The sequence below is a fragment of the Centroberyx affinis genome, unplaced genomic scaffold, assembly GCF_046629955.1.
Source record: "Centroberyx affinis isolate AG114_WGS23_722 - 3 ecotype Tasmania unplaced genomic scaffold, CSIRO-AGI_Caff_v1 ptg003251l_1, whole genome shotgun sequence".
Taxonomy (NCBI): domain Eukaryota; kingdom Metazoa; phylum Chordata; class Actinopteri; order Beryciformes; family Berycidae; genus Centroberyx; species Centroberyx affinis.
In genome coordinates, this window is record NW_027281277.1 from 36,293 (window position 1) to 108,381 (window position 72,089).

Consider the following 72,089-nt stretch of genomic DNA (forward strand, 5'->3'; position numbering starts at 1 on the left):
AAGCTAGGCTACTGTATTTCTGCCTCTCTGCCATGTTGACATTCCAGAACAGTCCAATGGACAGAAATCTATCCGTCAATAATTCTGTCCCTTTTCCGACGGATCAGTGTGGCTGTAGCTAGTGGAATTCAACACACGTGTCGTGGGCCTGTACAGGATCTATACTTGTTTCCAATGCCAAGATAGTTGTTTTTTTTCAATTCCGATAAATATTATTTGCAACAGTTTTCAATGCAAATGTTTTTTTTTGTCAGTTTCAATGAAAATGTCCTGTTTTTCAATGACATTTTTTTTCAATTCCAAATACAATGCCAACTTCTTTTTTTTCAATGCCAAATACTAAAGTCACTATTCTGGCACCATACGATTCCCGGCAGAGACACTTCCACAAAATTCAACATCGCGGGGCTGTTAGACTCTTAGTCTTGTTTTCATATTGTATAATGTATTAAGTGATTATGTACTTGTGGTTCGTATCTATACCTTTATTTAGGTGACATTATCATTTTATTTAACCTATTTGCCTGATATACAAACAGCTACATAACAGCTACAGCTAGCTGTACATTTGACAGAATACAACCATGTTGTGGTTTAAGCAGACTGTCTGCGACTTGACTAAGACCTGTGAGACTTGGCTGAGATTTGTTCCTCAAACATTTTTGACTTGAGTCATACTTGTCCCTCAAAAACTTGGAATGGGGGAGTGGAAGTTGAAATGGGAAGGAGAGGAAAAGTTGATGAGAAGGAGGGCCGAGGAAAGAGGACAAGGAGAAGGGAGGGCAACAGATGTAAATGAAGACGAGAACGAGATAAATACACCGTCCTCTGAGAAGTTAGTCAGAGGGCTGTCAGACCTCAACAGCTCTCCTTTTTGCTCTCTAGCTCACATCCTCTGATGGTGATGGAGACACTGGAACTAGCTGAGCTCTGCTTCCCTCTCAACACCTCCTGCAGGCCGATGCCTCTGACATCCAAGGCGGCGCTCATCAACACGATGGTGTCCACCATCGCTCTGCTCACTGTGACTCTCAACTTGCTGGTCATCATCTCCATCTCCCACTTCAGGTACCAGTTCATTTATTCAAATATATTAAATAATAGTGTCAGGTTTTTTTTTATTCTGCTTTCTTTGGCCTCTGTTTTAAAAGACCAACTTTAGCTCTTAGTCCGCCCTCCATTCTAGCTCTTTGAATGTGTTTTTAAATAGACTGGTAAGAGCTTCTCATGGGTTTCTCTTGTAAACCTCATTCTCAGTGAGGTTTTCCTGTATAAAGTGTCACATATTGTAATAATCATCATAATCTTCCACTTCACATCCCCACTAACCTTTCCCTTCTTGTGTCATTGCACATCTTAATTTGTTAAAAAATAGTGTTGAGCTGAAACATAGTGTGGAGCTATATTTGTCATATAGGCTACAGTTTATTGTTAATATTTCCATTTCTGTAGAGTTATAATTTCACTGTCCTGTATTCTCACAATATTTGCTGTGATCTAAACTCATTTACAGTGTGACATGGATTTCTCATCAGAATATGCAGCACAAGAACAAATTATCAATAATCACCGTAATCATAATCTCCCACTCCAGGCAGCTCCACACCCCCACCAATATCCTCCTCCTCTCTCTGGCTGTGTCGGACTTGCTTGTGGGCCTCCTGGTGATGCCAGTGGCCATCTCCACCCTGCATTCCTGCTGGTATCTGGGTAACCTCATATGTGCTCTTTTTCAGTTTGTGTGCTTCATCCTCACCTCTGCCTCTGTTGGGAACATGGTACTCATATCAGTCGACCGCTACGCGGCTATTTGTTACCCTCTGCGTTATTCGTCCATGATAACGAACAGCAGAGTTAAAATCTGTGTGAGCTTGTGTTGGATGTGTTCTGTTTTCCTCAACTGTATAATTCTGAAAGATAACTTGTCACAGCCAGATGTGTTTTACTCCTGCTATGAAGAATGTGTGTTTTTCATGACCTACGTTTCAGCTGCTGTTGACCTCATTTTAACCTTTATCGGCCCTGTTACTGTAATCGTATTTCTCTATATGAGAGTATTTGTGGTGGCTGTGTCGCAGGCACGCGTCATGCGGTCTCAAATTGCTGCTGCCAAACCTAGTACTGTGACTGGATTTGTTAAGAAATCGGAGATAAGGGCAGCTAGAACTCTTGGTATTGTCCTGCTTGTGTTTTTACTGTGTCTCCTTCCGTATTACTGTCCCTTTGTCACAGCACAGGACACCTCAGCCGCCGCATCATCTGTTGCAACCTGGCTGTTCTATTTCAACTCCTGTGTGAATCCTCTGATCTATGCCCTTTTCTACCCCTGGTTTAGAAAAGCTATTAAACTCATTATCAACCTTCAGATACTGCAGCCGGGCTCCTGTGAAGCCAGGCTGATGTAGAGCAATGAGCTATATGAAATGCGACTTGTCTGTGCAGGACTGTACAGGACTGTATATCATTGCAATATCATTTTCAAAATTCTATTTTGAGAAGTTGCTCGTGTGTTCACACTCTACAGGTACATGTGATTTACAGATTGAAGGAGCAGGCAGAGCTTCATTCACTTATGAGTTTGCTCAAATATTCATAAGCAGGCTTAAAATCAAATACAAGCACTTTTTTATGAGTGAGGCCCTGAGACTTTTTCAAATTGAGATGCTGTGTGCCCCATGCAGAACACTCATCGTGTGACATGTCACACTTTCAATTGTAATGGCACATTGATCATTAAATCCGTCTATAGGACACACAGGATTGTCTTGTGTAATGTGGAACGCTGCTGTTATACATGTAGTGACAGCTTTTGCAGTCTAACAGTGGAAGAATAAACAGAGAACAGCATTGTGTCATTCAGATCTGTGATTTATTTAGTAAAGATGTTGCTTTAGTGTTTATTATTGGTGCTGGAATATAATGGTGTAAAATTGGTGCTGTAATGTCGAATATGAAAGGAACAGTAAAAGTACATGTAAACTAGGATGCTGTCGGGGCCCGACAGCAAGGGTATATCCCTGAAATTCCTCAATCCTCGAAGGCCCCATTAAGTCAAATGTAATAAAAAGCCATTCAATTCATTCCCCGATAATAAAGGGTATGTACCTTAACTATTTTTTTAGCACTCAATAATAAATTTAACTACTAATTAAATATAGCCGCTAGCAGTGATGGCTGGGTTCATGCCAATACAGCAGCCAGAGCTGAAACGTAGAAGTTTGCATTAAGATTACTGTCAGTTGGGGGCACCCCGGTGGCTCACCGCGTAGAGCGCACACCATATAAGGCTCAGTCCTTCCCCTTCCTCCCCTCTCTCTCTCCCATACCTTCCTGTCTCTCTCTCACACTGTCTCTGTCAAATAAAGCATACAATGCCTGAAAATAAATCTTAAAAAAAAAAAAAAGGATTACTGTCAGTTTTGTCATATTAGGCTGTTGAGCCATCAGGCCCCAAGCTGTCAAGTTCTGATACTGAACAATGTAATAGAAAGTTAAACGGTGTCAATATCCAACCTTGTATTGACTTTACTGTGTCTAGCTGTACACTCAAAATGCTGATGTTGATCTGTATGGAAATTGGTGTGCATGTTCCACATAAAGGTTGGAACATGATTACCAAGTTTCATAGCAATTGGTGAAATTCTGTTTGAGTTATGAGCCAAAATGTCATAGGCCACGCCCACTTTCACTAATGACGACCAAACTTCAGATTTTGACTAGGACATGGCCCTAGAGCATGTGTACCGAATTTCGTGCAATTTCACTTATTGGATTAGGAAATACAGTTTTCTGGCCTTTGTGGCGAAACAATTTAGCTTATAGGCCACGCCTCCTTTACAACTTTAAGAGTTAATATCTTCAAAACTACAGTAGAGATCAACAATCTATGAACAAAACTTCAAGAGCGTAGGACCATAGATGCTACTGACCGATTTTGGTGGTAATAGGAGTAGCCTACACAAACAGTGTAGGAGGAGATGTTAAAAATTTGTTTTTCAAAAAATTCCAAATATCTCAAAAATTTTCCAGGCAAATCTTGAGGGTCCTTATGGCAAATTTGTAGTACGGTTAGATGGACATGTGCACAAAGTTTCATGTAAATCCGACAAACTGTGTGGGAGATACAGCCCTTTAAACATTTTATTTTTGACCTTTAATTATAGCGCCATCATCAGGCTGATGGGGGTCATATTTCTTGTGGGTCTAATTGAAGCCATACTAAACCATGGTGCAAAGTTTCATGGCTCTAGCATGTACGATCTCACGGGAAATTGAGCCCAAAGAGAAAAACAATAATAATAAAAAAAGTAACAAAAATGTATTTATTAATTTATTAATAATAATCACAGAAAACAAACTTCACACAAATCTCCATAATTGCCTGAACAGTTCTCTTGACAAATTACAATACAATATAATGCAGCGTTGGTGAGATATGGGTCCAAATAGCATGGAGATTAATTTAATCAGTTAATTAATAAAAGTTATTATAATCATAAACACATCAAAATCAATAGAGTTCTTCCTCTAGGGGTCATCAATGTCCATACCAAATGTGAAAAGATTTTTATAAAAACTGTTCAAGTTATCGCGTTGACACGAAGGATCTGCGGGATCTGGGAGGGGTGAATCCATAATTTAATAATGATATAGTAGAGAGCGAGTATAATTGTTTCGGGTTGGTAATTTTGATGTTTTACTCGAAAAGAATACAATTGAAAGTGAAGGAATACGTGGTCCTCTAAGGGTTGAGCAAAATCACACACACACACACACACATGCACGCACACATTCATACACACACACACAGTCGAGCTATTAGTCTTCAAAAAGTTTAATTTCTCAACACTGGTGTTTATAGGGGGGAGGGGGGTATTTTAATGTTTCACAGACTTTTTATTCCTTAATTTCGGGGCTTGATAAAAAAAAAAGATCTCACAGTATGAGAAAAGACAGTACATCAGATAGAAAATACACTGTATGGTTTAATAAAATATTGCTTGATAAATTACCATTGTTTTTGCTTCCACTATATCTAATTTCAGTCATTTGGACTTCCTTAACTTTGTGGCGTCACAAAGGTTCACTCAGTATCATTTTTGTAAGAATTAATAGCCTAACAAAGTGTTTTTGTCAAAGCGGTTGAGCGGTTGCCATTGTTTATTTACCGGAGAGCTTTCCCTACCTGTAGCTGCCGGGCTGTGGTGTCTCACGTTTCACTCTTGAAACATTTCTTTTTTGAATGCGCTTTTACGCACACACTAATCTCATATTTCCAATAGCCAACCTAAGGGTGTTATATAGTTTAAAATAATAGGAAATAACCAGTATTCATAACATTTTCTAAATGTCAAATATTTATACATATATAATAAGCTCTGTCCATTAAATCTGTTTGGGAAAGTGCTTTTCACACGTCTCTCTCCTCCTCTTATTCCTCCGACCCACAGTCAACACACTTACAGGATTTTACTGAATTGGTTCCTTGGAAGGGTTTGTCTGAAAAAAGTGTTTCTGACGAGTAGCTGTCAATATACATGTTTGAATATTCCATGTAAATACAGAAGCTGGAGTTTTGATGGCAATCACTTGCTGGAAATGCTACAGTCTCATCCTTCCATGACTATCCATATATTTGGGCTTTAAAGACCTGCGTTTTCAGAATTCTAAAAAACAAGGATAGACAGGTGTGAAAGTCTTTCCCTCTCCTCCTTTTTTCTATTGACCAAGTCAGCGCCATCAAAACTCCATGTAAAATAATTTCACACATTAATCACATAGAACAACAGTTTGATGAGATCTTGGACATGAGCTCCTGGACATGAAATAGTCTACCGAACTCACCACCTGAAAATTCAGGTATTGACAACCGAATTTGAATGCAGATTCGTTTAGTCCGAGTAGTGTGTACCAGAACCGGACTGAACAACTGGTTGTTACGTGACGTAAGGCGCAACACTCGTTACGTTATGTAACATTATGACCGTTATTTTGAAAGAGACGGAGGTAAGTGTCGTGAGACATTGTCACATTTTCCATCCAGTCTGTTTCCTCAACATTGTGGTCGTTCCTACCAGTTCTGCAGTCTTGGGTCCAAATGTTGCGGTTAAAAGTATCAAGTCTATGTGGTGGAAAAAGAGAATATGATGCCGCTGTCAGTGGCAGTTTATTAACATCTTATGGATAAATTCACGCCTCTGGTTACTGGTGTTACTGGTTTCAAGTAAACTGAAAACACAGGCAATGGTAGCCACCATATTGGTCTGAAGTAAACGTTACTATGGTTACAGACATTCGTTACAACCATCGCAAGATCGAAGGAGTGGAGTGACTCCTGTTACCCGTACAATCTGGTAATTTTACTCTGCTCTGCTCCAGTGTGAACGATACATATGCAAGTTCATAAATTCGGTTGTCACTACGGAATTGTGGCAGTGTGTACGTAGCCTATGCCTCCAAGGGATAGCCTGTCTGTACATAAACTGAAAGATTCATTACTATGGCTTTAGATAAAAACAGTTGACATCATTGCTTACAGTCCTGAAGAACACCCATACTAACACTAGTAATTGGTGACCAACCAACATCTGTTACTGCCCCCCACCGGGCCAGATTCCGGGTCATCGTCTCCTCTCCTTACCATCTCCAGTGGGGCCTTCCAATAGCCAGCCTGAGTCCAGTCCTATGCAACTTGGTAACACCAGATTGACCCCTGCTGAGCGAGAAAGGAGAATGAAAAGAGGCGCTGGCCAGTCCGGACACTTCAGATCAACCTGTCCTGAACTTGCAGCAAAAGACGGGGCTCATCTGTAAGCGAAGGGGTATGGGTGAGCCATATCAATTCCCTTAATTCCTCTTCTCTTCGCACTCAGTTAACTGTTTGCTTGTCCTGGAACAATCAGTCACAGTCTCTGTACTACCCCTTGGAATTCCCCTGGAGGCCAATGCTCTGGATGGACGTCTCATCAGCACGATCAGTCACATCTCTGTTCCTCTGAGTCTGCGAGCATCCGGAAATCACCTAGAGATGATCCAGCTCCATGTTATTGAGTCTCCTATGGCCCCTATAGTCCTTGGTCATCCCTGACTGGTAAAACATAATCCTCATGTGGATTGGTCAACCGGGTCCATTGTTGGTTGGAGCCAATTTTGCCATTCTCACTGCCTTAAGTCTGCTCTGTTTTCCCCATTCCTGAGATCTCCAGGGAATTTCCTGACTTATCCAATGTTCCTGCTGCCTATGCAGATTTGAAGGAGGCTTTCAGTAAGCGACGAGCAACTAGTCTTCCTCCTCATCTGCCTTATGACTGCGCCATTGACCTCCTGCCGGGCACGTCTTCTCCTCGGGGCTGACTGTATTCACTCACTGGACCAGAGACAACTGCCATGGAGAAATACATCACAGAGTCTCTAGCCGCTGGTTTCATCTGTCCCTCAACATCTCCAGCTGGAGCCGTGTTCTTCTTTGTGGATAAGAAGTATGCAACGCTTAGGCCCTGCATTGACTTCCAGGGTTAAACAAAATTACAGTGAAGAACCGCTACCCACTACCACTGATGTCATCAGCTTTCTGTTATCAGATGCCAAGCTTCTGTAGGGGACCACCAACTTGCTTAGTGGAAGACCGCTTTCAACACTCCTAGTGGTCACTATGAGTACCGGGTAATGCCTTTTGGTCTCACTAACGCTCCTGCTGTCTTCCAGGTTCTGGTGAATGATGTGCTGAGAGACATGTTGAACCGTTTTGTCTTTGTATATCTCGACAACATTCTCATCTTCTCCAGATCTCCTCAAGAAAACATCCAACATGTCCGCCAGGTGCTTCAATGACTGCTGGAGAATCAGCTGTATGTCAAAGCAGAGAAGTGTGAATTCCACATGTCCACCATCTTCTTCCTGGGGTTCATTGTATCGGATGGATGTGTTCAGATGGATCCAGCCAAGGTGAGAGCAGTGACAGAGTGGCCTCAACCGGCTTCATTCAAATACTTCCAGCGTTTCCTGGGTTTTGCAACTTTTATCGCCTTTCTGTTCAGTGGCTGTTCCTCTAACCACCCTCACCTCCCGCACATCAGTGTTTTCCTGGACCCCTGAAGCTGACCGGGCCTTCCCGGGAGATAAAGCAGCATTTTACTTCTGCTCCAGACGCTCTCTCCCGCCAGTTCAGCCCAGCAGAGGAGAACCGTGATCCTGAGCCTGTCCTTCCTCCAGAGTCCATTGTGAGGCAGGCCCAGCTTCAAGAACCAGGTCCTGGCAATGGTCCTAGTAACCGTCTGTTTGTTCCCAGTTCTGTCAGGTCTAAGGTGCTCCAGTGGGGGCACTCCTCCAACCTGACTTGCCATCCTGGAATAAGTCACACCCTTGCCTTACTGCGCAGACGCTTCTGGTGGCCAACCATGGAGAAGGACACATGTTCCTTTGTCACCGCTTGCTCTACCTGTCCCCAGAGTAAGACCCCCAGACACAGTCCATTGGGTCTTCTTCATCCACTGCCTGTTCCACATTGTCCTTGGTCTCATCTTTCAGTGGACTTTGTAACCGGCCCGCCTCCTTCTGGTGGTAACACCGCCATTTTAACAGTTGTTGATTGGTTTTCCAAATCTGCTCATTTCATTGCTCTGCCTAAATTGCGTTCTGCCAAGGAGACTGCTGAACTTCTCATCCAGGATGTCTTCCGTATCCATGGACTTCCCCAGGACATTGTTTCTGACTGTGGGCCCCAGTTCTCCTCACGATTCTGGGTTCCTTAGCCAGCCTCTCCTCTGGTTTCCACCCCCAGACCAACGGTCAGACCAGGGTTAACCAGGATTTGGAGACCACCCTGCGTTGCCTTGCCTCCTCCAAACCCTCTACCTGGAGTCGGCAGTTGGTCTGGGTCGAGTATTCACATAACTCTCTTCCTTGTTCTGCCACAGGTCTTTCGCCATTTGAGTGTACTCTGGGTTATCAACCTCTGCTCTGCCCAGACCAGGAGGAGGAGGTTAGTGTTCCATCTGCCCAGGAGTTTGTCTGCCGTTGTCGTCGGACCTGGAGGAAAGCACGTTCAAGTCTGCTCTGCACCGTCTCCAGGAACCAGCGCCAGGCAGATCACCACCGAGTTACTGCTCCACGCTACCAACCTGGGCAGAGAGTTTGGCTGTCCACGAGAGATCTTCCGCTCCGAGTGGAATCTCGCAAGTTGGCTCCCAAGTTCATTGGTCCGTTCAAGATGATCAGGATCATCAACCCTTCTTCGGTTCGCCTGCAGCTTCCACGCTCCCTTTGGGTCCATTCCACATTCCATGTCTCCTGTGTCAAGCCCGTTTCCACCAGCCCTCTTTCTCCTGCAGTTAATCCTCCGCCACCCTCTCAGCTTGTTGATTGGTCAGAGGCATATAGTGTGCGTCACCTGTTGGATGTCCGTCGCCATGGGAGAGGCCTCCAGTACAGGGTGGATTGGGAGGGATATGGTCCTGAAGAGCGCTGTTGGGTTCCTGCCCTCATTGCTGACTTCCACCGACGGTGTCTCAAACACCCTGGAGGGACGTCAGGAGCCGTCCCTAGGGGAGGGGGTCCTGTCACGGCCGTGGAAGTGTCTCCGTCTCATTCTGTGTCTTCATCTCCCTAGTCTCCCTCTCTCTGCTTTCAGCTCCTGGGGTTTCCCTGTTTGCCCGCCAGAGATCAATGGTGGGTTCTCCAGCCAGGGTCACCTCAGCTGCATCTTGTCTCCTCATCACCCGGCTGTGTATTATATTGTCATTAGTGCTAGGCTATTTAAGTTCCCTTGCCTGTTTTGTCAGTGCTTCAGTGTAGGATATGCTTTGACCTATGTCAGTTTGTTATTACACTAGTTTCCACGCATTTGTTCAGTTGAACGCTTTTCTTGAGTTTTTGGTACTTTGTACTATGACTGAAGATCTCGTTAACTTTACTTCCATGGTCTAGGAGAGAAAGTTGTAGGCGTCCAATACTGCCACAAGAGGTTTTACCATGGAGTCTATTGAACACCTGGTGCATCCTATTTAGACAAGAAATGGTACCTTTTTCGTTATAGCGATGCCAAGGGATTTGACAAAGAGCCAACACGACGACTTGGGAATGAGAACGGGTTGTGCATTCAGTTCATTTTTTATGCCAAGTTTTTATTTTTTGATGCCAATGTTTTATTATTCAAAACATTTTTCCCACGGCGCAGCCTAGGGCATCACATGGCAAATTCAGGTCAGACAGTCAGTCAGTCATTCAGGTCATGCTTAGTGAGATGTCGCTTCGTGAGATGGCCTCTAGAGGCCGTCTTTGACTAAGAGATGGCCTCTCGCCTAAATGCCACATTCAGTCTCATACACTGATAATGTCATATTGAGAGAGGAGGACGATGGTCGAGAGGAGGACGATGGACGAGAGGAGGACGATGGACGAGAGGAGGACGATGACGCTCTGAGACCGAGACCATCGCGAGACTACGGGAGATCCAACATGGCGGCGCCCTGCTGCTGAAAGGGAAACACCGGTAAACGGTAAAAGACGCTTCCATACAAAATACCTTCCCAATCAAACACTGGATAACACTTTTGATTTCCTGGACGACTACTACTACCGGCTGTGCATCATGAGCAACCCAAGAAAACAGCCGCGACGCGACTGCTCCACCGATACGGAGGAAGACAGCATGACCACCACGATTCAGGTCAGTCTGCTCCAGTCGATCAACGACAAACTTTCTATCCTCAAAATGATGCATGCCGACATAAAAGAACTCAAAACAAGTCTTGAGTTCACCCAGTCACAAATAGACACACTGCAGGCTGAAAACAAGGATCTAAATCTCTCCGTCAGCAAACTCACCACCGACATGGAAACCGTCAAAAACGAAAACAAACTAATGAAAGAAACTATCTTAGACCTCCAGAGCCGCAGCATGCGTGATAACCTTGTTTTCTCGGGAATCACAGAACAACCTCAAGAAGACCCAGAACATACAATAAAGAAATTCATGCAATCCGCGCTGAAACTACCACACGACACCGTCAATAACATAACTTTCCACAGAGTCCACCGCATTGGAGTTAAAAATAACAGCAACAGACCGAGACCAATTGTCGCCAAATTCGAACATTATAAACACAAAGAACTTATTAAGAGTCGTGGCAAAGAACTCCAAGGAACAGACTACGGACTAAATGACCAGTTCCCCCGTGAAATCCAGGAACGGCGGAAAAAACTACTCCCAGTCCTGAAACAACATCGGGAGAAAGGAAGAAAGGCCGCCCTCTCCGTTGATAAACTTTATATCGATGGAAAACTTTTCCGCGACCCCAACGTCACAACATGGCTCTAACTGGAACCATACTGCATCATCGACACCGATTTTCTTTCCCATTCTCTCTTTTCTCTTCTCTCTCTCTCTCCCTCTCTCACTCTTTTTCTCGCTCTTTCTTCCTTTTCTCTCTCCATCTTCTGCCTCTCATCACCCCATTTTGATCTACATGCGTACATGAATATTTCCTATTGTATGTGTTAGTGTGTGCTTGTGCGTGTGGATGTCTAGACGAATACATGTATGGATGTTTGTGTGTTTGTGTGTGTGTGTGTGTGTGTGGGTGCGTGTGTGTCTGCTTGCATGGATGCCTACATGAATGTATGGATGGATGTTTATGTGTGCGTATGTGTGTGTATGTATATGTAGGTGCGAACATGAATAATCAAGGGCCGAGAATAAAACAAGACAACACAAACCACTACTATAAACAATAATTAAGTTGGAGAAGACAATACGTATACCTGGCCCAGTTACAAATGTCTTTATGTGCATACGCCTATGTGTACTTCTGTACTTATTAATGACCAAAAAAAAAAAAAAAAAAAACTGCCCATGGCAAGGTGTGTGTGTGTGTTGTTTGGATGCGTGTGTATGTGGACATGTACGTAGGTAGGGATGTGAATACAGGTGTATGTCTAGGTATGAGGGCAGGTGGATAGGTGTGTACATGGGTGTGTATGTGTGTTGGTGTATACCAGCATGTTTGTGCGGGTGTATGTATATGTGTGTATGTATGTATGTATGTATGTATGTATGTGTATGTATATATATATATGTATATATGTGTGTATGTGCATGTATGTATATATATATATATATTTTTTTTTTTTCTTTTTTCTCTGCCATCCCCTGCTTACCCCCTTTAATTTATCATTATTATTATTATTATTATTATTATTATTATTATTATTATATTATCACCACCGAAAGTGCCGTAGTTACATTTAACTCCCTGTTGTCTCCATCAGGTGTAGTCCTCTCTCAAACCTGTACACAATGCTCTTATTTGTTTTTTTCGTTGTTAATGTTTATGACCCCTTTCAATGTTTCCTGTTACTTGTTTCCCCGTTGTTCCACCCACCAACCATTTCCCAATATCATGTTTTTGAGCAGAAGAACAGTAAGACCAGATCATTTATTATTATTTTCTCATTTCCAACTGTAGTAGCATTATGGCTGTAACATTGAATTTAACTTCATGGAACATACGAGGGATCAGCTCACCCGCCAAAAGAACCAAAGTGTTGAACCATCTACATAAACTGAAATCAGACATTTGCCTAATACAAGAAACCCATCTTACAGAGGCAGAGTCTCGGAAACTCAAGGCCGGATGGATTGGCCAGACTTACCTCTCAACCTACAACTCCAAAAAATGCGGCACCTCTATTCTCTTCAGCAAAACCACTCCATACATTCATAACAGTACTATCACAGACCCAGAGGGACGATTTATTATCATCAACGGTAGCATTCACACAGATAGTATAACAATAGCTAGTATTTACGGTCCAAACTCTGACTCTCCTACATTCTTTCACTCCCTCTTTCATGAACTATCCAACTTTCCAAACTCTCATATTATAATAGGTGGCTTCAATGCAGTATTAAACCCGGACCTAGATCGTTCCTCCAACCCATTGTCTAAACCCCTCAATTCCTCATCCACAATTCAACAATATATGACATCTGGAGATTACACAACTCAAACAACAAAGAATTTACATATTACTCCCCACATCACAAAACATACTCCCGTATCGACTATTTTTTGGTTAATAACACACTCACACACAGAGCAACAGAGCCTAACATCCACAGCATTATTATACCAGACCATGCCCCCATATCTCTCAAATTATCAACAGGAATTAAACCTCAACCCAAACCCAGATGGCGCTTCAATATATCTCTACTCAAGGACCCAGATTTCACCACATATTTCAAAGAAGAATGGGCATCCTTTCTTGAAACCAATAACACCCCGGACATAACAGCTAGCACACTTTGGGAAACAGCAAAATCAGTCTTAAGAGGAAAAATAATATCATACTCCACAAAAAAGAAAAAAGAAGAAACTGCAAGAGAACACTTTCTAGAGCAAGAGGTGAAGAGACTGGAAACCCTGGCCTCTCAAACGCATACAAACACAATTAACAAAGAATTACTTCAAATCAAACACGAACTCAACTGTCTCCTTAACAAAAAAACACAATACACACTTCTCAAACTTCGACATCAACATTTTGAATTTGGCAACAAAACCGGTAAGCTATTAGCAAACCAACTGAAACAACAAAATGAAAAAAGTAACATCATCTCAGTAGAAGATACCCTTGGAAACATAACACAGGATCATACAGCAATAAACGAAACATTTAGGAATTACTACTCCAATCTATACACCCCGGACCATACCACCACATTCACAGAAGCTGACACTTTTCTGAGGAGTGTCTCCCTCCCCAAATTATCCACCGACCAAGCACATTATCTGGACACACCACTTTCCATAAAAGAACTGGAAAAAGCACTACAACTCATGCCCAACAACAAGTCCCCAGGTTTAGATGGTTTCCCTGCAGAATTCTACAAACACTTTTGGCCCCTTATCTCTCCTCTACTTTTTAACATGATTCTCGAAACCCTCCATAATTCCAAAATCCCTCATCACATGAATACAGCCTTGATCACGCTCATTCTCAAACCAAACAAGAACCCCACACAATGTTCTAGCTATCGTCCAATATCTTTAATAAACACAGACGTCAAAATCATAAGCAAGGCCTTAGCAATAAGATTAGAATCTGTAATCTCTTCACTTATACACCCAGACCAGACTGGATTCATTAAAGGGAGACACTCCTCAGAAAACACGAGAAGATTATTTAATATAATAGAACTATACACAAACCAAACATACACCAAGATCCAATACCCGGCCATAGCAGTAACTTTAGATGCAGAAAAGGCGTTTGACAGGGTAGGGTGGCCCTTTCTCTTCACCTCCCTCAACCATTTTGGCTTCGGCCCCCATTTCACCAACTGGATCAAAATTCTATATAACTCACCATCAGCATCTGTAATCACCAACGGATTAATATCCAAATCTTTCCTCCTAAACAGAGGTACCAGACAAGGATGCCCATTATCACCACTCCTTTTTGCACTGTTCATCGAACCACTCGCCTCAGCCATTAGACAGAATAATAACATCTCAGGTATTCAAACAAACTCACACTGCCACAAAATTAGCTTATATGCAGATGACATTCTATTATATTTGACAGCCCCCTCCACCTCCATTCCATCAGTCCATAAACTTATCGACAGTTTTGGCAAGGTTTCTGGCTACTCCATAAACTGGACTAAATCCGAGATTCTGCCTCTTACTCATATTGACTGGGATGCTGAGGTTGGGGACTTACCCTATAAACATACTATTCAATCCATCAAATACCTCGGAATCCATATCTCAAAAAACCCAAAGGACATATTCAAACTGAATTTCACGCCACTCCTACAAAATATCAAAGAAGATCTCAACCGATGGAATAAACTCCCACTATCTCTAATTGGCCGTATTGCATCTGTTAAAATGAACATTCTCCCCAGAGTCAACTATCTATTTGCCATGACACCTGTTAACCCACCCCTGGGCTGGTTTACCTCTCTGAACTCAGCAGTAAACTCATTCTATTGGAAAGGGAAAAAACCCCGGATCAAATTAACCACTCTTCAAAAACCAAAACAGTATGGCGGGCTTGATGCCCCAAATTTTTACCATTACTCCCTCTCTCATCAATTGCAGTATATTCGTCATTGGACCGACAATTCAAACCCTGCCTGGCTAGACATTGAACAAACCATCTGCAAAGACTTGACCACCCGAGACATTATCTTCATAGACAAATCAATCAGAACCCATGAATGCTTCAAATATAACACAATAAATACTACTCTCTCTGCCTGGTGGAAAGCAAATGAAATTCTCAATCATCAACTCGTACCATGTAATTCCACCCCTATCTGGCATAACCCCATGTTCAAAATCAACAGAAAACCTATCATCTTTGCAACTTGGAAAAGGAGAGGAATAACCAGCCTAGGGGACCTTTTCAGTGATGGCTCTCTCATGACCCTCGACCTTCTGAAACAGACATACAACTTACCACAAAACTGTCAATTTCAATATCTACAGCTCAAAGAGACTATAAAAAAAGTTATTGACATCCACAACTTTCATAAACCGACTCCCCCTTTACTATTGAAAATAAACTCACTCAAACCCAAGAAACTACTCTCCCAAATCTATAAAATCTTCTCACATCATGACAACACCACTTCACTACCAACAGACAAATGGACTTCAGACTTTCAGGCTCATACAGAAATCAACTGGCAAATAATCTGTAATAACACATTCACTATGTCATCCAATTCTAACATACAGCTAATCCAATACAAAATATTACACAGAACACATATCACCACCCATAAAATGCACCTAATGGGCCTCACTGACACCAACACCTGTACACTCTGTCCTACCATAACAGATAACCACCCCCATGCACTCTGGAACTGCCCCCCAGTCAGACAGTTTTGGTTGGAGGTCATGAGAGAGCTGTCCAAGATCCTCAACCTCAGCATCCCACTATCCCCCACCATAGCCCTGCTTGGTGACCTCTCCTCCTTATCAGCCCCAAAACATCTGCAAACATTCATCCGCATCTCTACAACAGTGGCCAAAAAAATCATTTTGCTTAATTGGAAAGACAGAACAAAATTATCAATAAAACACTGGTACAACTTACTAACTGAACACTCAAATTTGGAGAAACTTACATTTACCATGAAAGATAATATCAACTATTACAATAACATCTGGTCCCCATTCTTGCAATTTATCCAGAGCTGATCCCTCCATTATTTTTTAATTTTTTATTTATTTATCTATTTTCTTTTCTTTCCCCTCAACAAATTCAATATCCTTCAACATGCCTGCTCAATACCCCGTATTACAATGACACCCCCTGTCCGTTGTCCTGTCTTGTCTTAAGGTTGTTTGCTTTGTAACTGCCCCTTATTGCATACAGTTCTGTAATTGTCAAACTACCATGTCCCATACTGTCCTGTACTTGTTTAATGTTTGTTTAATGTGTGCATAAATAAAAAAAAAAAAAAAAAAAAAAAAGAAGGTCTTTGATCATCCTGTTTCTGGGAAGGAGGCAGCCAAGAGACTTCTGAACCGTTGCCAGGTCTCTCGCAGTGTGGCTGACTTTGCCCTAGAGTTCTGGACGCTTGACGCTGAGAGTGGCTGGAATGATGAGGCTCTCATCTCCACTTTCCAACATGGGCTGACAGAGGCCATTAAAGATGAGTTGGCCACCCGGGAACTCATGGATGACCTCGACTCTCTCATCTCTTTGGCCATTCGGGTGTACAATCGCCTCCGTGAACAGAGGAGGGAGAAGGTCCTTCCGAGGTCCAGTGTGGCAGCCCGCATTCCCCAGGCTCCGGGTCATCGTCTCCTCTCCTTACCATCTCCAGTGGGGCCTTCCAATAGCCAGCCTGAGTCCAGTCCTGTGGAACCTATGCAACTTGGTAACACCAGATTGACCCCTGCTGAGCGAGAAAGGAGAATGAAAAGAGGCACTGGCCAGTCCGGACACTTCAGATCAACCTGTCCTGAACTTGCAGCAAAAGACAGGGCTCATCTGTAAGCGAAGGGGTATGGGTGAGCCATATTAATTCCCTTAATTCCTCTTCTCTTCGCACTCAGTTAACTGTTTGCTTGTCCTTGAACAATCAGTCTCAGTCTCTGTAGTACCCCTTGGAATTCCCCTGGAGGCCAATGCTCTGGATGGACATCTCATCAGCACGATCAGTCACATCTCTGTTCCTCTGAGTCTGCGAGTATCCGGAAATCACCTAGAGATGATCCAGCTCCATGTTATTGAGTCTCCTATGGCCCCTATAGTCCTTGGTCATCCCTGACTGGTAAAACATAATCCTCATGTGGATTGGTCAACCGGGTCCATTGTTGGTTGGAGCCAATTTTGCCATTCTCACTGCCTTAAATCTGCTCTGTTTTCCCCGTTCAATTCCTGAGAGCCCCAGGGAATTTCCTGACTTATCCAATGTTCCTGCTGCCTATGCAGATTTGAAGGAGGCTTTCAGTAAACGACGAGCAACTAGTCTTCCTCCTCATCGGCCTTATGACTGCGCCATTGACCTCCTGCCGGGCACGTCTTCTCCTCGGGGCTGACTGTATTCACTCACTGGACCAGAGACAACTGCCATGGAGAAATACATCACAGAGTCTCTAGCCGCTGGTTTCATCTGTCCCTCAACATCTCCAGCTGGAGCCGTGTTCTTCTTTGTGGATAAGAAGTATGCAACGCTTAGGCCCTGCATCGACTTCCGGGGTTAAACAAAATTACAGTGAAGAACCGCTACCCACTACCACTGATGTCATCAGCTTTCGAGCTTCTGTAGGGGACCACCATCTTTTCTAAGCTCGACTTGCGCAACGCCTACCACCTGGTGCTCATTCGAGAAGGTGATGAGTGGAAGACCGCTTTCAACACTCCTAGTGGTCACTATGAGTACCGGGTAATGCCTTTTGGTCTCACTAACGCTCCTGCTGTCTTTCAGGCTCTGATGAATGATGTGCTGAGAGACATGTTGAACCATTTTGTCTTTGTATATCTCGACAACATTCTCATCTTCTCCAGATCTCCTCAAGAAAACATCCACCATGTCTGCCAGGTGCTTCAACGACTGCTGGAGAATCAGTTGTATGTCAAAGCAGAGTAGTGCGAATTCGAAATGGTACCTTTTGCGTCGTTATAGGGATTTGACAAAGAGTCAACATAGTATGACTTGGGAATGAGAACGAGTTGTGCATTCAGTTCATTTTTTATGCCAAGTTTTTATTTTTTGATGCCTATGTTTAATTATTCAATACATTTTTCGGCGCAGCCTAGGGCATCACACAGCAAATTCAGGTCAGACAGTCAGTCAGTCAGGTAATGCTTAGTGAGATGTCGCTTCGTGAGATGGCCTCTAGAGGGCGTCTTTGACTAAGTGATGGGTAGGTCATGTTACTACCTGTGGTATGTGATGTTGGTGGAATAGACAATTTAACCGATAAATGTGTTGTGCTAGCCGAGCATTGCAATATTTTTTGACTAGCCCCAAGTCTCTTGACAGAGGAAACAAATCTAGGCTATATGTGCTGGAAAGCACCTGTATGCTGTTCCGGGAGTAAATTTGACCACGTAATGCACGTTCTGGTTCTGAAAAAATAAATACAGAGTAGTATCGGTGGTTGTACCTGTGTTAGCAGCTTAAACTACTGGCCCGGTTCATTTTATGACCAAAGTTTTCCAGCTGGGCGGTGTTTGGACCTTCGGGCAAATCACAGTGCTTAAAAAACGGAACACTCCACACAACCGGGATATCTTGCCACATTAAACAAACGCACAATCAAATGAAAAGCACAGACAGTTTAATCTGAGCCGCAGAGCTGACAGGTTGTGTTGTGAAAATGTCAAGAATGAAGAAAGTAGACATTTTTTCCTATTTTCAACCCAATGTGAGTGATAAAACAATGTGTTCAAGTGAATTTAACTTGTTTTATATGAAGTAGTACCGTTATGAGCGAAGCTAGGCTACTGTATTTCTGCCTCTCTGCCATGTTGACATTACAGAACAGTCCAATGGACAGAAATCTATCCGTCAATAATTCTGTCCCTTTTCCGACGGATCAGTGTGGCTGCAGCTAGTGGAATTCAACACACATGCCGTGGGCCTGTACAGGATCTGTACTTGTTTTCAATGCCAAGATATTTTCAATTCCAATAAATATTATTTGCAACATTTTTCAATGCAAATGTTTTTTTTTGTCAGTTCACGTTATGTTTTCAATGAAAATGTCCTGTTTTTCAATGACATTTTTTTTCAATTCCAAATACAATGCCAACTTCTTTTTTTTCAATGCCAAATACTAAAGTCACTATTCTGGCACCATACGATTCCCGGCAGAGACACTTCCACAAAATTCAACATCGTGGGGCTGTTAGACTCTTAGTCTTGTTTTCATATTGTATAATGTATTAAGTGATTATGTACTTGTGGTTCGTATCTATACCTTTATTTAGGTGACATTATCATTTTATTTAACCTATTTGCCTGATATACAAACAGCTACATAACAGCTACAGCTAGCTGTACATTTGACAGAATACAACCATGTTGTGGTTTAAGCAGACTGTCTGCGACTTGACTAAGACCTGTGAGACTTGGCTGAGATTTGTTCCTCAAACATTTTTGACTTGAGTCATACTTGTCCCTCAAAAACCTGGAATGGGGGAGTGGAAGTTGAAATGGGAAGGAGAGGAAAAGTTGATGAGTAGGAGGGCCGAGGAAAGAGGACAAGGAGAAGGGAGGGCAACAGATGTAAATGAAGACGAGAACGAGATAAATACACCGTCCTCTGGAGAAGTTAGTCAGAGGGCTGCCAGACCTCAAAAGCTCTCCTTTTTGCTCTCTAGCTCACATCCTCTGATGATGATGGAGACACTGGAACTAGCTGAGCTCTGCTTCCCTCTTAACACCTCCTGCAGGCCGATGCCTCTGACCTCCAAGGCCGCGCTCATCAACACGCTGGTGTCCACCATCGCTCTGCTCACTGTGACTCTCAACTTGCTGGTCATCATCTCCATCTCCCACTTCAGGTACCAGTTCATTTATTCAAATATATTAAATAAGAGTGTCAGTTTTTTTTTTATTCTGCTTTCTTTGGCCTCTGTTTTAAAAGACCAACTTTAGCTCTCAGTCCGCCCTCCATTCTAGCTCTTTGAATGTGTTTTTAAATAGACTGGTAAGAGCTTCTCATGGGTTTCTCTTGTAAGCCTCATTCTCAGTGAGGTTTTCCTGTATAAAGTGTCACATATTGTAATAATCATCATAATCGTCCACTTCACATCCCCACTAACCTTTCTCTTCTTGTGTCATTGCACATCTTAATTAGTTAAAAATAGTGTTGAGCTGAAACATAGTGTGGAGCTATATTTGTGATACAGTTTATTGTTAATATTTCCATTCTATAGAGTTATAATTTCACTGTCCATTTTCTGTATTCTCACAATATTTGCTGTGATCTAAACTCATTTACAGTGTGACATGGATTTCTCATCAGGAGCTGAATACGCAGCACAAGAACAAATTATCAATAATCACCGTAATCATAATCTCCCACTTCAGGCAGCTCCACACCCCCACCAATGTCCTCCTCCTCTCTCTGGCTGTGTCGGACTTGCTTGTGGGCCTCCTGGTGATGCCAGTGGCCATCACCACCCTGCATTCCTGCTGGTATCTGGGTAACCTCATATGTGCTCTTTTTCAGTTTGTGGGCTTAATCCTCATCTCTGCCTCTGTTGGGAACATGGTACTCATATCAGTCGACCGCTACGCTGCTATTTGTTACCCTCTGCGTTATTCGTCCATGATAACGAACAGCAGAGTTACAATCTGTGTGAGCTTGTGTTGGATGTGTTCTGTTTTCTTCAACTGTATAATTCTGAAAGATAACTTGTCACAGCCAGATGTGTTTCACTCCTGCTACAAAGAATGTGTGGTTTTAATGACCTACGTTTCAGCTGCTGTTGACCTCATTTTAACCTTTATCGGCCCTGTTACTGTAATCGTATTTCTCTATATGAGAGTATTTGTGGTGGCTGTGTCACAGGCACGCGTCATGCGGTCTCAAATTGCTGCTGTCAAACGTAGTACTGTGACTGGATTTGTTAAGAAATCGGAGATAAGGGCAGCTAGAGCTCTTGGTATTGTCCTGCTTGTGTTTTTACTGTGTCTCCTTCCGTTTTACGGTCCCTCTATCACAGCACAGGACACCTCAACCTCTGCATCATCTGTTGCAACCTGGCTGTTCTATTTCAACTCCTGTGTGAATCCTCTGATCTATGCCCTTTTCTACCCCTGGTTTAGAAAAGCTATTAAACTCATTATCAACCTTCAGATACTGCAGCCTGGCTCCTGTGAAGCCAGGCTGATGTAGAGCAATGAGCTATATGAAATGCGACTTGTCTGTGCAGGACTGTACAGGACTGTATATCAATGCAATATTATTTTCAAAATTCTATTTTGAGAAGTTGCTCGTGTGTTCAAACTCTACAGGTACATGTGATTTACAGATGGACGTAGCAGGCAGAGCTTCATTCACTTATGAGTTTCCTCAAATATTCATAAGCAGGCTTAAAATCAAATACAAGCACTTTTTTATGAGTGAGGCCCTGAGACTTTTTCAAATTGAGATGCTGTGTGCCCCATGCAGAACACTCATCGTGTGACAGTTGCATGTCACACCTTCAATTGTAAAGGCACATTGATCATTAAATCCGTCTATAGGACACACAGGATTGTCTTGTGCAATGTGGAACGCTGCTGTTATACATGTAGTGACAGCTTTTGCAGTCTAACAGTGAAAGAATAAACAGAGAACAGCATTGTGTCATTCAGATCTGTGATTTATTTAGTAAAGATGTTGCTTTACTGTTTATTATTGGTGGTGGAATATAATGTTGTAAAATTGGTGCTGTAATGTCGAATATGAAAGGAACAGTAAAAGTACATGTAAACTAGGATGCTGTCGGGGCCCGACAGCAAGGGTATAGCCCTGAAATTCCCCAATCCTCGAAAGCCCCATTAAGTCAAATGTAATAAAAAGCCATTCAATTAATTCCCCGATAATAAAGGGTATGTACCTTAACTATTTTTTTAACACTCAATAATACATTTAACTACTAATTAAATATAGCCGCTAGCGGTGATGGCTGGGTTCATGCCAATACAGCAGCCAGAGCTGAAACGTGGAAGTTTGCATTAAGGTTACTGTCAGTTGGGGGCGCCCCGGTGGCTTACCGCGCACACCATATAAGGCTCAGTCCTTCCCCTTCCTCCCCTCTCTCTCTCCCTTACCTTCCTGTCTCTCTCTCACACTGTTCCTGTCAAATAAAGCATACAATGCCTGAAAATAAATCTAAAAAAAAAAAAAAAAAAAAAAAGATTACTGTCAGTTTTGTCATATTAGGCTGTTGAGCCATCAGGCCCAAGCTGTCCAGTTCTGATACTGAACAATGTAATAGAAAGTTAAAGGTGTCAATATCCAACCTCGTATTGGCTTTACTGCGTCTAGCTGTACACTCAAAATGCTGCTGTTGATCTGTATGGAAATTGGTGTGCATGTTCCACATAAAGGTTGGAACATGATTACCAAGTTTCATAGCAATTGGTGAAATTCTGTTTGAGTTATAAGCCAAAATGTCATAGGCCACGCCCACCCTCACTAATGATGACCAAACTTCAAATTTTTGCTAGGACATGGTCCTAGAGCATGTGTACCGAATTTCGTGCAATTTCACCGATTGGATTAGGAAATAGTTTTCTGCCTTTGTGGCGCCCCATATTGGTCAATATTTGAATGGCTTTGCACACATGTTCATTATATGTGCAAATGTTGCAATGTGCAAATGTTGCACATATACACGTCCAAGTTTCATGATGATTAGACCATGTATCACAAAGTTATAACAATTTAGCTTATAGGCCATGCCTCCTTCACAACTTTAAGTGTTAATGTCTGCAAAACTACAGTAGATATCAATAATCTATGAACAAAATTGAAAGAGCGTAGGACCATAGATGCTACTGACCGATTTTGGTGGTAATCGGTCAAACGGTGTAGGAGGAGATGTTAAAAATTTGTTTTTCAAATAATTCAAAATATCTCAAAAATGTTCCAGGCGGACCTTGAGGGTCCTTATAGCAAATGTGTAGAGTACGGTTAGGTGGACATGTGTACCGAGTTTCATGTAAATCGGACAATGCAGCCTTTAAACTTTTTATTTTTGACCTTTAATTATAGCGCCACCATCAGGCCGATTATAATCTAAATACATCAAAATCAATACAGTTCTTCCTCTAGTCCATAACAAATTTGAAAAGATTCTTATAAAACCTGTTCAAGTTATCGCGTTCACACGAAGGATCTGCGGCAGACAGACGCGGCGGCGGGTGGGGTGAATCCATAATATCCCCGAAACTCATTTCGGGGATATAATAACACTAAGTGATGAAGACAGATAACATTTTATGCAAATGTGTATGTCGAGGTAACAGCATCAGAATTGCTTCTGAATTCATTACAAAACTAGGACAGCAAGGGTGTATCCCCAAAATTCCCCAATCCTCGAGGCCTCATTACGTCAAATGTAAGAAAAAAAGCCATTCAGTAATCACATAAGAAGACTCCAGGGTTAATCTTCCCAATTATATTGGTTGTAGGTCCCAACTATTTTTTATTTTGCCAAATAATAAAATTTTTCCTTCTGGGCTAATCTAAAGTTAATCATATTATTATTACTCCTAAACAGTCCAAAATGAATGGATATAATCCTCTAGGGATTGTCTCCCCAATAATAAAGGGTATGTACCTTAACTACTTTTTAACACTCAATAATACATTTAAGTAATTAAATATAGCCGCTGGCTGGGTTCATGCCAGTACATCAGCCTGAGCTGAAACATGGAAGTTTGCATTAAGATTACTGTCAGTTTTGTCATATTAGGCTGTTGAGCCATCAGGCCCCAAGCTATCAAGTTCTGATACTGAACAAGTTAATAAGTTAAAAGGTGTCAATATCCAACTTCGTACTGGCTTTACTGTGTTTAGCTGTACACTCAAAATGCTGCTGTTGGGCAAAATCTGGTCGGATCTGTATGGAAATTGGTGTGCTTGTTCCACATAAAGGTTGGAACATGATTACCAAGTTTCTTGGCGAAATTGGTGGAATTCTGTGTGAGTTATAAGCCAAAATGTCATAGGCCACGCCCTTTCACTAATGATGACCAAATTTAAGATTTTGACTAGGACATGATATGTGAACATGTTGTCCAAGTTTCATGATGATGACTGAACCATCTATCACAAACTTAAAACAATTTAGCTTATAGGCCACGCCTCCTTTAAGAGTTAATATCTTCAAAACTACAGTAGATATCAACAATCTATGAACAAAACTTAAAGAGCGTAGGACCATGGATGCTACTGACCGATTTTGGTGGTAATAGCAGTTGCCTACACAAACAGTGTAGGAGGAGATGTTAAAAATGTGTTTTTCAAATAATTCAAAATATCTCAAACATTTTCCAGGCGAACCTTGAGGGTCCTTGTGGCAGATTTGTAGAGTACGGTTAGGTTGACATGTGTACAAAGTTTCATGTAAATCAGACAAACGGTGTGGGAGATACAGCCCTTTAAACGTTTTATTTTTGACCTTTAATTATAGCGCCACCATCAGGCTGATGGGGGGTCATATTTCTTGTGGATCTAACTGAAGCCATACTAGACCATGGTGCAAAGTTTCATGGCTCTAGCATGTACGATCTCACGGGAAATTGAACCCAAAGAGAAAAACAATAATAATTAAAAAAAAGTAACAGTACAAAAATGAATTGATTAATTTATTAATAATAATCACAGAAAGTGCAAACTTCATACAAATCTCCATAATAGCCTGAACAATTCTCTTGACAAATTACAATACAATACAATGCACCGTTGGTGATATATGGGTCCAAATAGCATGGAGATTCATTTAATCAGTTAATTAATAATAGTTATTATAATCATAAACACATCAAAATCAATAGAGTTCTTCCTCTAGGGGTCATCAATGTCCATACCAAATGTGAAAAGATTTTTATAAAAACTGTTCAAGTTATCGCGTTCACACGAAGGATCTGTGGCGGACGACACGGCGGACGCGGCGGTGGGTGGGGTGAATCCATAATTTAATGATAGAGAGCGAGTATAATTTTTTCGGGTTGGTAATTTTGATGTTTTACTCGAAAAGAATACAATTGAAAGTGAAGGAATACGTGGTCCTCTAAGGGTTGAGCAAAATCACACACACACACATGCACGCACACATACACACACACACACACACACACACACACACACACAGTCAAGCTATTAGTCTTCAAAAAGTTAAATTTCTCAACACTGATGTTTATAGGGGGGTATTTTAATGTTTCACAGACTTTTTATTCCCGAATTTCGGGGGTTGATAAAAAAAAAAGATCTCACAGTATGAGAAAAGACATAGTGCATCAGATAGAATACACTGTATGGTTTAATAAAATATTGCTTGATAAATTACCATTGTATTTGCTTCCACGATATCTAATTTCAGTCATTTGGACTTCCGTAACTTTGTGGCGTCACAAAGGTTCGCTCAGTATTGTTTTTGTAAGAAATAATAACCTAACAAAGTGTTTTTTTCAAAGCGGTTGAGCGGTTGCCATTGTTTATTTACCGGAGAGCTTTCCCTACCTGTAGCTGCCGAGCTGTGGTGTCTCATGTTTCACTCTTGAAACATTTCTTTTTTGAATGCGCTTTTACACACACACTAATCTCATATTTCCAATAGCCGACCTAACAGTGTTATATAGTTTAAAATAATAGGAAATAACCAGTATTCATAACATTTTCTAAATGTCAAATATTTATACATATATAATGAGCTCTGTCCATTAAATCTGTTTGGGAAAGTGCTTTTCGCACGTCTTGTCTCTCTCCTCTCCTCTTATTCCTCTGACCCACAGTCAACATAGGAAGGGTTCCTTGGAAGGGTTTGTCTGGAAAAACTTGTTTCGTTCGATTCGTTTAGTCCGAGTAGTGTGTACCAGAACCGGACTGGACAACTGGTTGTTACGTGACGTAAGACGCAACACTCGTTACGTTAGGTAACATTATGACCGTTATTTTGAAAGAGACGGAGGTAAGTGTCGTGAGACATTGTCAAATTTTCCATCCATTCTGTTTCCTCAACATTGTGGTCGTTCCTACCTGTTCTGCAGTCTTGGGTCCAAATGTTGCGGTTAAAAGTATCAAGTCTATGTGGTGGAAAAAGAGAATATGGCGCCGCTGTCAGTGGCGGTTTATTAAGATCTTATGGATAAATTCACGCCTCTGTTTACTGGTGTTACTGGTAAAGTAACAGTTTACTGGTAAGTAAACTGAAAACACAGGCAATGGTAGCCACCATATTGGTCATAAGTAAACGTTACTATGGTTACAGACATTCGTTACAACCATCGCAAGATCGAAGGAGTGGAATGACTCCTGTTACCCGTACATATACAGTCTGGTAATTTCTTTATTACTCAGCTCTGCTCCAGTGTGTACCATAGGCCTACATATGCAAATTCACTCTCATTCATAAATTCGGTTGTCGCTACGGAATTCTGGCAGTATGTACGTAGCCTATGCCTCCAAGGAATAGCCTGTCTGTACATAAACTGAAAGATTAATTACTATGGCTTTAGATAAAAACATTAACAGTTCACATTATTGCTTACAGTCCTGAAGAACACCCATACTAACACTAGTAATTGGTGACCAACTAACATTTGTTACTGACCCCCACCGGGCCAGATTCAAGGTCCTTATACATTGTACTTGGCGAATAAAAGTTTCTGATTCTGATTCTGATGTATCTGCGTGAGGGGAGCTCGCCGACAAGTTACCGCTGTGTGCTAGACAGCTATCAAACATTAGCAGTTGGCTAGCTGTCTCCTTGAAGCCCCTCTCCACTGGTCAAGTGAGAGCAGCCCGGTCTGTCATAGCCTCCAGGTTGTTAACAGTCACTTAGCTACAATGCATCTATTGACCGGCTAGCAAAGAGCGGAGCTTGTCGGATAGGTGTCACCCTATGGTCACTGAAGATATGTTTGCAAATTGCTTCCCATATGAACGAAATATGAGAGCAACTCAAAGGACAATTGTGGTACTTGTTGCGGTTGGTGTCTCTCTCTCTCTCTCTCTCTCTCTCTCTCTCTCTCTCTCTTCCTCCCTCAACTGATGGCCCTCATGAGCTACACGTGCTGTCAGAGGAGGGGATGGACTTAAGACCAGTCAGACCGGGTGCTGCGGGCAGAGAAAAACGGCGAAGCGATGAGCAGACCAGGAGCGAAACCGGTGCAGCCAGACGGAGAATGAGAGGGACGACTGCAGCAATCCCCCAAGTTGCAGCTGGAGTGGAGGCCAAGCTGCGGATATGGAAAACGTTGGTCGCCATCGCAGCCGGATCGCCAGGACCAGGGTTGGAGCAGATAAAAGTTCAATGCTCGTTAAACTCCTAACAAAGGCACGGGTGATATCTGCTCCCTTATTGCCTTTTAGTGCCATACCAGCACGTTCCTTTGATTGCTTACACTGTGCTTTGTTTGGTTTCTCCCATCTAGCCTACCTGCATCTACACGGACCTTCGGCCAGGACTGGTCTCCATTACAGCAGTTCCTGGAACTTAAGGACAGAGTGGCCGGGAGTAACATACATGAGCAAGTGACATTTTTAAGTATTTTCCTCTTCTTTTTTTGTCTCGGTCGGCTGGACTCCGACCGAGGCCGATGACATTTCTTTCCCCTTTCCCCTTTCTTGTTGTTTGTGTTATTGTTTGTTGGAATAGGAATCCGTGGGTGGGGTTGCCAGTGCGGGAAGTTAGACTGGGACTATTACTGATCGAAAGAGAGTTAGACCCTCATGAGACTCTTATCCTGTACCAGGCTTGTTTGGGTGTGCTGGGGAATTGTATGTAGAATAGGGGGGGGTTATTTTGCATGTTATATGCCCTTGTGGGGATGCGGTGTTACTGCCATTCTATATGAAATGTAGAGTGAAATGTAAAGCTTTATATCTGTCTGACCAGGAGGGGATTATGAGAAGTCTGACCCACTGTTAGTTTGCCTGATATCAGACAGAATTGTCAACTCGTTACACTCCATTTCCATCTTCAGTCTGACATTGCCTCCACTCTAACCGATTTCCGTGGGGGAGGGGGATTCGATTTTCCCTAACCAATCACTAGAGACCAACGTATCACTGATGTGAAAAAAACATCTCCCCTTTGAATAAATGCCTTCAAAGCAGACTGCTGTTCGGATTTCAAAGTAATTGATACTTTTAATCGATTTAGAACAGCCTCGATAGCAGCGTCTACCTTGTCTACAGCGGTCGCCATTGTTGTTATTACTCCTCCTTGGTTCCGGCGCACAGCTGGACAACGCTTGACAACAGCTTGACAACAGCTTGACAATGGTGTTAGTCCCGCCCGTGGCGCTGATTGGCTAATTGTTAATCCCCCCCGGCGCTCATTGGACCGGTCGATTTTTCAACCGAGAGAACCCGCTGTTTCATGTCACGATGCCAGACCAGAAGCAGTCAACTCGGTGGAGTGGGCGGATTCAAAGGTCTGGACCCAGGCAAACTGTTAGTAGTATCAGCCTCTGTCTGTCATATATGCCCCCCAGGAACTTTTCCGATAGTATTTTATTTCTGTGTTAAATAAAGGCTGTTTTTTTGTGGAAAACTGGTGTTGTGCTATGTGTTCAGGGACCTGTTTGAAGCGAGGTGTCACTGTGTGGAAAGAAAGTTGCTCTTTTTGGCATTTCTTGCTTTTGTGACATAGTCACCGCCGGTCAGGCTTGTTTCTTGGTCATCTTCCTCAAACACGAACTCTAGTATTCTTTTTCTCGTCAGTTTCCGGTAGCCAGAGTTCTTGCCAAAATATGCAGATTAGATGTAAATCACGCCCCTCCCGTCCCCTCAACCCCAAAAGAGTGACAAGGAAACTGTCATTGGAAAAAAAAACTTTGAACCATAAAAAAAAACTGAACCAAAAAAAAAGATTGTGAGTTCAAAAATGAGCAAGTGTGTAGCATTACAACCCGTTCTCATTCCCAACTCGTCCTATGTTGACTCAAATCACTTGGCATCGCTATAACGACGCAAAAGGTACCCTTTCACGTCTGTATAGGATGCACCGTGTGTTCCATAGACTCCATGGTAAAACCTCTCACGGCAGTATTGGACGCCTACAACCTTCTCTCTTAGACCACAGAACACAGTCTAGCCTACATTTTCTGCCCAATTAAGGGATTCCGGTTGCTGCATTTCTTTGTTAGAGATCTTTGGTGCTAATATTGATTTTTTTTATTGTCTCAAAGGGTCTCAGAAACTACACCTGAAAGAGGCTGGAGCCGGACAGAGGTGAAAATTAAACTGCTTCCCATTAAGATGTCTCAAATCTGACAAAAGATTTGTTTTATTCCACCCTCAAATACCCCAGTAACAATGTCAATTCCATGTTTACGTCAACTATGGGAGAAACAACAACAAAACTACAAAACCCACACAGCAGGGCTTTTATTGTGTAGTGCTCATAGGAAGTGCCAATCAGTACAAACTGTAGTTTTTCCGGGTGCAAGGTTACGGTTGTGAAAAGGCAAACTGCTCAGTATTACAAAGATGCAATACAATCTGAACCAATAGGTTGATGTTATAAGAGGATATAATTCCGTAATAAAAAATTACAAAAATATGCTTTTGTTGGTGCTATTTTGCCGCGATTTCATCAGCTATGTTTCACGGGCAGAAAGAGATATGTTCAATGACGAAACGGATTATGCAACGTTTAGAAACAGAACTCCCGGCTGCGTTCTTCTATTTAAATTGTGCTTATTGTAAAGTAGAGGTAACAATACAGTCGTTGCGAAGTGCTATCTTTTATGGAGTTTATTGAGATGCCACTGAAATAACTTGTTATATAGGTTATGAGCCAAATTTATTTATTTATCTAGCAGGTGACATCAAATGCTAAAATGCAAGCAATGTTTTTATTTATATTTTCCATTTGACCTTGAAATTGATCTACAACCATACTAACCAATTAAAAAAAGCACCAAAGATCTCTAACAAAGAAAAACAAAAAGTAGGCTAGTGTCACGGCCGTGGAAGTGTGTCCGTCTCATTCTGTGTCTTTGTGTCTGTCTGTGTCATCTCCCTAGTCTCTCTCGCTCTGCTTTCAGCTCCTGGGTTTCCCTGTTTGCCCATCAGGTCGCTGGTGGGTTCTCCAGCCAGGGTCATCTCAGCTGCATCTTGTCTCCTCATCACCCAGCTGTGTCTTATATTGTCATTAGTGCTAGGCTATTAAGTTCCCTTGCCTGTTGTGTCAGTGCTTCAGTGTTGGATATGCTTTGACCTATGTCAGTTTGTTACTACACTAGCTTCCAGGCATTTGTACTATGCCTGAAGATCTCCAGTAAACCTCACTTGAGTTGTTCTGCCACTCCTGCCTCCTGTGTGTTTTCTGCGCTTGAGTCCTCTCTTCCTGCCCGTCGTCACAGTACACTGAAGCCAGCCATGGACCCAGCAGAAGCAGATCATCTACGTACAGCCATCTCCCATCAAGGAGAGGCCATCGGACGCCATGAGCACATGCTACGAGATGTTATGGAAGGTATCCAGAACCTAACTGCCGCAATCCAGTCAGCGTCTGGTTCTACCACCAGTTCATCTGGATCTCCGTCTCCTGCCTCGGCAGTCCCACCTCCTTCCAACTTGTCCGTTGCCAGAGAACACCACTTACCTCCACCTGAACGTTATCACGGTGATCCAGGCTCCTGTCGCGTCTTCCTCACCCAGTGTTCCCTGGTCTTCGAGCTCCAGCCATCAACCTTCCCGGCTCATCGTTCCCGCATTGCATACCTGATAACCCTCTCTCAGGGAAGGCTAAAGACTGGGCAACAGCGGTCTGGGAACAACAGTCTGAGGTATGCTCCAGTTACTCTCTGTTCACACAAGAGATGAAGAAGGTCTTTGATCACCCTGTTTCTGGGAAGGAGGCAGCCAAGAGACTTCTGAACCTTTGCCAGGTCTCTCGCAGTGTGGCTGACTTTGCCCTAGAGTTCTGGACGCTTGACGCTGAGAGTGGCTGGAATGATGAGGCTCTCATCTCCACTTTCCAACATGGGCTGACAGAGGCCATTAAAGATGAGTTGGCCATCCGGGAACTCATGGATGACCTCGACTCTCTCATCTCTTTGGCCATTCGGGTGTACAATCGCCAATCGTGAACAGAGGAGGGAGAAGGGATCCTTCCTTCCGAGGTCCAGTGTGGCAGCCCGCATTCCCCAGGCTCCGGGTCATCGTCTCCTCTCCTTACCATCTCCAGTCCTGTGGAACCTATGCAACTTGGTAACACCAGATTGACACCTGCTGAGCGAGAAAGGAGAATGAAATAGAGGCGCTGGCCAGTCCGGACACTTCAGATCAACCTGTCCTGAACTTGCAGCAAAAGACGGGGCTCATCTGTAAGCGAAAGGGTATGGGTGAGCCATATCAATTCCCTTAATTCCTCTTCTCTTCGCACTCAGTTAACTGTTTGCTTGTCCTGGAACAATCAGTCTCAGTCTCTGTGCTACCCCTTGTAATTCCCCTGGAGGCCAATGCTCTGGATGGACGTCTCATCAGCATGATCAGTCACATCTCTGTTCCTCTGCAAGTATCCGGAAATCACCTAGAGATGATCCAGCTCCATGTTATTGAGTCTCCTATGGCCCCTATAGTCCTTGGTCATCCCTGGCTGGTAAAACATAATCCTCATGTGGATTGGTCAACCGGGTCCATTGTGTTCTGTTACTGCCTCTAATTTAATTACAATCCCCCTCCAACAGCCTTCTATTGCTACTTCCGATCCCACTCCAAACACTCCATTTAACCCACTTACCTTTAAGAACAGAAACGGCCTAGGGATAATTAATTTAAATATTAGAAGTTTACTTCAGAAGTTAGATCATGTAAATATATTAGTTCTGCAGACTGATCCTGATATCTTGGTACTGAGTGAAACTTGGCTCAAAAAGAGTGTCAATGACCTGGATGTAGCTCTAAAGGACTACAATGTATATAGAATAGACAGAATTGGAAGGGGAGGTGGGGTGGTTATATATGTTAAATCAGGTTTCTCTGTAACAATTCTAAATGCTGTGACCATACCAAAATGTTTTGAATTTCTTGCTCTAAAGGTTCAGTTAGGGCCTAATACAGTAATTGTGGTAGGGGTCTATAGACCCCCACCTGCTGATACAAACTCCATTGACAAAATAGCAGATCTACTCTCTCAGTATTCCGGTGTTGAATTCATTGTTGTGGGTGATTTTAATCTGAACTGGCTGAATAATACATCTGATTATCTCAAGGAGGTTAGTAGTAACCTCAACCTATCCCAGCTAATTACAGAACCCACTAGGCCAAATTTGAAAGATTACTCTAGGTCTACCCTAATTGATCTCATCTTTTCCAATAGGATTGATAAAATTATTGCCTGTGGTGTCTTTGAGCTAGGAATTAGTGACCATTGCCCTATAGCATGTATCAGAAATACTCGGCTAAAGAAAACAAAATCTCACACGGTTACAAAGAGAAATCTAAGACATTTTAGTGACCAAGCCTTTTTAACTGATGTTTTCCATAGCGACATACATTATACATCTGAAATCCCAGATGTTGAAATGGCACTGGATTTTTTCACAAAAACCCTTCTTTCAGTCATTAACAAACATGCACCATTCAAAAAGCTTAGAATAAAAGACAGATTAACCCCTTGGTTTTCACCCGAATTATCAGCTTTATTTAAGGAAAGGAACAGAGCCTGGTCACTTGCCAGACAATCTGGGGATCCATCCCATTGGTCATCATTTAGACAGCTTAGAAATAAATGCACATCATCTGTGAGAAATGCCAAATCTAATTATTACTTAGACTTAATTACTAGCTCCTATTCAAACCCTGCAAAATTTTGGAGAGCAGTAAACTCAAACAGAAATAAAACCACTATTTCCCTACCTGCACATATTAAATGTGGTGACTGTTTGATTTCGGAACAGGAAGAGGTTTGCCAAGCTCTCAATAGGCATTTTGCTGATGCTGGGCATTTATTTGAAAAGGATTACACAGGGCCCCCTCTCATTAATATTAATAACGATTGTGTATGTACCATGAACCATGTCTCTCAGTTTAACTTTCAGCCGTTCTCTCCTAGTGATGTATTTGAAGCATTACAAGCCATTGACACCAGGAGTTCAACAGGAGAGGATAAATTGGATCCTTTTTTTCTAAGAGTGTCCGCTCCACTTATTACAGAGCAATTAACACATATATTTAATCTTTCTATCACAACAGGAATATTTCCTAGTGTTTGGAAATCAGCCCATGTAACTCCATTACATAAAGGAGGTGATAGAAATGATCTAGATAATTACAGACCAATCTCCAAATTATCTTGTCTAGCAAAAATCCTGGAATCTTTGGTAAATAACCAACTCAAGGCATTTCTTTCAAATCACTCTGTATTAAGTACGCACCAATCTGGATTTAGAGCTAACCACAGCACTATTTCAGCTATTACATTAGTTACAAATAATATAGTTTCCGCTCTAGACAACAAGAAACATTGTGCTGCCCTTTTTATAGATCTGTCAAAAGCATTTGATACAGTTGATCATCCTTTGCTCTTACAAAGGTTATGCAGTATTGGCTTTGATGGAAAGGCTTGTGATTGGTTTTGGAGTTATTTGTTTGAGAGACTTCAGTGTGTAAAGTCGGGAAGTGTCCAGTCTGAGTTCTTGCCAGTAACAAAAGGTGTTCCGCAAGGTTCAATTTTGGGTCCTGTCCTCTTCACCATTTACATAAATGACATTGTCTCCTCATTGAGTGGCTGTCAAGTCCATCTTTATGCTGATGACACCATTGTATATTGTATTGCTGATTCTGTACAACTAGCCATTGAGAACCTGCAACTTTCCTTTAATGCTCTACAAGATGCTCTTATCAATCTTAAACTGGTACTTAATGCAAATAAAACAAAATTCATGCTGTTTACTAGAGCCAGAAATATTGATCACAATTGTATGCATATATCCACTGCGAATGGATCTAACATTGAGGAGAGTTACTGAATATAAATATCTTGGCATCTGGCTTGATGAGAAATTTACTTTTAAGTACCATATAGACAATCTTGTTAGCAAACTGCGTCAAAAAATTGGCTTCTTTTACAGAAACAGAACCAGCTTCCCTATGATTAGCAGAAAGAGGATTGTTGAGGCAGTTTTCCTATCAGTGTTGGATTATGGGGATGTAATTTACAGAAATGCTGCTCTTTCCACTCTTAAACCCCTAGACACGGTTTATCATTCTGCCCTCAGATTTATTACTGGTGATAGCTATGGTTCTCACCATTGTATTCTGTATAATAAGGTGGGTTGGTCTTCTCTGGCAGAGAGGCGTAATAAACATTGGTATTTGTTTATATATAAAGCCCTCGTTGGAAAACTACCACCCTACATTTCAATGATGCTGGACTGGAACCTTGGACCCTATCAAACTCGCTCAAATGACTTGCTTATGCTTAAGGTCCCCCAAGCACGGTCTAAATTTGGACAATCAGCCTTTTATTTTAGTGCTCCACATTCTTGGAATAATCTTCAACACACACTAAAAATCAATACTCTACTAATCTATGGACAATTTAAAACCATGATCACAAACCTCCCTGCCTCAATGTGTAACTGTTTTAACTGATTTTCTTTATTCTCATCTATGTCTTGTCCTATTTATTTAAAACTTTGAACTTGTTTGTAACTCGACATCATTGTAAATGAGGGCAACCTCAATGGTTATTCGAGTTTAAATAAAGGTTTGAAATGAAATGAAATGAAAGTTCCCTTGCCTATTTTGTCAGTGCTTCAGTGTAGGATATGCTTTGACCTATATCAGTTTGTTATTACACTAGTTTCCAGGCATTTGTTCAGTTGAACGCTTTTCTTGAGTTTTTTGTACTTTGTACTATGACTGAAGATCTCCAGTTAACTTTACTTCCATGGTCTAGGAGAGAAAGTTGTAGGCGTCCAATACTGCCACTAGAGGTTTTACCATGGAGTCTATTGAACACCCGGTGTGTTCTATTTAGACACGAAATGGTACCTTTTGCGTCGTTATAGCGACGCCAAGGGATTTGACAAAGAGTCAACATAGGAAGACTTGGGAATGAGAACGGGTTGTGCATTCAGTTCATTTTTTATGCCAAGTTTTCATTTTTTGATACCAATGTTTTATTATTCAATACATTTTTCCCACGGCGCAGCCTAGGGCATCACACGGCAAATTCAGGTCAGACAGTCAGTCAGTCAGTCAGATAATGCTTAGTGAGATGTCGCTTCGTGAGATGGCCTCTAGAGGGCGTCTTTGACTAAGAGATGGCCTCTCGCCTATGGGCTAAATGCCACATTCAGTCTCATACACTGATAATGTCATATTGGATCTCACACAGGGCCACATTTTTCGCCGTCAATTTACAGACATCTACAACTTCTTCTGTCCTGCAAACCTTAACGGTAGGTCATGTTATTACCTGTGGTATGTGATGTTGGTGGAATAGACAATTTAACCGATAAACGTGTTGTGCTAGCCGAGCATTGCTCCCGTCATCAGCAATGTTTTTTGACTAGCCCCAAGTCTCTTTGCAGGAAACAAATCTAGGCTATATGTGCTGGAAAGCACCTGTACGCCGTTCTGGGAGTAAATTTGACCACGTAATGCATGTTCTGGTTCTGAAAAAATAAATACAGAGTAGTATCGGTGGTTGTACCTGTGTTAGCAGCTTAAACTACTGGCCAGGTTCATTTTATGACCAAAGTTTTCCAGCTGGGCGGTGTTTGGACCTTCGGGCAAATCACAGTGCTTAAAAACAGAACACTCCACACAACCGGGATGTCGCGCCACATTAAACAAATGCACAATCAAATGACAAGCACAGACAGTTTAATCTGAGCCGCAGAGCTGACAGGTTGTGTTGTGAAAATGTCGAGAATGAAGAAAGTAGACATTTTTTCCTATTTTCAACCCAATGTGAGTGATAAAACAATGTGTTCAAATGATTTTAACTTGTTTTATATGAAGTAGCACCGTTATGAGCGAAGCTAGGCTACTGTATTTCTGCCTCTCTGCCATGTTGACATTCCAGAACAGTCCAATGGACAGAAATCTATCCGTCAATAATTCTGTCCCTTTTCCGACGGATCAGTGTGGCTGCAGCTAGTGGAATTCAACACACGCGCCGTGGGCCTGTACAGGATCTGTACTTGTTTTCAATGCCAAGATAGTTGTTTTTTTCAATTCCAATAAAAATTATTTGCAACATTTTTCAATGAAAATGTCCTGTTTTGCAATGACATTTTTTTTTCAATTCCAAATACAATGCCAACTTCTTTTTTTTCAATGCCAAATACTAAAGTCACTATTCTGGCGCCATACGATTCCCGGCAGAGACACTTCCACAAAATTCAACATCGCGGGGCTGTTAGACTCTTAGTCTTGTTTTCATATTGTATAATGTATTAAGTGATTATGTACTTGTGGTTCCTATCTATACCTTTATTTAGGTTACATTATCATTTTATTTAACCTATTTGCCTGATATACAAACAGCTACATAAGAACTACAGCTAGCTGTACATTTGACAGAATGTGGTTTAAGCTGCGACTTGACTAAGACCTGTGAGACTTGGCTGAGATTTGTTCCTCAAACATTTTTGACTTGAGTCATACTTGTCCCTCAAAAACGTGGAATGGGGAAGTGGAAGTTGAAATGGGAAGGAGAGGAAAAGTTGATGAGTAGGAGGGCCGAGGAAAGAGGACAAGGAGAAGGGAGGGCAACAGATGTAAATGAAGACGAGAACGAGATAAATACACCGTCCTCTGGAGAAGTTAGTCAGAGGGCTGCCAGACCTCAACAGCTCTCCTTTTTGCTCTCTAGCTCACATCCTCTGATGGTGATGGAGACACTGGAACTAGCTGAGCTCTGCTTCCCTCTCAACACCTCCTGCAGGCTGATGCCTCTGACCTCCAAGGCCGCGCTCATCAACACGCTGGTGTCCACCATCGCTCTGCTCACTGTGACTCTCAACTTGCTGGTCATCATCTCCATCTCCCACTTCAGGTACCAGTTCATTTATTCAAATATATTAAATAAGAGTGTCAGTTTTTTTTTTTTTTCTGCTTTCTTTGGCCTCTGTTTTAAAAGACCAACTTTAGCTCTTAGTCCGCCCTCCATTCCAGCTCTTTGAATGTGTTTTTAAATAGACTGGTAAGAGCTTCTCATGGGTTTCTCTTGTAAACCTCATTCTCAGTGAGGTTTTCCTGTATAAAGTGTCACATATTGTAATAATCATCATAATCTTCCACTTCACATCCCCACTAACCTTTCCCTTCTTGTGTCATTGCACATCTTAATTTGTTAAAAAAATAGTGTTGAGCTGAAACATAGTGTGGAGCTATATTTGTGATACAGTTTATTGTTAATATTTCCATTTCTATAGAGTTATAATTTCACTGTGCATTTTCTGTATCCTCACAATATTTGCTGTGATCTAAACTCATTTACAGTTTGACATGGATTTCTCATCAGGAGCTGAATACGCAGCACAAGAACAAATTATCAATAATCACCGTAATCATAATCTCCCACTCCAGGCAGCTCCACACCCCCACCAATGTCCTCCTCCTCTCTCTGGCTGTGTCGGACTTGCTTGTGGGCCTCCTGGTGATGCCAGTAGTAATCTCCTCCCTGCATTCCTGCTGGTATCTGGGTAACCTCATATGTGCTCTTCATCAGTTTGTGAGCTTCATCCTCACCTCTGCCTCTGTTGGGAACATGGTACTCATATCAGTCGACCGCTACACGGCTATTTGTTACCCTCTGCGTTATTCGTCCATGATAACGAACAGCAGAGTTAAAATCTGTGTGAGCTTGTGTTGGATGTGTTCTATTTTCTTCAACTGTCTAATTCTGAAAGATCACTTGTCACAGCCAGATGTGTTTCACTCCTGCTACAAAGAATGTGTGGTTTTCATGACCTACGTTTCAGCTGCTGTTGACCTCATTTTAACCTTTATCTGCCCTGTTACTGTAATCGTATTTCTCTATATGAGAGTATTTGTGGTGGCTGTGTCGCAGGCACGCATCATGCGGTCTCAAATTGCTGCTGTCAAACGTAGTACTGTGACTGGAATTGTTAAGAAATCGGAGATAAGGGCAGCTAGGACTCTTGGTATTGTCCTGCTTGTGTTTTTACTGTGTCTCCTTCCGTATTACTGTCCCTCTATCACAGGACAGGACACCTCAACCACTGCATCATCTGCTGCAATCTGGCTGTTCTATTTCAACTCCTGTGTGAATCCTCTGATCTATGCCCTTTTCTACCCCTGGTTTAGATATGCTATTAAACTCATTATCAACCTTCAGATACTGCAGCCGAGCTCCTGTGAGGCCAGGCTGATGTAGAGCAATGCGCTATATGAAATGCGACTTGTCTGTGCAGGACTGTATATCAATGCAATATAATTTTCAAAATTCTAGTTTGAGAAGTTGCTCATGTGTGTACAAGCACTTTTTTATGAATTGAGATGCTGTGTGCCCCATGCAGAACACTCATCATGTGACAGTTGTATGTCACAGCTTCAATGGTAATAGCACATTGATCATTAAATCCTTCTTTAAGACACACAGGATTGTCTTGTGTAATGTGGAACGCTGCTGTTATACATGTAGTGACAGCTTTTGCAGTCTAACAGTGAAAGAATAAACAGAGAACAGCATTGTGTCATTCAGATTTGATTGATTTAGTGTGATTAATCGGTGTGAATGCACTTGAAGTGAAACCCCTGCTGTATTCTCAATGATCAGAGTAAAGATGTTGCTTTATAGATTATTATTGATGCTGTAATATAATGCTGTAAAATTGGTGCTGTATTGTCACGCATATGAAAGGAACAGTAAAAGTACATGCAAATAAAGTAATGAAGACAGATAAAATTGTATGCAAATGTGTATGCCGAGGTAACAGCATCAGAACTGCTCCTGAATTCATTACAAAATGAGAGCGAGTATATTTTTTTCGGGTTGGTAATTTTGATGTTTTACTCAAAAAGAATACAATTGAAATTGAAGGAATACGTGGTCCTCTAAGGGTTGAGCAAAATCACACACACACACACACACACACACACACACACACAGTCGAGCTATTAGTCTTCAAAAAGGTACATTTCTCACCACTGGTGTTTATATGGGGGGGTATTTTAATGTTTCACAGACTTTTTATTCCTTAATTTCTGGGCTTGATAAAAAAAAGATCTCTGTTAAATTTTTCACAATATGAGAAAAGACATAGTACATCAGATAGAAAATACACTGTATGGTTTAATAAAATATTGCTTGATAAATTACCATGGTATTTGCTTCCACTATATCTACTTTTAGTTTACTCTGTGCACATGATTTGATACAACAATCAGCTGGAGAATCTAAGATGCTCAGAAAATCTTATTTTTGCCCCTCTCAAAAACAGAACCACTTTCGATAAATACAATTTCAGCAATACTTTCTTAGAGAGCTATAACGCCACATGCTGCTATTTCACCAACCACAATTATGAGAATGAATATAAGCTATTGCTAAAAGTAACTCAAAGATTCGTAAGCATTCCAATCTATAGGTACTCCTCAGGTTTCATCTTAATTTATTTTGCATCATGTAAGAGATACCCCAAACATAAGAATTTTGTCTTTCAAGTCCACTGAAAAAATTATAGCATTGTAGTAGCTATATAATTTTTTTGACAAGGACACTTTTTTTTCCTAAAGTTTTTGAACCAGCAACAACTCTCTGTTACGGACCCCTATTGAGTGAAGAAGATGAGATTATTGTCACTGGTTGCTCTCCTCAGTCCATTGTCTATTTAGGTGGATGGGGGGGGGGGCATTTCAGGGGCAGCTGGTGGTTGTGCACACTGGCTTGGAGACGTTGCTTTGGTTTATGGGGTTTTTGGCGGCGAGTTGGACACAGTAGCTGGTGTAGGTCTTGAGCTCACACACTGTGTAAAACTCTTCGTCCACGGTTTTCACCATACTGTGCCGCACGGACTGTTCCTCTTTAATGATGATTGTGTACTGATACTCTTACGGTCAATCCCTGTGGAGCGCTTATCTCTGAAAGAGAGAGAGAGAGGGCGAGAGAGAGAGATTGGGGAGAAATTAGCTTCTCATAGTCTAATCAACAGCTGAAAAGCCAGTGTATTATTTTCCTCTAAAGACAATAAAGATAAAAAAGAAGAAGATAAAAATAATGGATAAGATCTGGGTCTTGAATCAGCAAATTTAGGGCACCATTTAGAGCCTCTGTTCACTTCAATTAGACTATGAGAACTGCACAGGTTTTTTCCTCGGCTGCACCTGTTCCTCGCCGTGAACTTGACTGTGCTGAAGTGGGTGGAGAGGCTAGTAGGGTGTGTGTCATCTGCTTAGACCAGGCCGACAGTGTATGGTACAAAGTGCAGTCTGTGCTATTTCCTTGGCTTTAGTTGGTGGAGGCGCACCCACATAGTATTGGATCCTATGGTGGATAGCTGAATAGTTTAAAGGCACATTGTGTCCCTTCAATAATCATGCTGTAGTAGCAGTGGCAAAAAAAAATAAAATAAAAAAATAAAAAAATTCCCAGCTTTTCATTACAAAAAAAAGTTCAAAATAAGATAAATAAGCTAATAAGAAGCGGCAAATCTGAAACCAGCTTCAGCCTTGCCGGGAACGAGACGCTCCCGCATGGCGTGTTCACACCTGTCAAAATGATCCGAACTTAGCAAGAAGGTCCTACAGTCCAGACCAAATGAAAGCCACCTTAGTAATTAAGGTGTAATAAAGGAATACATACAGTACATGCTGACAGTTTGCTGTGTCACAGTAAATTTCAGTTTTACTTGTAACGTTACAGGAGCTACATCCACACCACAACAGTCTTTTTCAGGTGTCCCTCTTTTTCTCTTTTTGGTTGTCATATATTTAGACATTATTAAGGCATAGCCAACTTCAGTGCCTCTATTGACCAAAGGGAGTGATCATTTCTATACCACGCTATCTTAAATCTTCAGTTGATATCCAAATTTGAGAGAATCAAATGAAAACGAAGATGAAATGAGAAATGAAAACATACAGTATTCACACGTTGATCATGTGGGGAAACACACAAAACTAGCCTATTTTGGATTCAAACCATGGTTTACAACATTTTACAACAATAGGGATGATGTAGATCAATGGTTCTCAATGTGGGGTCCGGGGACCACCAGGGGTCCTTGAGGGGGTTCCAGGGGGTTCCAGGGGGTCCCCAGCAAATTGATGAATTGTTAAACTTCACCATTATTTCATTTACAAGAAGTTAACACAATTAGAGAATGTAGAAGAATGACTGTTTTGATCATAGTTTCTCTGTTATCTCTCTACCTACAATACAGATAGTCATGGAATTCTGCACATAATCATATCTAACAATAAAAATATTCTCAGATTTGGGTTTGAGAAACAACATCTTATCAAATGGGGGTCCGGGGCCCAAATGTGGACAAAATTAGGGGTCCTTGATATGAAAAAGTTTGAGAACCACTGATGTAGATAATGGAATAATACACTTACCCTGCTGTGCACTGGCAATATCTCTTCTTCTGCGATTCCTCACTGGGCCTGAGGGAGATGAAAATAATCATTATGGATTCCAGTAACTGGATTTCCAAAAGAGTGAAATAGAGAAATAATGGTTTGATTAAATTGAATTCAACAGAACAATGAGAGAATTTTACTAGTACATTGCATGGGACTGCCTGGCCCATTGTTTCTGAGAGGGCCAATGAAATGCTTTGATGCCATGATTAGCTGACCCAGCTCTGTCCACAGTGACTCTCTTCCCAAATCTAACCTGTGATATCGCTGTTAGGGAGGCTCTCTCCCGCGGCGCTGCTGGCCGTCACTTCGACGCCGGCGGGCTCGAAGTTGCTCAGCTCGCAGAAGAGCTCCGTGGTGTTGCACAGCTCGACGCGGCCCTCCCCTGATCCGTTGTAGACGGTGTAGCTCGTGGCGAACACCGACGCCTCCCAGGACACCACGGCAGACTGGCTGTCACCGGTGTATGTCACGTTCTGTGGAGGGCAGGGGGCTGGGAACGAAACGGTGCAAACGCTATTAACGTCAAGACTGGGGGAGTGACGTTAGAAGCGCTTCTGCTGATATCTATGCGAATCATTATACCTCATTATGTCATTCATTCATTCTCTTTACCCACATATCCTAAGGGTCATGGGAGGGCTGGAGCCTATCCCAGCATACATTGGGCAGAAGGCACCCTGGACAGATTGACAGTCTATCACAGCGCTAAGACAGATAGAGACACTCACATCCACACTATGGGCAGTTTGTCTCCAGTCAACCTGGTTTGCATGTCTTTGGACTATAGGAGGAAACCCAGGCGAACATGGGGAGGACATGCAAAGTCCCTTGTAGGAAGTTTTTTTGTGAATAAACAGCATACATGCTTTTATATTTAAATGTAGGTTTTTGGTTGCATATGTACAATGGACCAATCAGCTCACAACCAGATCACTCACTTTCACTCAGCAACCACGCCTGTCTGTGTATAATCTGCGGTATGGGCGTGTGCACGGTGTGTTCTGCCGCTCCTGCATACCCTCTCTCCTCCTCTGCATGTAGGTTTTTTTTTTTTTTGCAGAAGCATAAATCAAACTTTAAAGTTACCTGTGGCCCCAGGAACAACACAGGAAGGCTTGCCAATCCCAGCTGAGTTCTTGGAGCGTATAGTAAAGCTGAAGGATGTGCTGCAAGGCATCGGGAACTCAAAGTATGGCCTTTCCCACCAATAAGAAGAAACATCAATCCCGGCCTGTGCACTGCCTTCGATCTGACCAGTCATCTCCACCAGGAATTTTGAAATTGTCGACACGCTCCCATGACAGCATGACCCACTGTCCCGCATCCTCTATCGGCTGTATCCGGACATTGATAGTATCTGGAGGACATGGAACTGAGGAGGAAGGAGATGCCATTTTTAACTGCTATTTGTGGACAGTGCTCATTGAAAGCCATTAGACTATTCTGCAGAGGTTAACTGTGTTTACATCTACAGATGAAAGTGTAGTGTACTGATATACTCATGAATGGAGTCAGTTAGCAATATAATTCATAAGTTAAAAATAGCATCCTCGTGAGCCTCTGTACTTCCTTGGACACTGATTCATCTTTTGAGCCCTAATAATTACCTGCTCCCGTCAGCAGAGGCGCACTTAACGAACTGTTGCAGACGCCGTTGGAGGCTTCGACGGAGAAGTTGTACATCTCGCCGCATTCCAGGCCATGGATGGAGCAGACAGGTTGTGTGAAAATGTCAAGAATGAAGAAAGTAGATATTTTTTCCTATTTTCAACCCAATGTGAGTGATAAAACAATGTGTTCAAGTGAATTTAACTTGTTTTATATGAAGTAGCACCGTTATGAGCGAAGCTAGGCTACTGTATTTCTGCCTCTCTGCCATGTTGACATTCCAGAACAGTCCAATGGACAGAAATCTATCCGTCAATAATTCTGTCCCTTTTCCGACGGATCAGTGTGGCTGCAGCTTGTGGAATTCAACACACGCGCCGTGGGCCTGTACAGGATCTGTACTTGTTTTCAATGCCAAGATAGTTGTTTTTTTCAATTCCAATAAATATTATTTTCAACAGGTTTTTTTTTGTCAGTTCACATTTTGTTTTCAATGAAAATGTCCTGTTTTTCAATTACATTTTTTTTCAATTCCAAATACAATGCCAACTTCTTTTTTTTCAATGCCAAATACTAAAGTCACTATTCTGGCACCATACGATTCCCGGCAGAGACACAAAATTCAACATTGCGGGGCTGTTAGACTCTTAGTCTTGTTTTCATATTGTATAATGTATTAAGTGATTATGTACTTGTGATTCGTATCTATACCTTTATTTAGGTTACATTATCATTTTATTTAACCTATTTGCCTGATATACAAACAGCTACATAAGAGCTACAGCTAGCTGTACATTTGACAGAATACAACCATGTTGTGGTTTAAGCAGACTGTCTGCGACTTGACTAAGACCTGTGAGACTTGGCTGAGATTTGTTCCTCAAACATTTTTGACTTGAGTCATACTTGTCCCTCAAAAACTTGGAATGGGGGAGTGGAAGTTGAAATGGGAAGGAGAGGAAAAGTTGATGAGTAGGAGGGCCGAGGAAAGAGGACAAGGAGAAGGGAAGGCAACAGAGAGCGTGATGTAAATGAAGAAGATGAGAACGAGATAAATACACCGTCCTCTGGACTGTATATCAATGCAATATCATTTTTGAAATTCTAGTTTGAGAAGTTGCTCATGTGTGTACAAGCACTTTTTTATGAATTGAGATGCTGTGTGCCCCATGCAGAACACTCATCGTGTAACAGTTGTATGTCACACCTTCAATGGTAATAGCACATTGATCATTAAATCCTTCTATAGGACACACAGGATTGTCTTGTGTAATGTGGAACGCTGCTGTTATACATGTAGTGACAGCTTTTGCAGTCTAACAGTGAAAGAATAAACAGAGAACAGCATTGTGTCATTTAGATCTGTGATTGATTTAGTAAAGATGTTGCTTTACTGTTTATTATTGGTGGTGGAATATAATGCTGTAAAATTGGTGCTGTAATGTTGAATATGAAAGGAACAGTAAAAGTACATGCAAACTAGGATGCTGTCGGGGGCCCGACAGCAAGGGTATATCCCCGAAATTCCCCAATCCTCGAAGGCGCCATTAAGTCCAATGTAATAAAAAGCCATTCAATTAATTCCCCAATAATAAAGGGTATGTACCTTAACTATATTTTTAACGTTCAATAATAAATTTAACTACTAATTAAATATAGCCGCTAGCAGCGATGGCTGGGTTCATGCCAGTACCGCAGCCAGAGCTGAAACATGGAAGTTTGCATTAAGATTACTGTCAGTTTTGTCATATTAGGCTGTTGAGCCATCAGGCCCCAAGCTATCAAGTTCTAATACTGAATAATTTTATAGCAAGTTAAAATGTGTCAATATGCAACTTCATACTGGCTTCACTGTGTTTAGCTGTACACTCAAAACGCTGCTGTATGGAAATTGGTGTGCATGTTCCACATAAAGGTTGGAACATGGTTGCCAAGTTTCATAGCAACTGGTGAAATTCTGTTTGAGTTATAAGCCAAAATGATATAATGTCATAGGCCACGCTCACTCTAGAGCATGCGTACAGAATTTCGTGCATTTTCACCTATTGATTAGGAGATATAGTTTTCTGACCTTTGTGGCGCCCCCTATTGGTCAATATTTGAATGACTTTGCACACATGTTCATTATATGTGCAAATGTTGCAGTGTGCAAATGTTGCACATATAACACATGTTGTCCAAATTTCATGATGATTGGACCATGTATCACAAAGTTATAACACTTTAGCTTATAGGCCATGCCTCCTTCACAACTTTAAGTGTTAATATCTTCAAAACTACAGTAGATATCAATAATCTATGAACAAAATTGAAAGAGTGTAGGACCATAGATGCTACTGACCGATTTTGGTGGTAATCGGTCAAACGGTGTAGGAGGAGATGTTAAAAATTTGTTTTTCAAATAATTCAAAATATTTCAAAAATTTTCCAGGCGGACCTTGAGGGTCCTTATAGCAAATGTGTAGAGTATGGTTAGGTGGACATGTGTACCGAGTTTCATGTAAATCGGACAAACAGTGTGGGAATGCAGCATTTTAAACTTTTTATTTTTGACCTTTAATTATAGCGCCACCATCAGGCTGATTATAATCGTAAACACATCAAAATCAGTACAGTTCTTCCTCTAGGGGTCATCAATGTCCATACCAAATTTGAAAAGATTCTTATTAAAACCTGTTCAAGTTATCGCGTTCACACGAAGGATCTGCGGCAGACAGACGTGGCGGCGGGTGGGTGAATCCATAATATCTCCGAAACTCATTTTGGGGATATAATAACACTTTTTGATGAAGACAGATAACATTTTATGCCAATGTGTATGTCGAGGTAACAGCATCAGAATTGCTTCTGAATTCATTACAAAACTAGGATGCTGTCGGGGGCCGACAGCAAGGGTATATCCCCGAAATTCCCCAATCCTCGAGGCCCCATTAAGTCAAATGTGAAAAAAAAATCCATTCAATAATCATACAATAAGACTCCAGGGTTAATCATCCCAATTATACTGGTTGCAGGTCCCAACTATTTTTTATTTTGCCAAATAATTAAATTTTTCCTCCCGGGCTAATCTAGAGTTAATTATATTATTATTACTCCTAATCAGTCCAAAATGAATGGATATAATCCTCTAGTGATTGACTCCCCAATAATAAAGGGTATGTACCTTAACTATTTTTTTAACACTCAATAATACATTTAAGTAATTAAATATAGCCGCTAGCGGCGATGGCTGGGTTCATGCCAGTACAGCAGCCAGAGCTGAAACATGGAAGTCTGCATTAAGATTACTGTCAGTTTTGTCATATTAAGTTGAGCCATCAGGCCCCAAGCTATCAAGTTCTGATATTGAATAATGTAATAGCAAGTTAAAAGGTGTCAATATCCAACTTCGTACTAAGGGCTAAGGGACTGTGCCATGGAGCTCTCTCCAGTCCTCCACTCCCTCTTCTGGGAATCACTTAGGACTGCCACAGTACCTTCATTATGGAAAACATCTACCATCATACCGGTCCCCAAGAAACCCCGCCCCTCAGAACTCAATCACTTTCGGCCCGTTGCACTCACCTCAATAATAATGAAATGCCTGGAAAAATTGGTTCTCCACTCCATCCTTCCAGCTGTCAGACCACATCTGGACCCCTACCAGTTTGCCTACCGGACCAAGAGAGGGACTGAGGATGCTGTGGCATGCCTCCTTCACTCCCTCCTCCAGCACCTGGAAGCACCACATAACTTCATCCGGATCCTATTCATCGACTTCAGTTCTGCTTTCAACACCATCCAGCGCCACCAGATGATCAGGAAACTCCACCACCTCAACGTCTCTCCACTCAACGATCTTCCACCATCATCACCAACACCGGAGCCCCACAGGGTTGTGTGCTGAGCCCCTTCCTGTACACACTCTACACCAACAACTGCACCAGCCCCTCACCCATCACCACATATTTCAAACACTGATGACACAGCCATGCTGGCACTACTCAATGACAATGACTCAGTTACAGCCTACCAGCACTCCATATCCCACTTCACACAATGGTGCACAGAGAACTTAACCTGACTTGCCAGATGGTTTGTTACACAGAACCATCTGGGAAGTCGTCATTGGAAACTGTTTGGAAAAGGGCAGGCACTTTCAAAAAATACTTGGCAGGTGATTGGATGAACCATCTGTCTATCACCGTCTATCACGGGCTAACTTCAACCAATCAGATCAACGAACCATATAAACAAACTCTTGCCGAAGCCGGTCGGGAGAAGAGCGAAAACATCTTTTCCATCCAGAAAAGCCTTCAGTGCCGTTCTTTGCTCTTCTTTCAATGAAGAAATACTCTCCAGTTCAGAAATAACTGATGTTACAGCAGCATCTACGCTAGCCTCTTTAGGAGCCATGGTTGTGAACGAACAGTCGCTTCTCGCTGTCGCCACACCTAAGCCACGCCCCCAGCTGCCCTCATAGGACGCTGATTGGTCCGCACCGCTGTGGTTCAGCCACAAACGCATAACCGTTTTCTGGCCTTTGTGGCGCCCCCTATTGGTCAATATCTGAATGGCTTTGCTTTCATTCATTCATTCATTATATGTGAACATGTTGTCCAACTTTCATGATGATGATTGGACCATCTATCACAAAGTTATAACAATTTAGCTTATAGGCCACGCCTCCTTTACAACTTTAAGAGTTAATATCGTCAAAACTACTACAGTAGAGATCAACAATCTATGAACAAAACTTCAAGAGCGTAGGACCATAGATGCTACTGACCAATTTTGGTGGTAATAGGAGTAGCCTACACAAACAGTGTAGGAGGAGATGTTAAAAATGTGTTTTTCAAATAATTCAAAATATCTCAAACATTTTCCAGGTGAATCTTGAGGGTCCTTACGGCAAATTTGTAGAGTATGGTTAGGTTGACGTGTACAAAGTTTCATGTAAATCGGACAAATGGTGTGGGAGATACAGCCCTTTAAACATTTTATTTTTGACCTTTAATTATAGCGCTACCATCAGGCTGACGGGGGTCATATTTCTTGTGGGTCTAATTGAAGCCATACTAAACCATGGCGCAAAGTTTCGTGGCTCTAGCATGTACGACCTCACGGGAAATTGAGCCCAAAGAGAAAAACAATAATAATAAAAGAAAGTAACAAAAATGAATTGATTAATTTATTAATAATAATCACAGAAAGTGCAAACTTCATACAAATCTCCATAATTGCCTGAACAATTCTCTTGACAAATTACAATATAATATAATGCAGTGTTGGTGAGATATGGGTCCAAATAGCATGGAGATTAATTTAATCAGTTAATAATAGTTATTATAATCATAAACACATCAAAATCAATAGAGTTCTTCCTCTAGGGGTCATCAATGTCCATACCAAATTTGAAAAGATTCTTATAAAAACTGTTCAAGTTATCGCTTTCACACGAAGGATCTGCAGCGGACATGGCGGACGCGGCGGTGGGTGGGGTGAATCCATAATTTAATAATGATATAGTAGAGAGTGAGTATAATTTTTTCGGGTTGGTAATTTTGATGTTTTACTCGAAAAGAATACAATTGAAAGTGAAGGAATACGTGGTCCTCTAAGGGTTGAGCAAAATCACATACACACACACACATGCACACACACATACACACACACACACACACACACACACACACACAGTCGAGCTATTAGTCTTCACAAAGTTAAATTTCTCAACACTGGTGTTTATACGGGGGGGTATTTTAATGTTTCACAGACTTTTTATTCCTTAATTTCGGGGCTTGATAAAAAAAAAAAGATCTCACAGTATGAGAAAAGACATAGTACATCAGATAGAAAATACACTGTATGGTTTAATAAAATATTGCTTGATAAATTACCATTGTATTGCTTCCACTATATTTAATTTCAGTCATTTGGACTTCTGTAACTTTGTGGTGTCACAAAGGTTCGCTCAGTATCATTTTTCTAAGAAATAATAGCCTAACAAAGTGTTTTTTTCAAAGCGGTTGAGCGGTTGCCATTGTTTATTTACCGGAGAGCTTTCCCTACCTGTAGCTGCCGGGCTGTGGTATCTCATGTTTCACTCTTGAAAAGTTTCTTTTTGCAATGCGCTTTTACACACACACTAATCTCATATTTCCAATAGCCTACCTAACAGTGTTATATAGTTTAAAATAATAGGAAATAACCAGGATTCATAACATTTTCTAAATGCCAAATATTTATACATATATAATAAGCTCTGTCCATTTGGGAAAGTGCTTTTCGCACGTCTAGTTTATCTCCTCTCCTCTTATTCCTCCGACCCACAGTCAACATAGGAAGGGTTTGTCTGAAAAAACTGTAGGTGTCACCACCTGAAAATTCAGGCATTGACAACCGAATTTGAATGCAGATTCGTTTAGTCCGAGTAGTGTGTACCAGAACCGGACTGGACAACTGGTTGTAACGTGACGTAAGGCGCAACACTCGTTACGTTAGGTAACATTATGACCGTTATTTTGAAAGAGACGGTGTGTGTTGTGAGACATTGTCAAATTTTCCATTCATTCAGTTTCCTCAACATTGTGGTCGTTCCTACCTGTTCTGCAGTCTTGGGTCCAAATGTTGCGGTTAAAAGTATGAAGTCTATGTGGTGGAAAAAGAGAATATGCCGCCGCTGTCAGTGGCGGTTTATTAACATCTTATGGATAAATTCATGCCTCTGTTTACTGGTGTTACTGGTGTCAAGTAAACTGAAAACACAGGCAATGGTAGCCACCATATTGGTTTGAAGTAAACGTTAATTGACCATAGCGTTAGTTCAGGCAGGCCACGAAGTCAAGCTCAGCTCACAAACCCAGCTTACATCAACTGATAGCAGCTGATCTCAAAGCCAGCCCGTATGCTTTCAATTGCATCTCAAGCCAGCCCACATCAGCTGATGGCTCAGCTGATTCCCTTCTATGCATGCAATTGGCAAATCTCATACATGGCGCCTTATTTAAAGCTGTTTCAGTCTGTCTACCCTTGCTGCTTCCTCTGCAAGCCGCTTGCAACCCGCCTCCGCCCCAGCTCCTCCTTACATGCTGGTCTGACTTAAACAATGTAATTTCTGTTGTCATTCTTGCCGGCTCTGTTCTATACGGGGGGGGGGGGGGGGGGGTCTTTGCTGCTGCTTTCCCTGGGCAGGGCAGGGAGCTCCCAGAACAGAGCCATACCACCAAATATAACTACTGCAAATGGCAATAAAAGTTTTCTTTTTTGACTGAAGTGGTCCTGACTGAACTATGATTACAGATATTTGTTACAACCATCGCAAGATCGAAGGAGTGACTCCTGTTACCCGTACATGTACAGTCTGGTAATTTCTTTATTACTCAGCTCTGCTCCAGTGTGTACCATAGGCCTACACTCTCATTCATAAATTTGGTTGTCGCCACGGAATTCTGGCAGTATGTACGTAGCCTATGCCTGCAAGGGATAGCCTGTCTGTACATAAACTGAAAGATTAATTACTATGGCTTTAGATAAAAACATTAACAGTTTACATTATTGCTTACAGTCCTGAAGAACACCCATACTAACACTAGTAATTGGTGACCAACCAACATCTGTTACTGCCCCCCACTGGGCCAGATTCAAGGTCCTTATACATTGTACTTGGCGAATAAAGGTTTCTGATTCTGATTCTGATGTATCTGCCTGAGAGCGGAGCTCGCCGACAAGTTACCGCTGTCTGCTAGACAGCTAGCAAACATTAGCTGCTGGCTGGCTGTCTCCTTGAAGCCCCTCTCCACTGGTCAATGAGAGCAGCCCAGTCTAGAGGTCTTCACGGGTCTACCCGGACCCTAGGATCCGAGACCCGACCCGGGACCCGTACGGGTTCGGGTTCACGTTTTATTATGGTCAATCGGGTCCGGGTCGGGTCCCGTTCTATTACCGCGGGTCCCGGGTCTGTTTATCATTATGTGTAATACCCGAGTGGATCCGAGAAGACCCGTGATCAGCACCGATCACGTGACGAGACGAGAAACGCACGGAAGCGCTGTGTAACGTGATGATTAGGCTGACCTAGGATCAGATTACAAGAGCGAAAATAAGGTGAAAAAAACATTGAGCAGCGGCAGCCAGTCGGGGGACGCAAGATGGATCCCTTCTTCACTGAGGGGAAAAATAAGCTATAAACTATTGTTTTAATCATCCATTTAACATGCAATTTAATTTCCTTGTCACTTAGCCTGTTGTAGCTACGTAGCTGCTAGATTCCATGATGGAGTCTCACTGCCATCTACTGGACAAACTGTAGAACGGCACAACTTGGCAAGTCTTTCTGTTATTTTGATCTCTTTTTATTAGGCACCATATGTTGTATCCCACATGATAATTACCGGGTGAATTACCGGGTTTGTCGGGTCCATAAAATAGACGGGTCTCGGGTCTCGGGTCTCGGACATGCACCGGGTCGGGTCTGTAATATCTCGGGCAAACACGGGTCGGTATATATATATTTTTAAATATTATCGGGTCCAATCGGATCTCGGAACGAGTTTCCCGGGTCCATTAGGGTTCGGGTCCGTCAGTTTGGACCCGTGAAGACCTCTAGCCCAGTCTCTCATAGCCTCCAGGTTGTTAACAGTCACTTAGCTACAATGCATCTATTGACCGGCTAGCAAAGAGCAGAGCTTGTCGAATAGTTGTCACCCTATGGTCACTGAAGATATGTTTGCAAATTGCTTCCCATATGAACGAAATATGAAAGCAACTCAAAGAATAATTGTGGTACTTGTTGCAGTTGGTGTCTCTCTAACCCGCTCTCTCTCTCTCTCTCTCTCCCTCACCAGATGGCCCTCATGAGCTACACCTGCTGTTAGAGAAGGGGATGGACTTAAGACCAGTGAGACCAGGTGCTGCGGGCAGAGAAAAACGCAGAAGCAATGAGCAGAACAGGAGCAAAAGAAGTTTTCCGATAGTATGTTATTTCTGTGTTAAATAAAGGCTGTTTTTTTGTGGAAAACTGGTGTTGTGCTGTGTGTTTGGGGACCTGTTGGAAGCGAGGTGTCACTGTGTGGAAAGAAAGTTGCTCTTTTTGGCATTTCTTGCTTTTGTGACATAGTCACCCCCCGTCAGGCTTGTTTCTTGGTCATCTTCCTCAAACACAAACTCTAGCATTCTTCTTCTCATCAGTTTCCGGTAGCCAGAGTTCTTGCCACGCCCCTCCCCTCCCCTCAACCCTAAAAGAGTGACAAGGAAACTGTCATTGGAAAAAAAAACTTTGAACCAAAATAAAAAAAAAAAATGAACAAAAAAATAAAACTAACGAAAATAAAGATTGTGACTGCAGGGTAAATAAAATGAGCAAGTGTGTACCATTACAACCCGTTCTCATTCCCAACTCGTCCTAGGTTGACTCAAATCCCTTGGCATCGCTATAACGACGCAAAAGGTCCCCTTTCGCATCGGTGGTTCCTGGGTGGTTCCTGCACTGCAATATTGCCCTTTGAACCCTGACCCTGGGGCACTTTTGAAGGCTAATTATGCGGGGCTAGAGACATGGGGTCAACTTTTTGAAATTCTCCTGCTTCCCATTAAGATGTCTCAAATCTGACAAAAGATTTGTTTTATCCCACCCTCAAATACCCCAGTAACAATGTCAATTCCAGGTTTACGTCAACTATGGGAGAAACAACAACAAAACGCAGGGCTTTTATTATGTAGTACTCATAGGAAGTGCCAATCAGTGCAAACTGTAGTTTTTCTGGGTGCAAGGTTACGGTTGTGAAAAGGCAAACTGCTCAATATTACAAAGATGCAATACAATATGAACCAATAGGTTGATGTTATAAGAGGATATAATTCCGTAATAAAAAATTACAAAGATATGCTTTTGTTGGTGCTATTTTGCCGCGATTTCATCAGCTATGTTTCACGGGCAGAAAGAGATATGTTCAATTACGAAACGGATTATGCAACGTTTAGAAACAGAACTCCCGGCTGCGTTCTTCTATTTAAATTGTGCTTATTGTAAAGTAGAGGTAACAGTACAGTCGTGAAGTGCTATCTTTTATGGAGTTTGAGATGCCACTGAAATAACTTGTTATATAGGTTATGAGCCAAATGTATTGATTTATCTAGCAGGTGACATCAAATACTAAAATGCAAGCAATGTTTTTATTTATTTTTTTCCATTTGACCTCAAAGGTCAAATGGCGCAGCAGCTCTGGAGGACGGGCAGGAGGATGACCAGAGTGGCGGAACAGCTCTGGAGGACGGGCAGGAGGACGACCAGAGTGGCGGAACAGCTCTGGAGGACGGCGATGTGGAAAAGACCGCTCAGGAGGCCGGCGACGAAGGCGGGACCGCTCAGGAGGTCGGCGACAAAGGCGGGACCGCTCAGGAGGTCAGCGACGCAGCTGGAGGTCAGGGAATGCAGCCGACACCAGAAGATTCGGCTGCGGGTCGGGGCAGGCTGCGAGATCAGCTTCCAGCGTCAGGAGTACAGGACTGGAGTCCGGCAGCGGGAGTACAGGATCGGAGGCCAGGGACAGGACAGCAGGACCGGAAGCCGGAGACTGGAGTACAGGACCGGAGTCCGGCAACGGCTGGAGTGCAGGACCGGAGTCCGGCAACGGCTGGAGTGCAGGACCGGACACTGGAGGCTGGAGCGCAGGACTGGACACTGGAGGCTGGAGCGCAGGACCGGACACTGGAGGCTGGAGCGCAGGACCGGACACTGGAGGCTGGAGCGCAGGACCGGACACTGGAGGCTGGAGTGCAGGACCGGAGTCTGGTGGCTGCTGTCGGAGACGGCCGATGGGGAATGGCAGGGCGTCGGCAGATGCAGCCGACGACTGGGGATCTGGCTGCAGAGCAGGCTGTGTCAGCTGGGAGCCCGGCAGGTGAGCCGGTGAAGTCAGGAAACCAGGGGGTTGCTGAAACACAGCCAGAGCTGACTGCAGCAGAACAGGAACAGAAATTTGCTGCACCTCTGGCTCAGTGGATTGCTGCAAGACGGGAACAGGAGACAGCTGCAGCCCAGGAACAGAAGGCTTTAATAGCACAGGAACAGAAGGCTCTTGCAGCACAGGAACAGAAGGCCTTTGCAGCACAGGAACAGGAGGCTCTTGCAGCAAAGGAACAGGAGGCCTTTGCAGCACAGGAACAGGAGGCCTTTGCAGCACAGGAACAAGAGATTGCTGCGGCCCAACAGGAACAAGAGATTGCTGCGGCCCAACAGGAACAAGAGATTGCTGCGGCCCAACAGGAACAAGAGATTGCCGCGGCTCAGCGGGAACAGGGAGCTTCCGTGGCGCAGGAACAGGTAACTGCCGCAGCGCAGGAACAGGTAACTGCCGCAGCTCGGCGACAGGGCGCTTTCGTGGCTCAGGAACAGGGACCAGCCGAGGCCCAGGAACAGGGACCAGCCGAGGTGCAGGAACAGGTGACTGTCGCAGCTCGGCGACAGGAAGCTTCCGTGGCGCAGGAAGCTGGGATTGCCGCGGCCCGACAGGAACGGGAGATTGCCGCGACCCGGCAGGAACGGGAGATTGCCGCGGTGCAGGAACAGGAGACCACCGCGGCTCGGCTACGGGGAGCTTCCGCGGCGCAGGAAGCTGAGATTGCTGCGGCCCAGCACGAACAGGAACAGGAGACTGCCGCGGCCCGACAGGAACAGGGACTGACTGGACCCCAGTAGTGGCGCTGGGTAGCGGAGACTCTGTGGCGCAGGACTGCTGAGTGAGCCAGTGGCGTCGGGAGCCACGGGGACCTCGCCGCCTCTTGGTGCCTCCACGGGTCCCGTGAAAAAGGCAAGACGAGTCCCCTCAAAGGACGACCGCTGGGGATCAGGGCGGCTCCCCAGATGATCCGTGGTAGAAACCAGGGGTTCCAGGAAAGCCGGGTCAGGACAGGCAGGTCTTAGGCTCAAAAACCCGAACCTTACCGACTGGAGTGCTGGCTGGTGGCTAGCAGGCCCAAAACTAGCAGACTGGGACTTGGGCTGGTAGCTCGGCTGCTGCTGGAGCTTGGACTGGTAGCTAGGCTGCTGTTGCGGCCTAGGCTTGGGCTGGTAGCTAGGCTGCTGGCTAGCTGACAAGGCTGCTTGCCGGGCAAAGTACGTGAACAGGGAAATCATCTCTGTTCCAGTTGCAGCGGGAGGAGACCTGTCTGCTGGGTCCATCTTGGTCAGTTCGTACTGTTATGGGGTAGGTTTGAGAACGCTGGGAAGACAGAAGCAGGCAGGGAAAGGGGCTGAAACCCCCCGGAGCTTTCTTCCACTGCCGGGACGAGAGGGTAGGCTTGAGAGCGCTGGGGATACAGACAAACTGGCAGGGAAAGGGGCTGAAACCCCCCGGAGCTTTCTTCCACTGCTGAGACACGAGAGGGTAGGCTTGAGAGCGCTGGGGATCCAGACAAACTGGCAGGGAAAGGGGCTGAAACCCCCTGGAGCTTTCTTCCACTGCCGGGATGAGAGGGTATGGTTGAGAACGCAGGTCAAACAGACAAGCAGGGCTCACCAGGTGAAGGCAGGCTGTGTGGTAGCTGGGTGCTGTCCGCTGGGTCCAGTCTTGGTCGGTTCATTCTGTCACGGGGAGGTGTGGTGAGGACCCAAACGCAGGACAGCGAGGCAGGTTGTGATCAAACCCCAAGACTGGGTGTTTAATTGAACAGATAGCAGGTGACACAGGAAATCCAAAAATAAGAGCTCTACACAAACTGACACAAACATAAAACAATACAGAACAATGAACCGACAAAGACTGACTGGGGAAACAAGACTAATATACACATGGGGTGATTACAAACGAGGTACAGGTGTGTGGGAGCAGGAGCTGGGGGAGAGAGGGAGCCACACCCACACTACACACTGACAGACAAACCAGGAGACGGAGAAACAAGGGAGGCAGGGAACACAGAAAGAAACACACAGGCAGGTCATGGCCGAACCATGACACTGTGTCTTTGTGTCGGTCTGTGTCATCTCCCTAGTCTCTCTCGCTCTGCTTTCAGCTCCTGGGTTTCCCTGTTTGCCCGTCAGGTCGCTGGTGGGTTCTCCAGCCAGGGTCATCTCAGCTGAATCTTGTCTCCTCATCACCCAGCTGTGTCTTATATTGTCATTAGTACTAGGCTATTAAGTTCCCTTGCCTGTTGTGTCAGTGCTTCAGTGTAGGATATGCTTTGACCTATGTCAGTTTGTTACTACACTAGCTTCCAGGCATTTGTACTATGCCTGAAGATCTCCAGTAAACCTCACTTGAGTTGTTCTGCCACTCCTGCCTCCTGTGTGTTTTCTGCGCTTGAGTCCTCTCTTCCTGCCCGTCGTCACAGTACACTGAAGCCAGCCATGGACCCAGCAGAAGCAGATCATCTACCTACAGCCATCTCCCATCAAGGAGAGGCCATCGGACATCATGAGCACATGCTATGAGATATTATGGAAGGTATCCAGAACCTAACTGCCGCAATCCAGTCAGCGTCTGGTCCTACCACCAGTTCATCTGGATCTCTGTCTCCTGCCTCGGCAGTCCCACCTCCTTCCAACTTGTCCGTTGCCAGAGAACACCACTTACCTCCACCTGAACGTTATCACGGTGATCCAGGCTCCTGTTGTGCCTTCCTCACCCAGTGTTCCCTGGTCTTCGAGCTCCAGCCATCAACCTTCCCGGCTCATCGTTCCCGCATCGCATACCTGATAACCCTCTCTCAGGGAAGGCTAAAGACTGGGCAACAGCGGTCTGGGAACAACAGACTGAGGTATGCTCCAGTTACTCTCTGTTCACACAAGAGATGAAGAAGGTCTTTGATCACCCTGTTTCTGGGAAGGAGGCAGCCAAGAGACTTCTGAACCTTCACCAGGTCTCTCGCAGTGTGGCTGACTTTGCCCAAGAGTTCCGGACACTTGAAGCTGAGAATGGCTGGAATCATGAGGCTCTCATCTCCACTTTCCAACATGGGCTGACAGAGGCCACTAAAGATGAGTTGGCCTCCCGGGAACGCATGAATGACCTTGACTCTCTCATCTCTTTGGCCATTCAGGTGGACAATCTCTTCCATGAACAGAGGAGGGAGAAGGGATCCTTCCTTCCGAGGTCCAGTGTCGCAGCCCACATTCCCCAGGCTCTGGTCATCGTCTCCTCTCCTTACCATCTCCAGTGTGGCCATCCAATAGCCAGCTTGAGTCCAGTCCTGTGGAACCTATGCAACACCAGATTGACCCCTGCTGAGCGAGAGAGGAGAATGAAAGAGAGGCGCTGTATCTGAAGTGTCCGGACTGTGGCCAGTCCGGACACTTCAACCTGTCCTGAACTTGCAGCAAAAGATGGGGCTCATCTGTAAGCGAAGGGGTACGGGTTAGCCATATCAATTCCCTTAATTCCTCTTCTCTTCGCACTCAGTTAACTGTTTGTTTGTCCTGAAACAATCAGTCTCAGTCTCTCCTAGCCCTCATTGATTCTGGTGCAGATTCATATTTTATAGACTCTTCCCTGGTTCATCGCCTAGACATATCTGTGCTACCCCTTGGAATTCCCCTGGAGGCCAGTGCTCTGGATGGACGTCTCATCAGCACGATCAGTCACATCTCTGTTCCTCTGAGTCTGCGAGTATCTGGAAATCACCTAGAGATGATCCAGCTCTATGTTACTGACTCTCCTATGGCCCCTATAGTCCTTGGTCATCCCTGGCTGGTAAAACATAATCCTCATGTGGATTGGTCAACCGGGTCCATTGTTGGTTGGAGCCAATTTTGCCATTCTCACTGCCTTAAGTCTGCTCTGTTTTCCCCGTTTAATTCCTGAGACCCCCAGGGAATTTCCTGACTTATCCAATGTTCCTGCTGCCTATGCAGATTTGAAGGAGGCTTTCAGTAAGCGACGAGCAACTACTCTTCCATCTTTTCTAAGCTCGACTTGCGCAACGCCTACCGCCTGGTGCACGTTCGAGAAAGTGATGAGTGGAAGACCGCTTTCAACACTCCTAGTGGTCACTATGAGTACCGGGTAATGCCTTTTGGTCTCACTAACGCTCCTGCTGTCTTCCAGGCTCTGGTGAATGATGTGCTGAGAGACATGTTGAGCCATTTAGTCTTTGTATATCTTGACAACATTCTCATCTTCTCCAGATCTCCTCAAGAAAACATCCACCATGTCCGCCAGGTGCTTCAACGACTGCTGGAGAATCAGCTGTATGTCAAAGCAGAGAAGTGTGAATTCCACGTGTCCACCATCTTCTTCCTGGGATTCACTGTATTGGACAGATGTGTTCAGATGGATCCAGCCAAGGTGAAAGCAGTGACAGAATGACCTCAACTGACCGGGCCTTCCCGGGAGTTAAAGCAGCATTTTACTTCTGCTCATGTCCTGGTACATCCTGACCCCTCGCTTCCTCTTGTCGTGGAGGTCAATGCCTCAGTTGTTGGTGTTGGAGCTGTCTTATCTCAGCGCTCTCCCAAGGACCGGAAGCTCCATCCCTGTCCCTTCTTCTCCCACCGACTTGAGCCAGCTGAGCACAATTATGATATTGGTAACAGAGAACTGCTTGCTGTGAAGTTGGCTCTGGAGGAGTGGAGGCATTGGCTGGAGGGAGCTGAGCACCCCTTCTTGGTTTGGACAGACCATAAAAACCGGGTATACATCCAGAGTGCCAAGCGACTGAACTCGAGGCAAGCCAGGTGGGCCCTGTTTTTAACCGTTTTGACTTTACCTTGTCTTATCGCTCTGGGTCTAAGAATGGTAAACCAGACGCTCTTTCCCGCCAGTTCAGCCCAGCAGAGGTGAACCATGATCCTGAGCCTGTCCTTCCTCCATCCCGTATTGTCGCTGCTGTCTCCTGAGAGATTGAGTCCATTGTGAGGCGGGCCCAGCTTCAAGAACCGGGTCCTGGCGATGGTCCTATTAACCGGCTGTTTGTTCCCAGTTCTGTCAGGTCTAAGGTGCTCCAGTGGGGGCACTCCTCCAACCTGACTTGCCATCCCGGAATAAGTCGCACCCTTGCCTTCCTGTGCAGACGCTTATGATGGCCAACCATGGAGAAGGAGACACGTTCCTTTGTCATCGCTTACTCTACCTGTCCCCAGAGCAAGACCCCCAGACACAGTCCATTGGGTTTTCTTCGTCCACTGCCTGTTCCACATCGTCCTTGGTCTCATCTTTCAGTGAACTTTGCAACCGGCCTGCCTCCTTCTGATGGTAACACCACCATTTTAACAGTTGTTGATTGGTTTTCCAAATCTGCTCATTTCAATGCTCTGCCTAAATTGCGTTCTGCCAAGGAGACTGCTGAACTTCTCATCCAGGATGTCTTCCGTATCCATGGACTTTACACGGATTTACACTGGTGTATATATTGGAGTATGATGCACATATTTTACATAATTCTTATTTCTCTTATTTCTATATTATTATTATTATTATTATTATTATTATTATTATTATTATTCTCATTGTTATATATTGTAGTATAATGCACATATTTTACATATTTCTTACTTTCTTTTTTCTATTTTTCTTATAATTTCTTATAATTTCTCTATGCTTATATATATTCTCTTCTACAATGTGAGCAACTGCAATGTAACCCAATTTCCCCTCGGGGATCAATAAAGTATTTCTGATTCTAATTCTGACTTCCCCAGGACATCGTTTCTGACCGTGGACCCCAGTTCTCCTCACGATTCTGGAAGGCCTTCTGCTCCCTCCTGTGTTCCTTAGCCAGCCTCTCCTCTGGTTTCCACCCCCAGACCAATGGTCAGACCAGGGTTAGCCAGGATTTGGAGACCACCCTGCGTTGCCTTGCCTCCTCCAAACCCTCCACCTGGAATAGGCAGTTGGTCTGAGTTGAGTATTCACATAACTCTCTTCCTTGTTCTGCCACAGGTCTTTCCCCATTTGAGTGTGCTCTGGGTTATCAACCTCTGCTCTGCCCAGACCAGGAGGAGGAGGTTAGTGTTTCATCTGCCCAGGAGTTTGTCTGCAGGAACCAGCACCAGGCAGATCGCCACCGAGTTCCTGCTCCACGCTACCAACCTGGGCAGAGAGTTTGGCTGTCCACGAGAGATCTTCCGCTCCGAGTGGAATCTCGCAAGTTGGCTCCCAAGTTCATTGGTCCATTCAAGATCATCAGGATCATCAACCCTTCTTCGGTTCGCCTGCAGCTTCCACGCTCCCTTCGGGTCCATCCCACATTCCATGTCTCCCGTGTGAAGCCCATTTCCACCAGCCCTCTTTCTCCTGCAGTTAATCCTCCGCCACCCCCTTGCCTAGTTGATTGGTCTGAGGCATATAGTGTGCGTCACCTGTTGGATGTCCGTCGCCATGGGAGAGGCCTCCGGTACAGGGTGGATTGGGAGGGATATGGTCCTGAAGAGCGCTGTAGCGATACCAGTGAGACCTTTGGAGAAAGCCCCAACCTCTCTGTTGCTTTCTCGAATCAACACAACATGGCCTATCACAACAAATGGCCATAAAGGTGTCTGGTTGATACAAACCACAACTTCAAAAGTGGTATCTGCCAGCAGGAGATGTCACCCTAAAAGCTTTTGGGGAATTAATGGCAGGATACTGCGAAGAGGTTTGCAACTTTCTCACACATTCCAGAGTTAACAACCTTTATCTTCCAGCCATCGGGAGAAGAAGGACCCAAGGACTCAGGAGCCCCAATAAACAATGCATCCACACATTCATACCTTCCACACCTATGAATATAGGGAATCATCCTCCTTTCTTCATTGGAGTACCAGACGGTCTGATTAATCGAAAGGGACAGTCACGATTGGGTGAGAACGGGGATACATACCAATGTGTCAATACGAAGGAACAACAGACTGCTGTTGACACTTACCAGAGTCTCATCACTACCCCCTCTCTGGGACAGGACTGTCATAAATCTTTCCTCTCTCTAAATTCTCCTCTGAACTTACTTTCAACCCTATACTTCTTAAAATGTTTTTAATAAGTTTATTATGTATCTTGAAGTATAGGCTAAATGTGTCAACTATATATGTTGAAGCTGTTTAATTCGTGGTGAATTGTATGCACCCACAATGTTAACTATTTTAGCTGAGGAAATGATTACAATTATTTTACTCTCCCTTCCTTTGTGCATGGTACCACACTGCCACCGTGTGGTCATTTATAACTAAGACAGGTCAATATAACGTCGACCAAGCTTGATTGTATTAAATGGTTAAATTGTTTTCACATTAGTCACATAGTTAGAAACAAAAGTTATATATATGAGTTAACTTGGTAAAGACTGTCTAGTTATAGATTAGGCCATGAAGGTTTATTGGAGGTCCTTATATTGATATGCTAGCCATATAAATTCGAATGTAAGTTCCCAGGTTTTTATTATTTTGATCAATTGACAACAGTAATTGGTGGAGATGTAAAATACCTGCGTATTACTTTAGGAAGAAATCTTAATTAAGATCACTTTGTAAGGGATCTCAAAATAAAATAGACTAGAGGAAAAATTCCTCTTACATCCATTTCCCCCCCTCTCCCTATTCGGGGTGGAACCTTCTCAAACAAAGAAATTAATTAGTAAACAAGGCGTAACAGAAAAAGAGCGCGAAGCGTGATTTGCATGGCAAACCACGCCTGGAAATTCAAAGATCTATAAAACTCTCTTATCTGGCCTTGTTCGCGGTTCAACGTTCGTTCAAGATTCCGCTCTCACCAAGAAACCTGCTGAAACCAAGATCAACAATTTTAGCTGCAATTCGCTTTTAGTGAAACTAAGAGTTTGAGCCTGGAGTTAGAGACGTCTTCTCCAGTTGAACTTAAGAATCGCTTGCAAGAAGTTTGAACCTTGCGTCTAATAGTCAAGAAGTTATCAACGCCCAGCCAAGCGAAGATTGCTTTCGAAGCTATTTAGGAACGAGATTATTTAGACTTTACAACAGTTAGAAGAGCTAGAAACTTCAACTCCATCCAGCAGCCAACACTGGTGCAACATCGCCACAGTGTTCTACATCCACGGGCCTGACGACTACAGCTTTGACGAGCCGGTAGCGCTGCTCGCCCCGACGTGACGATAGTACCAGAGACCAGCTGTTCCATCCAGCGTCTGCCGTTGCCAGGTAACCGGCCACGCCGAGTCCGTCTCTCCGAGCTCAGCGGGACCAGACAACCCGGACCGGCAAGACCTCCCAACTGAACAAAGTAGGCTCTGACTATCCACGTCTTTACTGCTGAGAGTTGATGCAAAAGCTTAGATTTAAATTACCTAAATAGGTCAAGAAAGGCTAGGCTTTATAGTTTACTTGTCCCGTAGCTTTCCGCCTAGTTCCTCCATTTACTGCTGCCAATTCTTATTCCCACATTTCATTATCATTTTCCTTTCATCCTTATTTTGTTTCATTACATTCCATGTCTATTTTAGTCTATAGTTTCCGTATTTCATTCTGGTGATCAATATCAGTGACTTATATTGCTTATTTCATTGAATATGGTTATACTTGGATCGTTAAATAAATATTCCCATCTATTGCAGAGAAGTTGTCATGTGTTTCCTTACTTGCAGAGAAAAGTAATCCCTGAACTGGAAAGATCTCATGATCTTTAGATTGATGACTGATTAGTATGAGTAAAGGTCCTTCATTTACGAAGGTGGTGCCCCTACGAGTGTAATTTGATCTCTTGATCAAAATATTAATATTTATATGCCTTTACCAAATTATAAGTCGATATTTTCGACTCTACATGCTACAGCGCTGTTGGATTCCTGCCCTCATTGCTGACTTCTACCGATGGTGTCTCAAACACCCTGGAGGGAAGTCAGGAGCCGTCCCTAGGGGAGGGGGTCCTGTCACAGCCGTGGAAGTGTCTCCGTCTCATTCTGTGTCTTCATCTCCCTAGTCTCTCTCTCTCTGCTTTGAGCTCCTGGGGTTCCCTGTTTGCCTGCCAGAGGTCGCTGGTGGGTTCTCCAGCCAGGGTCACCTCAGCTGCATCTTGTCTCCTCATCACCCGGCTGTGTCTTATATTGTCATTGGTGCTAGGCTATTTAAGTTCCCTTGCCTGTTTTGTCAGTGCTTCAGTGTAGGATATGCTTTGACCTATGTCAGTTTGTTATTACACTAGCTTCCAGGCATTTGTTCAGTTGAACGCTTTTCTTGAGTTTTTTGTGCTTTGTACTATGACTGAAGATCTCCAGTTAACCTCACTTCCATGGTCTAGGAGAGAAAGTTGTAGGTATCCAATACTGCCGCGAGAGGTTTTACCATGGAGTCTATTAGCCGAGGGCATCACATGTCAAATGCGAGTCAGGCAGTTAGTCAGTCAGTCAGGTAATGCTTAGTGAGATGTCGCTTTGTGATATGGCCTCTAGAGGGCGTCTTTGACTAAGAGATGGCCTCTCACCTATGGGCTAAATATCACATTCAGTCTCATACACTGATAATGTCATATTGGATCTCACACAGAGCAACACTCTTCACCGTCAATTTACAGACATCTACATCTTCTTCTGTCCTGCAAACCTTAACGGTAGGTCATGTTATTACCTGTGGTATGTGATGTTGGTGGCCCCAAGTCTCTTGACAGGAAACAAATCTAGGCTATATGTGCTGGAAAGCACCTGTGCGCCGTTCCGGGAGTAAATTTGACCACGTAATGCACGTTCTGGTTCTGAAAAAATAAATACAGAGCAGTATCGGTGGTTGTACCTGTGTTAGCAGCTTAAACTACTGGCCCGGTTCATTTTATGACCAAAGTTTTCCAGCTGGGCGGTGTTTGGACCTTCGGGCAAATCACAGTGCTTAAAAATGGAACACTCCACACAACCGGGATGTCGCGCCACATTAAACAAACGCACAATCAAATGACAAGCGCAGACAGTTTAATCTGAGCCGCGGAGCTGACAGGTTGTGTTGTGAAAATGTCGAGAATGAAGAAAGTAGACATTTTTTCCTATTTTCAACCCAATGTGAGTGATAAAACAATGTGTTCAAGTGAATTTAACTTGTTTTATATGAAGTAGCACCGTTATGAGCGAAGCTAGGCTACTGTATTTCTGCCTCTCTGCCATGTTGACATTCCAGAACAGTCCAATGGACAGAAATCTATCCGTCAATAATTCTGTCCCTTTTCCAACGGATCAGTGTGGCTGCAGCTAGTGGAATTCAACACACGCGCCGTGGGCCTGTACAGGATCTGTACTTGTTTTCAATGCCAAGGTAGTTTTTTTTCAATTCCAATAAATATTATTTTCAACATTTTTCAATGCAAATGTTTTTTTTTTGTCAGGTCACATTTTGTTTTCAATGAAAATGGGTTTTTTTTTTTCAATTCCAAATACTAAAGTTGGCATTGTATTTGGAAGCACTTTGAATTGCCTTGTTGCTGACATGTGCTATATAAATAAACTTGCCTTGCCTTGCCTTGCCTAAAGTCACTATTCTGGCACCATACGATTCCCGGCAGACACTTACACAAAATTCAACATCGCGGGGCTGTTAGACTCTTAGTCTTGTTTTCATATTGTATAATGTATTAAGTGATTATGTACTTGTGGTTTGTATCTATACCTTTATTTAGGTTACATTATCATTTTATTTAACCTATTTAACCTGATATACAAACAGCAACATAAGAGCTACAGCTAGCTGTACATTTGACAGAATACAACCATGTTGTGGTTTAAGCAGACTGTCTGCAACTTGACTAAGACCTGTGAGACTTGGCTGAGATTTGTTCCTCAAACATTTTTGACTTGAGTCATACTTGTCCCTCAAAAACTTGGAACGGGGGAGTGGAAGTTGAAATGGGAAGGAGAGGAAACGTTGATGACTAGGAGGGCCTAGGAAAGAGGACAAGGAGAAGGGAGGACAACAGAGAGCGTGATTAAGTCGAGTAAATTAAGACGAGAACGAGATAAATACACCGGAGAAGTTAGTCAGAGGGCTGCCAGACCTCAACAGCTCTCCTTTTTGCTCTCTAGCTCACATCCTCTGATGGTGATGGAGACACTGGAAGTAGCTGAGCTCTGCGTCCCTCTCAACACCTCCTGCAGGCCGATGCCTCTGACCTCCAAGGCTGCGCTCATCAACACGCTGCTGTCCACCGTCGCTCTGCTCACTGTGACTCTCAACTTGCTGGTCATCATCTCCATCTCCCACTTCAGGTACCAGTTCATTTATTCAAATATATTAAATAATAGTGTCAGTTTTTTTTATTCTGATTTCTTTGGCCTCTGTTTTAAAAGACCAACGTTAGCTTTCAGTCCGCCCTCCATTCTAGCTCTTTGAATGTGTTTTTAAATAGACTGGTAAGAGCTTCTCATGGGTTTCTCTTGTAAACCTCATTCTCAGTGAGGTTTTCCTGTATAAAGTGTCACATATTGTAATAATCATCATAATCTCCCACTTAACATCCCCACTAACCTTTCCCTTCTTGTGTCATTGCACATCTTAATTAGTTAAAAAATAGTGTTGAGTTGAAACATAGTGTAGAGCTATATTTGTGATACAGTTTATTGTTAATATTTCCATTCTATAGAGTTATAATTTCACTGTCCATTTTCTGTATTCTCACAATATTTGCTGTGATCTAAACTCATTTACAGTGTGATATGGATTTCTCATCAGGAGCTGAACAAATTATCAATAATCACCGTAATCATAATCTCCCACTCCAGGCAGCTCCACACCCCCACCAATATCCTCCTCCTCTCTCTGGCTGTGTCGGACTTGCTTGTGGGCCTCCTGGTGATGCCAGTGGCCATCACCACCCTGCATTCCTGCTGGTATCTGGGTAACCTCATATGTGTTCCTTCTCACTTTGTGGGCTTCATCCTCACCTCTGCCTCTGTTGGGAACATGGTACTCATATCAGTCGACCGCTACACGGCTATTTGTTACCCTCTGCGTTATTCGTCCATGATAACGAACAGCAGAGTTAAAATCTGTGTGAGCTTGTGTTGGATGTGTTCTGTTTTCTTCAACTGTATAATTCTGAAAGATCACTTGTCACAGCCAGATGTGTTTCACTCCTGCTACAAAGAATGTGTGGTTTTAATGACCTATGTTTCAGCTGCTGTTGACCTCATTTTAACCTTTATCTGCCCTGTTACTGTAATCGTATTTCTCTATATGAGAGTATTTGTGGTGGCTGTGTCACAGGCACGCGTCATGCGGTCTCAAATTGCTGCTGTCAAACGTAGTACTGTGACTGGATTTGTTAAGAAATCGGAGATAAGGGCAGCTAGAGCTCTTGGTATTGTCCTGCTTGTGTTTATACTGTGTCTCCTTCCGTATTACTGTCCCTTTGTCACAGCACAGGACACCTCAGCCGCCGCATCATCTGTTGCAACCTGGCTGTTCTATTTCAACTCCTGTGTGAATCCTCTGATCTATGCCCTTTTCTACCCCTGGTTTAGAAAAGCTATTAAACTCATTATCAACCTTCAGATACTGCAGCCTGGCTCCTGTGAAGCCAGGCTGATGTAGAGCAATGAGCTATATGAAATGCGACTTGTCTGTGCAGGACTGTACAGGACTGTATATCAGTGCAATATAATTTTTGAAATTCTAGTTTGAGAAGTTACTCATGTGTGTACAAGCACTTTTTTATGAATTGAGATGCTGTGTGCCCCATGCAGAACACTCATCATGTGACAGTTGTATGTCACAGCTTCAATGGTAATAGCACATTGATCATTAAATCCTTCTTTAAGACACACAGGATTGTCTTGTGTAATGTGGAACGCTGCTGTTATACATGTAGTGACAGCTTTTGCAGTCTAACAGTGAAAGAATAAACAGAGAACAGCATTGTGTCATTCAGATTTGATTGATTTAGTGTGATTAATCGGTGTGAATGCACTTGAAGTGAAACCCCTGCTGTATTCTCAATGATCAGAGTAAAGATGTTGCTTTATAGATTATTATTGATGCTGTAATATAATGCTGTAAAATTGGTGCTGTATTGTCACGCATATGAAAGGAACAGTAAAAGTACATGCAAATAAAGTAATGAAGACAGATAAAATTGTATGCAAATGTGTATGCCGAGGTAACAGCATCAGAACTGCTCCTGAATTCATTACAAAATGAGAGCGAGTATATTTTTTTCGGGTTGGTAATTTTGATGTTTTACTCAAAAAGAATACAATTGAAATTGAAGGAATACGTGGTCCTCTAAGGGTTGAGCAAAATCACACACACACACACACACACACACACACACACACACACACACAGTCGAGCTATTAGTCTTCAAAAAGGTACATTTCTCACCACTGGTGTTTATATGGGGGGGTATTTTAATGTTTCACAGACTTTTTATTCCTTAATTTCTGGGCTTGATAAAAAAAAGATCTCTGTTAAATTTTTCACAATATGAGAAAAGACACATCAGATAGAAAATACACTGTATGGTTTAATAAAATATTGCTTGATAAATTACCATGGTATTTGCTTCCACTATATCTACTTTTAGTTTACTCTGTGCACATGATTTGATACAACAATCAGCTGGAGAATCTAAGATGCTCAGAAAATCTTATTTTTGCCCCTCTCAAAAACAGAACCACTTTCGATAAATACAATTTCAGCAATACTTTCTTAGAGAGCTATAACGCCACATGCTGCTATTTCACCAACCACAATTATGAGAATGAATATAAGCTATTGCTAAAAGTAACTCAAAGATTCGTAAGCATTCCAATCTATAGGTACTCCTCAGGTTTCATCTTAATTTATTTTGCATCATGTAAGAGATACCCCAAACATAAGAATTTTGTCTTTCAAGTCCACTGAAAAAATTATAGCATTGTAGTAGCTATATAATTTTTTTGACAAGGACACTTTTTTTTCCTAAAGTTTTTGAACCAGCAACAACTCTCTGTTACGGACCCCTATGGAGTGAAGAAGATGAGATTATTGTCACTGGTTGCTCTCCTCAGTCCATTGTCTATTTAGGTGGATGGGGGGGGGGCATTTCAGGGGCAGCTGGTGGTTGTGCACACTGGCTTGGAGACGTTGCTTTGGTTTATGGGGTTTTTGGCGGCGAGTTGGACACAGTAGCTGGTGTAGGTCTTGAGCTCACACACTGTGTAAAACTCTTCGTCCACGGTTTTCACCATACTGTGCCGCACGGACTGTTCCTCTTTAATGATGATTGTGTACTGATACTCTTACGGTCAATCCCTGTGGAGCGCTTATCTCTGAAAGAGAGAGAGAGGGCGAGAGAGAGAGATTGGGGAGAAATTAGCTTCTCATAGTCTAATCAACAGCTGAAAAGCCAGTGTATTATTTTCCTCTAAAGACAATAAAGATAAAAAAGAAGAAGATAAAAATAATGGATAAGATCTGGGTCTTGAATCAGCAAATTTAGGGCACCATTTAGAGCCTCTGTTCACTTCAATTAGACTATGAGAACTGCACAGGTTTTTTCCTCGGCTGCACCTGTTCCTCGCCGTGAACTTGACTGTGCTGAAGTGGGTGGAGAGGCTAGTAGGGTGTGTGTCATCTGCTTAGACCAGGCCGACAGTGTATGGTACAAAGTGCAGTCTGTGCTATTTCCTTGGCTTTAGTTGGTGGAGGCGCACCCACATAGTATTGGATCCTATGGTGGATAGCTGAATAGTTTAAAGGCACATTGTGTCCCTTCAATAATCATGCTGTAGTAGCAGTGGCAAAAAAAAAAAAAAAAAAAATATTCCCAGCTTTTCATTACAAAAAAAAGTTCGAAATAAGATAAATAAGCTAATAAGAAGCGGCAAATCTGAAACCAGCTTCAGCCTTGCCGGGAACGAGACGCTCCCGCATGGCGTGTTCACACCTGTCAAAATGATCCGAACTTAGCAAGAAGGTCCTACAGTCCAGACCAAATGAAAGCCACCTTAGTAACTAAGGTGTAATAAAGGAATACATACAGTACATGCTGACAGTTTGCTGTGTCACAGTAAATTTCAGTTTTACTTGTAACGTTACAGGAGCTACATCCACACCACAACAGTCTTTTTCAGGTGTCCCTCTTTTTCTCTTTTTGGTTGTCATATATTTAGACATTATTAAGGCATAGCCAACTTCAGTGCCTCTATTGACCAAAGGGAGTGATCATTTCTATACCAGGCTATCTTAAATCTTCAGTTGATATCCAAATTTGAGAGAATCAAATGAAAACGAAGATGAAATGAGAAATGAAAACATACAGTATTCACACGTTGATCATGTGGGGAAACACACAAAACTAGCCTATTTTGGATTCAAACCATGGTTTACAACATTTTACAACAATAGGGATGATGTAGATCAATGGTTCTCAATGTGGGGTCCGGGGACCACCAGGGGTCCTTGAGGGGGTTCCAGGGGGTTCCAGGGGGTCCCCAGCAAATTGATGAATTGTTAAACTTCACCATTATTTAATTTACAAGAAGTTAACACAATTAGAGAATGTAGAAGAATGACTGTTTTGATCATAGTTTCTCTGTTATCTCTCTACCTACAATACAGATAGTCATGGAATTCTGCACATAATCATATCTAACAATAAAAATATTCTCAGATTTGGGTTTGAGAAACAACATCTTATCAAATGGGGGTCCGGGGCCCAAATGTGGACAAAATTAGGGGTCCTTGATATGAAAAAGTTTGAGAACCACTGATGTAGATAATGGAATAATACACTTACCCTGCTGTGCACTGGCAATATCTCTTCTTCTGCGATTCCTCACTGGGCCTGAGGGAGATGAAAATAATCATTATGGATTCCAGTAACTGGATTTCCAAAAGAGTGAAATAGAGAAATAATGGTTTGATTAAATTGAATTCAACAGAACAATGAGAGAATTTTACTAGTACATTGCATGGGACTGCCTGGCCCATTGTTTCTGAGAGGGCCAATGAAATGCTTTGATGCCATGATTAGCTGACCCAGCTCTGTCCACAGTGACTCTCTTCCCAAATCTAACCTGTGATATCGCTGTTAGGGAGGCTCTCTCCCGCGGCGCTGCTGGCCGTCACTTCGACGCCGGCGGGCTCGAAGTTGCTCAGCTCGCAGAAGAGCTCCGTGGTGCTGCACAGCTCGACGCGGCCCTCCCCTGATCCGTTGTAGACGGTGTAGCTCGTGGCGAACACCGACGCCTCCCAGGACACCACGGCAGACTGGCTGTCACCGGTGTATGTCACGTTCTGTGGAGGGCAGGGGGCTGGGAACGAAACGGTGCAAACGCTATTAACGTCAAGACTGGGGGAGTGACGTTAGAAGCGCTTCTGCTGATATCTATGCGAATCATTATACATCATTATGTCATTCATTCATTCTCTTTACCCACATATCCTATTAAGGGTCATGGGAGGGCTGGAGCCTATCCCAGCATACATTGGGCAGAAGGCACCCTGGACAGATTGACAGTCTATCACAGCGCTAAGACAGATAGAGACACTCACATCCACACTATGGGCAGTTTGTCTCCAGTCAACCTGGTTTGCATGTCTTTGGACTATAGGAGGAAACCCAGGCGAACATGGGGAGGACATGCAAACTCCCTTGTAGGAAGTTTTTTTGTGAATAAACAGCATACATGCTTTTATATTTAAATGTAGGTTTTTGGTTGCATATGTACAATGGACCAATCAGCTCACAACCAGATCACTCACTTTCACTCAGCAACCACTCCTGTCTGTGTATAATCTGCGGTATGGGCGTGTGCACGGTGTGTTACCTGTGGCCCCAGAAACAACACGGGAAGGCTTGCCGATCCCAGCTGAGTTCTTGGAGCGTATAGTAAAGCTGAAGGATGTGCTGCAAGGCATCGGGAACTCAAAGTATGGCCTTTCCCACCAATAAGAAGAAACATCAATCCCGGCCTGTGCACTGCCTTCGATCTGACCGGTCATCTCCACCAGGTATTTTTCAGCACAGTCGACACGCTCCCATGACAGCATGACCCACTGTCCCGCATCCTCTATCGGCTGTATCCGGACATTGATAGTGTCTGGAGGACATGGAACTGAGGAGGAAGGAGATGCCATTTTTAACTGCTATTTGTGGACAGTGCTCGTTGAAAGCCATTAGACTATTCTGCAGAGGTTAACTGTGTGTTTACATCTACAGATGAAAGTGTAGTGTACTGATATACTCATGAATGGAGTCAGCAATATAATTCATAAGTTAAAAATAGCATCCTCGTGAGCCTCTGTACTTCCTTGGACACTGATTCATCATTTGAGCCCTAATAATTACCTGCTCCCGTCAGCAGAGGCGCACTTAACGAACTGTTGCAGATGCCGTTGGAGGCTTCGACGGAGAAGTTGTACATGTCGCCGCATTCCAGGCCATGGATGGTGCAGGAGGTGCCGGTGCTCTCGCAGTAGAGCATGTCTCCGTCCCCGGATCTTGCACAGCCGAAGTACTCCGTGGTGCGCGTGGCGCTGGCATCCCAGGACACGACGGCAGAGTTGGTCTCACACTGGAAATCCACCCCTACGCCGGAGGGCTCACACGGCACTGGGAGGGGAAAAGTGAGGAGGAGGCCAGGTCAGAGATGCAAGTCTACTATGCGCATTACCTCAGGATAAAGGCTCGCTCAACAGAACAGAAAGAGAAAATGTCTCATTATTCTCTCTACCTGTACTGAAGGACACGTTATTGGGCGGGCCGGTGCAGCTGTCTGCGCCGGCGGTGACGCTGAAGGTGTACCGCTGGCCGCAGTGCAGATCGGCCAGGGTGCAGTTGCTGGCTGAGGTGTTGCAGGTCCTGACATCTCCATCCCTCC

At 43.3% G+C, this 72,089-nt stretch overlaps 3 protein-coding genes across 3 annotated transcripts; all 3 read left to right on the top strand.

The window, feature by feature from the left end:
• Positions 1 to 904: 904 nt before the first annotated feature.
• Positions 905 to 2,405, top strand: LOC139660217 (trace amine-associated receptor 13c-like). The gene is made up of 3 exons (XM_071538301.1): positions 905 to 1,068; positions 1,595 to 1,865; positions 2,079 to 2,405. Exons 1-3 carry the CDS (start codon positions 905 to 907, stop codon positions 2,403 to 2,405), a joined length of 762 nt encoding a protein of 253 aa, XP_071394402.1.
• A 13,512-nt stretch (positions 2,406 to 15,917) lies between these two features.
• Positions 15,918 to 21,383, top strand: LOC139660218 (trace amine-associated receptor 13c-like). Its single transcript, XM_071538302.1, has 7 exons — positions 15,918 to 15,981; positions 16,592 to 16,906; positions 17,115 to 17,218; positions 17,801 to 17,917; positions 17,960 to 18,102; positions 19,861 to 20,043; positions 20,573 to 21,383. Exons 1-7 carry the CDS (start codon positions 15,918 to 15,920, stop codon positions 21,381 to 21,383), a joined length of 1,737 nt encoding a protein of 578 aa, XP_071394403.1.
• Positions 21,384 to 30,590: 9,207 nt separating this feature from the next.
• LOC139660219 (trace amine-associated receptor 13c-like) lies at positions 30,591 to 38,571 on the top strand. Its single transcript, XM_071538303.1, has 4 exons — positions 30,591 to 30,687; positions 30,873 to 31,299; positions 37,045 to 37,227; positions 37,761 to 38,571. Exons 1-4 carry the CDS (start codon positions 30,591 to 30,593, stop codon positions 38,569 to 38,571), a joined length of 1,518 nt encoding a protein of 505 aa, XP_071394404.1.
• Positions 38,572 to 72,089: the final 33,518 nt, after the last annotated feature.

Excerpts from the sequence above, each read along its gene's own strand:
- LOC139660218 (XM_071538302.1), top strand. The coding sequence starts at position 15,918 with ATGAGAGAGCTGTCCAAGATCCTCAACCTCAGCATCCCACTATCCCCC. Across the intron at positions 15,982-16,591 it reads CCCCACCATAGCCCTGCTTG|AGTTCTGGACGCTTGACGCT; the intron begins GTGACCTCTCCT and ends ACTTTGCCCTAG. Across the intron at positions 16,907-17,114 it reads TGTGGAACCTATGCAACTTG|TCTCAGTCTCTGTAGTACCC; the intron begins GTAACACCAGAT and ends TTGAACAATCAG.
- LOC139660219 (XM_071538303.1), top strand. The coding sequence starts at position 30,591 with ATGGACCCAGCAGAAGCAGATCATCTACGTACAGCCATCTCCCATCAA. Across the intron at positions 31,300-37,044 it reads CGGGTGTACAATCGCCAATC|CTCACATCCTCTGATGGTGA; the intron begins GTGAACAGAGGA and ends TTTGCTCTCTAG. Across the intron at positions 37,228-37,760 it reads ATCTCCATCTCCCACTTCAG|GCAGCTCCACACCCCCACCA; the intron begins GTACCAGTTCAT and ends CTCCCACTCCAG.
- LOC139660217 (XM_071538301.1), top strand. The coding sequence starts at position 905 with ATGGAGACACTGGAACTAGCTGAGCTCTGCTTCCCTCTCAACACCTCC. Across the intron at positions 1,069-1,594 it reads ATCTCCATCTCCCACTTCAG|GCAGCTCCACACCCCCACCA; the intron begins GTACCAGTTCAT and ends CTCCCACTCCAG. Across the intron at positions 1,866-2,078 it reads ACAGCAGAGTTAAAATCTGT|GCACGCGTCATGCGGTCTCA; the intron begins GTGAGCTTGTGT and ends GCTGTGTCGCAG.